Source organism: Haemaphysalis longicornis, unplaced genomic scaffold, assembly GCF_048455015.1.
Source record: "Haemaphysalis longicornis isolate Haplotype H1 unplaced genomic scaffold, Haemaphysalis longicornis Haplotype H1 scaffold_1, whole genome shotgun sequence".
Lineage (NCBI taxonomy): Eukaryota > Metazoa > Arthropoda > Arachnida > Ixodida > Ixodidae > Haemaphysalis > Haemaphysalis longicornis.
The window spans coordinates 390,921,293-390,982,240 of NW_027526203.1; the positions used below are offsets into that span (position 1 = coordinate 390,921,293).

A 60,948-nucleotide genomic window follows, 5' to 3' on the forward strand; every position below is an offset into this window, starting at 1 on the left:
TTGAAGCTCCACACAAGGCATGCAACAGCAGAGGGTTACAGATTTGTTGCGACCAGTGCAGTTAACCTGATAAGTATGGGAACTTTGTTTCTGCCTCAATTAGTTGCAACAGCTGGCTATCAAACCCATGAGCTGGAGCTCAGCAGCATGACTCCTTAGCCACTAGCAATCCCAGATTCACGCTGAGCTGCCGTGGGCAATAACTCTTACTGGAGGAAATGCAACTCTCAGTGCGCTCAACGGCCGAACACCGTAACAACCATTACTAATGGTGCAGTAAAATTGTGAATTTCTTTGATACTGGCATGAAACACTACTCCTCCTGTGGAGCCAGAATGCTACGCACATAGCTGCCATATATGCCTCCCCTTTGCTAGGAATTTTATTGATTACTAGTACAGGCCACAGTAGCTATGCCAACAGAAAAGAATGAACAGAAAGTAAGCAACAGGGGTTGTAATGCACAGTGAGAAAGGAAAGTCACTGAACATTGAGCAATGTTCTGTTTTAAACCCAGATACCAAACAAGCATTCAAAAAGTGATATAACATCTTGTCATTTCAGCAGGTGTCAATTAAAGTCAATGTGTAGGCATTGCAAAGACAGCCAACCCTCAAGCCAAATACCTCATAGTCAGTCATTCAAAAATCTACATCCCTTTTTAATGAAAGTAACAAAATCCTTATTAGTTTTAGCTTGAATTAGCAGGCCATCTTAACATACCCTTGGCTTTCCTCTTTGCAGAATAGTGAACACCAATAGATAAAGAACACTCTCTCTCACTACACCACACTGAGCTCCCCAGCTGTCAAGCACGAAGATGCATTGTAGTCACTTCCACACATTATCATCAGTGTTGCAGTTATTTTAAATGTTTACCTGACTACGTGCTTTCCAGGATTATAAATTGGTTGCATGATTTTGCAAAGCTTGTAAAAGGATCTGAGCATAAGACTCTGTTTATTAAATGTGCCATATTAATATTTTTCACTAGTCATATCAAAGAAGAAAGTTGCAATGAATGTCCCTACCCATACATTCCAGTGTATACACATCACACAAAAAAAGGCACGGGCAAACTCGGTGTGCATTATCTTTGTACTAAAAAATTACACCTGCCAATTATATACAGATGAACCTCGTTATAACAAAACTGAAGGGGTGCCCCGATTTGCTCTTTATAACCAATATTTCGTAATAGCTGCAGCGGCCATTTACTGCAAATATGCACTGCACTAGTCCAAAACTGATAGCGCGCTAAATTGCTTCCCGCTGCATGGCAGTACGCAACAAAATAACCACATTCTGGAGATAAAAAGGAAAAGCCATGCAACTACTTTATTGCGGATCTAAATACATAACCCGTATTTCAGACTTAGCTGCAAAGACGTCCCTAATTGGACATCGATGCATTTTCCTGATGCGAACGATGGCTTGCGCAGCTTCGTGCCCGATGTGACAGCTTTAGTCATAGCCGCCTTCTGATCTAGCATTATAGTGGGGCTATTCAATCTACAGTCTCTGACTCACCGAAAACTCCCCAAGAAGCAGACCGGTGACCGCTTTTCCCATACATCCCTATGGGAAGGGGGAATCCTCCGACTACCCGCGGACTGTCCATGGCGCGTCCGAGATTGTAAATCGAATAGCCCCAGTCCCTCCCTCTTCCACTCCCCGCCTGGCGCATTCATGTTGCTCAAATCACGCGTGCAGCACGATAAAAGATGCTCAAAAAAAAAAAAAAAAAAACACGCTTAACTTTAGCGACATGGCTCTCGCGCCACTCGTCAGCGAAGGACAACTAGGGTGCCTCGATGCCAGCATTGCGCGCGTGAATCGAGGCACCCTACGTGACAACAATCAGCGAGGCACGTTGCGGCTGGCGCTTGTGCATGCAGTGTGCATTGACTCCATGCCTTATGCAGTGAGAGGAAGGTGGGAATGGCTTCATGGGTGCAGAGTGTGCATGGCACGCCGTACAGCTTTGCACACCGTCTGAAATCTGCCTTGGCACTGTCGTGAAAGCGGCTCAAAATTTTATTGCCTAATAAAGTTTGTTCGTTATATCCCGTAACAGCCAAATTTTACCTCGTTAAAACAAGGTTTAAAATACATTGGTTTCTATGGAGACTTCTATGGAGACTTCCATTTAGGTCCCCTGTGGATGCTTAGCAAGTGCTGAAATCTTGTGAACATTCTGATTTTTTCCTTTTCATGTCCACCAGAAAAATGAACACTGTGGACGGGAATAAAAGTCTCCACCTCATGCTCAGCCACAAGATGCCTTGGCAATGCGGCAGGCAGATGCAATGAATGTGACTCCTTTAGTTAAACATAATTGACCGACTATGCGCTAACCATTTTTATCGCCATGCGGACTACCTTAGCAACATAAATAATAAAGAACACAAACAAAAAAATTAAAACGCGGAGGAACATAAGCAATTCACAATCAATACAGATTGCAGATGACAGCAGCAACCTAATTTTTACACACTCCTATGCTTCAGTAGACAAAGACAAAATACGAGTTTGATTCACTCAAAAGATTTCCACACCAGAACAACAATCAAGCCAACTTTAGGCCAATTTAAAGCAATCAAGCTAAATATTGAAACAATTACGCTAGATACTAAGGAAAACACAACACGAAAGAGGGGGACTCTCAAGCCACTTTCACGCAGTTTCTATGGTGTCACAGGGACTAGTTTGTGTGACTGGCAGCACTAACAAAAGCTACTGCCAATAATATTGATTCTGCCATTGTAGCAGTGCCTGCTTGCCCCACTCAAATGCTAGCATAGAGCCAGCAAATTGGTTACAGTAGAACCTCGTTGTACTTAAAAAAAAAAATGCAAGGAAGAAACGTACTATCCGGGAAAACGTATGATCCACTGCAGTAAAAAAAAAAAAGCAATCGAGACAAACATGAGCATTTAATGGCCTTTTTCACTTGTTCATGTCTGTCAACGTCATAGGTCGGCAAAACAGAAAGAACTCACTCAAACTCAATCACAATTTTTTTCATTCATGCTGTACTCAATCAAACTCAGACTCAAAAAGCTCGTCTGTTCACAAAATCACTCGTACTCACTCATCAAATACTCATTTGTAATCATACTCACTTGTACTCAAACTCATTTGTCCTCACGAGTATTCGTACTCAATCTGTACTCATGAGTACTCACTGTACTCATGAGTACTCATTCTGTACTCATGAGTAATCAATCTGTACTCATGAGTACTCAATCTTCTGTACTCGTGAGTACTACTCATTCTACACTCACGAGTACTACTCATTCTGCACTCATGAGTACTACTCATTCTGCACTCATGAGTATTCAATTTGTATTACTCACGAATAATCAACTTACCTGCACTGTTAGCTAGGTCGAATCTCGAATGGAAGAATAAATAGAAAAAAATAAACTGTTTAATTGATTAGAAAAACACAGGTTACATATATGTCAGGACAGAGGAAGAAACATCTGACGCGGTGCACTGTCGTAGGGCGACTTACTGCGCGAAGGCGAGAGAGAGAGAGAGCGCGAAATGGAACGTAAGCACTCGCGTTGCGTCTGGCGTCTCCTCTTGTTTCAGGAATAAAACAACGAAGTCTAAGCCGGGTCGGGCTCAGGGGAGCTCGGGACTTGTCGGTGTGGCCGTGGCCATAAACTGCGGTTTTGTGCGTGTCTTCGGGTGGCAGCTTTTGTCGTCCGTTTTCGTTTCCGGGCGCGCTGATACTCTCGTAATCGTGCTCCAAATCTGGATTGTGCCTGCCCGCAGGCACAATGAAACGTTTGCGTAGATTGACGTCCATTCGTATCCAGATCACTGTCCGCTTATTCACAGATGCTCGATGCTGGCGTTGGTTTTTTATTGTTCCGTATACTAGAAACTTCGTTAAGAGGATGTTCGTCTCGTTAAGTTTCGGTGAATTTCAAATCTGCTTGATTTTATTGTGTGTGTGTGCCGTGGGATTGCCTTCGTCAGACCTGAACTTGACAGTGTTTACGGCGTTGTGTTAGCCGCGCCACTTCCGTCGGCGATTGTGTTCGTGTAGCTCGTCGCGTGCTTGATGCATATGGGGGCGTAGACGTACGGTTTGTCCGGTGGCGAGCTGCGCTGTGTAGGGATGGCATAGTTCGGCGCATTGAGGACGTTGCTTGAATTGACGTGTGCGTTCCGTATGGTGCGGGAGCCAATTGGCTTTTCGTTTAGTGTGCGGTAGCGTGGCGTTTTCGAAGGGTGGCATGGCTGATCAGCCAAAGTCGTTGCAGCTCCGTGCTCGCAGTCACCGTGGTTGTTTCGGAAGTGAAACCGTTGTGGTGGCGAAGCGGGCGTAGTTCGTGCCGTCCGTTCGGTCCCATATTCCTTGGCATGACTTCATCGTTAGGGCATTCGATGCCTTCGTCTGGATCGGGTTCATTCGTTGCCATTCTTGATGTGTCCGTGTCGTCGCTCAAGCCCTTGTCTTTTGCCCGTTGTTTCGAGAATGCCATAATCGCTATCTCTCCCATACAAGCAGGCTCCGTTCGTCCCGAGTTCGCTTGCTCGTGGTTGCGTCCTCTTGTACGAAATGGTGTTTATCGTGCGAGTCTCGGTCGGAGCGTGGGTGCCGGGGATCTTGTTCGTTCTGGCTCGGACATGCCGCATGCGCTGGCCGTGTCGTTGCTCGTTGACGGACCTACCTAAACGAGTCTTATGTCGTTCGTCCGCTGGACATCGGGCTGGAGCAGCGGGTGCGGAGAGCTCGTACGTTCCGGTAGGGTTGAACCACGTGCGCTGGCTCTTTTGTTGCTTGTGGCCAGGTGATTTCTGCGGTTGTAACATTCGCTGGCCAAGTCCAGATAGCAGCAGTGGGAGCGGAGGATGTCGCGAATAGTAGTTTCCTCCGTTTGTGCTGGCTTGGTGGCGTTCCGTGCGCTGTGCATTTCGTTCGCCGTGGTCAGCTCCACTGGTTGAAGTTGGATGTCGTTCGGTGCCTCTGGTGCGTTTCGTGCGCTGTGCGTCCAGTTTTATCTAGGAAACTCCCCTATAATTGGTGTGCGGTTGTACGCCACGTATGGTGCATTTCGGCCGCCGTGCGTCTTGTTCGCTTGTCGTGGCCATATCCACCAATCCGGATGTGATGTCGTTGGTTGCGTGGACCGGCGGCGGGACAGCACGAGCGAAAAATGTACGTACTGGCTCCGTTGCGTTCCGTGCTCTCAGCGTTCCGTTCGGGTACGTCTGTACCGGAATAGCGGGTGCCAGGAACGTGGTGCCTTCTGGCTCGTGCACGCTGCGTACGTTGCGCGTCTCGTTGCTCGTTGCTGGAATGACCTGCGCGCGGGCGATGTAGCTCGTGGGTGATGTAGCAGAGCAACGTGTGTTCGTTATCTCGCCAGAAATGCACTGACCTTCAATGCGTTTCCGTAATCGTGACGATTACCTGGGAGATGTCCGGTGAGCACGCAATCACAATTTTGCATGCGTCGTATTGTTCATGTGCGTGCCGTCGTGCATTCTGCCTATGTCCGGATCTCGTGCAGTCCAGGCACCGTGAGAAACATGCGGCCGGCTCTCGCCAGTTGTCTTTGAAAACTTTCTCGTTCATCACGCACTCTTAACAACTTACTTGATCATATTGTCAAGTTTCTTAAGATCGTTTTGTTGTACCTTGCGATAGGGCACTGCATATGTTATGCGGCTGATGACGAAGGCCTCCACTAGGCAGAGCGTCTCGCATTCCTGGATGCCCCCGTGTTTGCCTGATACTCGACCGATCATGCGGCTGATTTGTTCACACGTGGATTTAAGTTTGTTAAAGGAGTACTGACACGAAATTTCAAAGCTGAGATAACTATGTAAAACGCTTCCTTTTTATCAGGAGATATCTCCCAGCAAGTTTCAACAGCAACCGTTCAGCGAAACATATTTAAAATCCATTTTAATCTTCGCCCGCACGAGAAAGCCCAGAGCGGGCCGACGTGACATCATCTGCTACGTGCCCCAAACTGCCGACGTCGGGGCTCCCGTGACGAAGCCGACGCGCTGGCTGTGGTTGGCGCGCGCTGCTCGGGCGTGTGTACACGTCATGGTTTTGGACTGACGTCATGCTGCCCGGGCCTGTGGGGACGGCGAAGACCTCAGCCGGTCTGGGCGCGCGCGTGTGCTCGCTCGCGCGCGCTTCCAGAGAGGCAGCGATACGGCAAGAATGGTGACGCCATGTGATACATGCTGTCATGGCGGCCGCTCGGTGTTTTTTTGTCGAAACCGAAACTGGCACGAATAAACGACGCCGTAAATGAATGTTTACGCTGCGCTCGACCGTCTAATCTGTCATTCTATGATTATTGGGCTGATAGGCACGCATAGCAGCGAAAAAAACGTAACATAAAAATTTCGTGTCAGTACTCCTTTAAGGGCAATGGCGTTATTGCATTTGCTATTACTCCCTTCTAAAACGTCCACCGAACGTTTAACACAGCTCGGGATGCACAATACGATCACCGAGCTCATAGAGGCTCAGTACACGAGTCAAATCATGCGACTATCAATGACAACTACTGGCAGGCAAATCCTTGAAAACCTCCGCATCGCTCTACCCCCTACCACTGAAGACAGAGCGGCCATCCCTCCCCCTTGGCGCCGCAAACTAATCGTTAAACCTCTGCCCCGTAATATGCATCCTGACCGAAACTCAGGAAGAAGGCAAGCCCGAGCAACAGCCATAACAAAACAATATGGCAGCCGTAAAGGCGTGTATTATGTAGACGCAGCGGGGCCCACACCGGAGGGCATCTGTACGGTTGAGGTCCTGCATGAGGGAATACAGGTGGATGGACCATCGGTGAAAACGAGTAAAATTGAGTTTGCTGAAGAGACGGCTATAGCTTTGGCCGCCACTCACTCTGACGCAACGCACATAATGTCTGACTCAAAACAAGCTTGCCGAAATTTCATCAGGGGTCGGATAGCACTCCTAGCTAGAAAGAACATTCTCACAAATGCCAATCCAGAAATATCCGACACCATAAAACAACTTGTATGGGTACCTGGCCACGAGGGAGTAGAGGGGAACGAGTCTGCGCACAAGCCGCCCGAGCGTTTCTCCCCCGGAGTTCCTCCGACTTCCCAGGCTCTGACCGTACACTTGTACCTTACCCGCTAACCACATTCTCTGAGGTCACAACATACCTGCACCACGGTAGGCGGGAGTTCCCGGTGCCCGCCAAGGGCCTGGATAGAACTGAGGAGCGCCATCTTCGCCGGCTGCAGACGGGCTCATTCTACAGCCCCGCAATGCTCAAACTCATCAACCCGTCCTTCTCGGGTTCGTGTAACTTCTGCGGTCAGTGGGCAGACACATATCATATGGTATGGGCCTGCCAGTATAATTCCAGGGTTAAAAGTCAAAGTGAAGCCAACGAGGGAGGGCTAGGAGGCGGCCCTGTCCGGCTGCTCGGACCTAGAGTCTCAGCGGGCTCTCGTCCAGCGGGCACGGGCGGCGGCCTCGACCAATGGGATCCCGGACTAAGGAATACCACCCACGCAAGAAAGGCCTAACCGCCTCTCCCTCTCTTTAACTCTGTCTTGTACATTAAGAAAGTTTTTCCTCCTCCTCCTCACACAGCCTCCTGCTCTCAAACAGCGCCGCTTGCAGGGTCCTCTGCCGTTTGGTGTCGGAGGCAGCCTGAAGTATCCTTGGCACATTCGTTCGTTTGGAGAGATGGCAACGTTCTCCGTTGTCCTCTAGAAGACGCAAGACGATGTCGTCTTTACGGCCAGAGCAGGGTAGCCTTCGTAATCGTAGTGCGCTCACGAACTGCTGTTTCTTCGCAGAGGATAGGACGTAGCGTTCCGTTGAAGACAGCAGTGTGTTGACCACCACTGACATGGAGTCCGTCGGTGCCTCACGTCTGCGTGCCGCACTCTCGTAGTCATGGTGCGGTTCGTCCACGTTGTTCGTCTCTTCGTCCGTTCGTCCTCTCATGGCCTCAAATCCTGATCCTGTCGACTGCAACATCTTAGCTAGGTCGTGGCTCGAATGAAAGGCTAAACAGAAAAAATAAAATGTTTAATTATGCGAGGCTAAACAAGGCGTCGCACGCGTTCAACTGGATATTATGATGTCCGATTTACAACTCACAAACGTGCTTAGGTGTACTCGGATATTTTATTTCCATTGCTGGGGCAAATTCCACCGCCACGCCTGTACGGTGGGGCTATATGCTCACTTGTTAATGGCACTACACGAGACCATATTACTAGCGAACCTGAGCAAAATGTTTCAAAACGGGAACCTAATAAAACCATATGGGTGCACGTACATCAGCCAAATTGTCGCTTGAATACGCACAGCAGAATGGTGCGGACAATTTCGGTGAGACAAACGTTACAAACCACGCAGTCGGTTTGACGCGAGTTACGTAAATTAACTGCGACTGTTGAAATGAGCGGTTCGGCTCACGAAACGACTACACAGCGTGACATGCGTCTACGCAAACTTCTGAAGACCGAAAAAGAGGGACTTCAGTACGCCTAGTACGTGAATTGTTAACAGCCTCCACCGCCTCTCCCCTAAAACAACTGGAAGGGAGCAACCACAATGAAGCCGCCACGCGTTCACAGGCCGCGTCAACAAAAATAACTGCAGCAGTCAACAAGTGCCATAGGAGTAGAGCAACTGCGGCCGCGTTTCCCGCCAGGCCCTCACCCCCTCGTTTTTCCCTCTTCACCGTGACCCCTTTGCAAGCGACCGCCGAGAAATGCTTACAGCGCCAAACAGGGACCGGGAAAGGGGGGAGGTGCAGTTCTCGTTGGCTAATTTTGCCATCCTTGACTGTTAAGCTGCACAGCGGCACCGCTTAATGTTTGCGACTCGTACACGCGCGTCCGGACTCGAGCTCGTGATAAAACTTGTTTGCACTGCTGTACTCACGAGTGCATATACTCAAGAGTGCAAGCACTCGCAAAACCAGTATTCATGAGTATTGTACTCATGAGTACTGTGTACTCACGAGTACTGTGTACTTCCGAGTACTTTGTACTCACGAGTACTGTGTACTCATGAGTACTCAAACTCATGAGTACTCATACTCATGAATACTGTACTCTTGAGTACTCATAATCATGAGTAGTGTACTCATGAGTACTGTACTCACGAGTAGTGGACTTACCCCTGTACTCACTCGTCATCATACTCACCTTTTTTTTCTGCGTGTGTACTCAATCATCATCGTACTCACTCCTGAGTTTGAGTACAAATGAGTGTACTCACGAGTGAGTACGCCGACCTATGGTCAACGTCTGCTGGCGCATGCCACGACCCTTTGAGACCAAGAGCTCCTTCTCTAAACATTGCAGACTTTTGTCCGCACCGGGATTGTCTTTCGCACGAAAGTAGCTCCGCACTGCTTCCAAGCCAACTACGGCCTGAGCATATGTGGCCACCGGAGACGCCACCTCTTCCTCCCCGTCGTCGCCGCCATCTTTTTCGGAGGCTTCGTCTAGCGCCGGCACTGCTTCATGGCGTGATTCCACCATGATTTCGTAGGCGGCCGACGAGGCGGTGAGGCCGAGCCCACGTTTATTGCGGTTGCGTAGGCTGTGCCATGGACAGAACGAGACGCGTAAAATGAGGCTGCCGTTCCCGAGGTGTGCAGAATCTGTTCTAGGCGCAAGCTGGCCGATAGTGCTGATGGTGATTGTCACGCTGGTGAAGATGATGATGATGATCTTCTAAGGTTAGCGTTTTGCACGTTGGGACACTATTATAAAGGCGACGTTGGATTACCAAGTGACTCCGGTACGCCCAGCACTGTGGAAAAGCTGCCACGGTGACCCAGCCGGCCCGACTGCCACTCGCCGCCTGCTTATTGCGCCGCACGCGCTGAGACTCGGTCCGCACGTACGTCAGCATGTTTTTTGTTCACTGTAAAATGTGCCATCCGATCAAAGTTGGATATTTAAAACTTTTGGATGCACTTTCCGGGAAATCGTGTATCTAGGAACGTAGTAACCGGGAAAAAAACGCCGTATTGCTAAAAGGCATTTTTTAAGTTCATAACTGAGAGTGTAGTAACCCGGAAATCGTATGAACAGGGAACGTATCAACGGGGTTTTACTGTATTCTGTTTCTGACACCTTGTAAATGACTGACATTCTGTACGGGCAATTTGAAAGTTCGTCAATACTAGTCCTTCAGTGTTTCGTAGTCAGAATTTTTTTCAGGGCTACAACGAAGTTCAGCATGCAATCAAAAAAGTAGTTTTTATAAATAAAACAAGAATGCAAGCTGCCTTCATGATTTTTTCAAATCATTTGTGCAGCCAGCTGTCCTATTTTCTTTTTTTTCACACTACCCTAACAAAAGAATGTACAGTCAACAAAAGGCTTGTACAGTCAACAAAGCGGCGTACTCCCGACTGCACGGGAGACATCTAGTGATAACGCCTGGTTTGAGACCGGTAGAATGTGAGCATGTGCGGCCCGTATCAGCGCGAGGTCTGGTCCCCTTGTCGCTGTGCCCGTCGCCTTGGCTTCCGTACCTTCTTTCGCCGTGAGAAGCGCTGGCTGCGCTGCCGGGCCGGGAAACAATAGCGGAGATTACCCACCTCAGAGCGCTGTGGGGGTTTTCCATCTGCATTAGCTTTGGCGCACAGCTGTTTATTGCATCATCGTTCTGCCAATACCCTGCATGAGTACCACGTGCACCACTATCCGGTTTCTGCGCTCGGCTTTTCACGTCACTGCAGACGGGTTAACGTCATAATACTTAATGAACTGTGCAAGCAATCATGGACCGATATCTAGTCACTCTAGAACACCAGCAGCGATGCGTTTTCGGCGATTGTTGTTCGTTTTCTCGCATGCAGAAAAAAATACCCCATATAAATTGCACAGGGCGCCGTGAAAGTTAAGCGTTGCACGTTTTTAAACGCAGCCAATGCTGTACTAACGCTTGCTAATCCCCACTTTTGTTTCCAGGCCCGGCAGCGCATCTCACAGTGAAAGAAGGTGCGAAAGCCAAGGCAACACGCACAGCGACAAGGGAAAGCACTGATGCGGGTCACGCATGCTCACATTCTACCAGTCTCAGACCAGGCATTATCACTAGGTGTCTCCCGCACAGTCCGGAGCACGCCTCACAAGCATTATAGACAAGTGTTTTTCCTACTGTACTTATGAGGTTCTACTTCTGTGGCTGGTGTAATGGTTAAAAGTGCCACAGGTAGCAATAGCTTACATCCGCAGCAAAAGAATTACACACGTTTTGAGAGAATCAACCATCTGACTCATACGATAAAGGCACGTGTGTGCTACAATTCCGCAACCAAACACTAAAGGTTGTTTGACAGCACGTACTGTGTGGGCTAAACCTCCACAACCAATCACTAACTAATCACTAACTAATAGTTGTGTGACAGCCCGTAATCGAGTTGACGGTAGTGCTTGACTACTTACAGCCGAAGAGCCGAAGAACCCCGGCGAGGCAACTACGTCTCTTGGTGCCCCAGTTCCTTGCACCTAGACGAGGCAGTAGCACACAAAGTGATGCATTAATGTCCCACACATGCTTTAAGTTGCATAAAATAGAATAAAAAAAGAGAAGAGAATAGACGCGCTGCAAACGAGCCTGTGTCACCTGGATGTTCTTTGGGGTCTTGCAGAGGTGGTCTGTGCCCACGTGCTCCTTTTCTAGCAAATACGTGAGAGCAAGCACCTTGATGTCAACAGCAGACAAGCTTGGGTAGTCCCCGGTGAGCTTGGAAAAATCACTTACTGCAAGAATGACCATAGTTGAATTTCAAGTTTAGTGTCCGGACGTAACTAGCACAGGTAGAGCGAACTATAAAGGTGGCACATTTTCACTCACTTATCTTAATCACCTCTGGTGGCGGCACCCTATAATTAATTTTATATGGGAGGACTTGAAGTCGCTGCTTCGTAGCTTTGTCCTTGATTTCATTGATGACTTCGGGCAATGTGTAGATGTTTTCGCCGATTTCCTGGAAGGACGATTACGACCATGCTTTCTAACTCGAGGGCGAATTGAGAATCGAGCAGCAATTATAAAGTTTGAATGCTTACTTGCAAGGCTGAGTTCTTTATGAATCCTCCAGAGTCTACTACCAAATGTTGGACGCGTGCGTTCGACGGCAACGTGACAGCCTCCATTTTTGTCAACTAAAGAACTGCAATCATTTCTTTTCGTTTTTTTTTTTTTTTTTTTGGCTGGGCTTGGCTTGCATTTGGCTTGGCTGCCCTTAAGCTTTCGAGGTGCACCACCTGCACGTCAGCGGTATAACCCATAGGATTAGTGTGATAAAGTTTCTCCCAAATAATTGCTTGAAACAAAATGGTTGACCAACTCGTTCCATCAGCTTTTATTTAGGTAGTGATAAGTCTTGCATGACGTCATAATGGTGGCACAATGACGGAATTCCGGCCTTCGGCTCCTGCCATGGAGGCTCCTGCCTTTCGCTGCATGGAGGAAAGAATTTCGCCGCTTTCGCCAGTTTGATTCGTGGTTTCGTCCTGCGGTAGTGGGAGTGGAATCAAAGTCCTAAGGCTTCTCCATACTGCCGTGGTCGGACGCATAGATTTTCATACAACAATAACTCTGCCTTAATTGTGCTCAAACTTAGCAGGAAAAAAGCTCGCATGATGTGGTATGTTTTTTCCTCAAACGGCACAAAAATGTCCTGTATTTTGGGTGGGGGAAGGGTCCCTCGAGCAAACAGATTTTTAATTGTTAACAAACGGGTCGAACTCGTGACCTTCGACCAAAACTTTTGGGAAGAGTAGTTTCCACTTGGGCTGGTCACGTAGTTGGGCGAGTTGACAAGCCGTGGACTGCCGGGGTAACAGATTGAGCACCGAGAGAGAGGTCTAGAAAAAGAGATAAGGAATTTCGGAGGCAAAGAGTGAACTCGAGCGGCGCGGGACAGGATCAGCTGGAGGCCGATGGGAGAGACCTTCGGCCTGCAGTGTAGTGACGAAGCAAAACTTTTACTGGGTCGATGCATGCAATTTAAAAAAGAAGTTAGAGAAGCTGCACCATCCGCAGTTAAAAAATAAGAACTTTACTCCGTGGTTTTCACAAAGCCTCGGCAAACAGGCACCGAAACAGCATGCAGAGTCCAGCGTGGACAACATACGCAGCTTGGCACCTTCTGAGCCATGTTCTGAGCTGAAGCAACGCGAGCTTCGCTGGAGCAGTATTCAATAACAAAAACAAAAATAACGTCATTGATGACGCAACAAACCTGTAAATGCCTGTAAACATGGAGGAAATGCCATGGCCATGAAACACCACCAGAAGTGACGTCAGACAATTTTCAGTGTTACCGGGCTGTAATCTTGAATTGGTATAAAAGACGCTGCTGGAATTGCTAAAGAAAAGGGAATTTTTTTTTTCGCAGCAAGGAAGTAAGTAGTGAAGAGGAAAATACACTTGAAACGTCTGGGTGCCCTCAGTAACCTATCGTTGTCAGAATCAATGTTGTCGAGACGACAGTCGTGGACGGCCACAAACACACCTTGCAGGTGTTAATACCACTAATTATGCTAATACTACAATCATTAGACAATTTACAAGCTTCCCCATACTATATGGCTTCCCGTAGCGCCTACCGACAGCGCAAACTTGACATGTAGAAAGAAAGGACTCAATATAACTGATATAACCGATATCACCTTGTCCTCCTCAAGCTTGGGCCAGAGGCTGCTTTGGCTGTTTGACTTTAATATGCGTTACAAACTTCATTTTGCCCTATGCAAACTAGTCAAAACATTCCATGAGCCCAAGTTTCTAACCTCATTTAGATTCAACTGCGGCAGACCTAAACCTGCCTAAACATACGTCAAGTACAGAAACATGTCACAGGCGTACCGGCATACACAGGAACAGCGTGCCTGAGCGCAGTCGTTCGCTAAATGCATTTCAACGAAGCCAACGTTACTACAGCTGAATAAATTTAGCTTTTCGCTTTTTTTTCCCCTTTTCAGACCAAACCTCGGCGTAGAAACATGCAGTTTCTGCATTGTTAACACCAGTTACAGCTTAATCTCTTTCCGTGATTCGGCGATGTCTGTAACACTTCCTAAAACCGCTGGAAAGTGTGAAAATAAACTTTTTAACTCTGCACAGGCGCGCTGGGATATCGCCAGTATCGCAGACTGCGTGTCGCGTTGCAACGTAACGCCTCAACGAGATTCGGCGAGATGTTTCATAGAACAGGAAGTCAGAAAAAAAAAAATCACGTGATAACAAATGGTGGATTCTTATCATCTTGCGGAGGGAGTTGTAGTGATGTGACCGTTGGTTCTTAATTTAAATGGTCGCCAGCTTGATCGTTGTGTTTAGGCCCGTGTTATCGAATTTTATGAGTATGCAAGGTAAGATAATTGTCGTGCTATGTGTTTGATCAACCGTGTGCTCACTGCTTTTCATGTATTTTGTGTGAGCCAAGGTTACGCTCGGCAAATTATTTGCTTTCGTCTCCGTGTATGGGCGTTAAATTGGTTTGTGCAACAAATATTGTGCAGGCTTCAGGCCAGTCCCACCGTGCCGTAAGCGTGAATTGAGGTGAACCGTTATTGCCGCCTGGCAGTGCTGTTGCCGATTTCTTGCCCGTGCTGTCGGGAGGGAGGGAAGAGAAGCTTCGGGGAGGCCCCTTTCGGCTCCGTTATGTTTCCGCCTTTGGCAGGAACAGCGAGTCGGGTTACCTCAGCCGCCTAGCTAAAAGAGCTCTACCGATACTGGCGTGCGCGTACAGTTTCGTTCGTATGCGAGCAGCGAGCGTTGCCTAGTGCTCGTCGCGGAGTGACATTAGGCCTAAGGGATGCGAGGAGATTCCCTTCGGCTTTCCGACGTTTTCTCCGCATGTAAAGAGGTGAGACAACTACCCCATCAGTACGCTCGACTTGAAGCGAAAATGTTTATTCTGCTTGCGCCCTGCAAATTGCTAGTTGCTGTGCTTCTTGATGCACAAGTCCTGAGCCCTTTAGCTTGCTCGACGAGCAGCTGACCAGCACGGGTTCGTTATCTGCTGGCTAACATGTTTCTGGAAAGGCTATCCGACCGACCAAGGTCCGTGTCTGACGCATTGCGCGAAGTCTGGTGTAATCGCAGTGCGTCAGCATCGGTGGTAGGCATGAGGCACCGCTATGCAGGTTGATCATGTTCCCCACCTAAATTTTTTTTTAGCCGTACTTATCGGTTAGTAGTAACGAGAACGTTGTTATGCGGCTATTATGCTGATAATTACGCTGCGCATTTGTTCGACGTTAGTTTAGCCTGAACTGTTTACCCCGATACCGCCGTGGTGTGCGGTCAAATTCCGCTCCGTAAATATCAGAGCTAAGACTGATGGTCATTGCACATCAATACGAAATACCGCAGTGATGTTACCTAGCGCTTCATGTTCATCTCGATTTTTAGTTCGACGGCGGGAGGCGACGTTTTGCAAACAGGTGTTGGTGGCGAAGCTCCTCTATTGATTTTGTATAATGGGGTGAATACGTTTTTATTTTCGCTTTCTCTGAAAGCCATTATCTATAAGCACATTGAATTATTTTGCCTTAACCAGTGACATGGTCTTGCTGAAATGACGTTTTCTGTTTACCTTGCAGCTTGTGCTTCATTGTGAATCAAAGTGTTGATAATCGCCTTTTTATTCGTGCTCCATACCTGTCTGTATCATTTAACCTGGCTGCTTGGTTGAGTGATGCAAACACGTATTTAGCGCACACACAAATGTTGTTTTTCAAATTGGAGCATTGTATAAGAGAACAATAACAAAGCTTGTTGGACCTATGGGGCTGTTACCACGTGTGGGCTCTTTGAAGTCTGATGCCATTTTGGACATATTTAGGACCACTGCAGTTGAAAGTCAATGTATTCATACAAAAATATACCTTAGACCCGCGTAGTTTCAGTGGGTAGCTTTAAAGACTTTTTTTTTTTTGCCTACTGTATCTTTTACGTGGGTAGTACTATTTGTAGAAAGCTTCTGGGCCATACCGAAAGTTCATAGGCCATAAAAAATTCAACATACAAGTTTACCCCTTGAGTGAGGTTAAAATGTTTTATGCCAGAAAGAATAAAAAAAAATTACCTTCCTTTCTCACTGTTGTAAAATAATTCATCCACCTGTGAACATTAAGCTTTGGCTTTGAATTTTTTGTGGCCGAGCAACTTTAGGCTCAGCCTGGAAACTTACAACAAATAATGTCCATGTTGGTTTAATTGTGTGTTGCCCTTGTATTGCTACATTTCGCGGTTGCAAGTGCTGTGCATAAGGCAACTTGTATGTAGAAGCGGGCAGTATTATACTAGGTTTGTTTTAGCATGGAATCATGGGAGCTTGCTTCCTTGAGTTGCTGAGTTATTAGTGTTAAAACTATGTTGTTGGGATTAAATTCTCCTCAGCTAGGGAAATTTTACTTGACTAGGGAAGCCATTATGCCAGGTGGCATTTTGCTGCTTTGTGTAGCACGACGATGCAGTCAGCCCTCTCCCAGGCTAGGGAAAACCATACCACTCCTTATGTACAGGGCTGTGTAGGGCTGTTGAGAATGCAGGTTATCACATTATTTCCGACATCCGATACAACAAGTTGGACTGCCTGCCTTCCGAAGCAGGTGGAATTTTTATTCCTTTGCATTGAGCTCTGGCCAAATGCCCAATACTGCCCTTTTATGAAGTGCGCTTTTTCCTGTTTGCCCATATAAAAATGCTTGGCATGTACAGCCTCGTTTCTGAAAGGGGGCAGCACTACTCCAGAGTGACAGTCAGTTTGTCGCTATTCAGCTTGGGATTTCGTAGCTTTGTTTATTGCGGGCTGTCACATACGGACTAAGTTAATTGAACAATTAACAATTAATTGAACAATTAATTGCAGTTACTACGCAAGATTCCAGCATGAACATGTCAGCGGTTGAACAGTTGTGGATACTGTTGTGTGCTTGAAACTGAGTTTTAAGTAGCATGTTCTGCCCTGTAAAATATTGTGCATTCTAGCAATGAGGACCACAGATCCATGATCTATTTACGAGTGCTTTGGTGCAGGTCTATAGCATCTTGATGAAACAGCATGGTGCATTTGTAAAAATGGTTTTTCTGGTTCTCTGCTCCTTAGTTCAAAATTTTTCAAAAAGCATGCATTTTGCAATATATATGCCAGCTATAATTTATATAATAACGGTTACCGCTTCATGCCGAAATGCTTCAACCCTCCGTTGTTGATATTGCTCAGTCAATGCAATTCAGGCCTTTTTTCCTTTCACGTACCATCAACTTCATACCCGCTCGTGCACTTTCCCCTCCAGACAATTGAACATTATCACGCTGTATGTAACAACAGGGGAAATGAATGAGCACCAATTTAGCAACGGTCTGTTGCTGCTGGAAGCCCGAGCGTAATGCAAGTTGACCAAACGAAATGTGATTCTCGGCAGCTTGCAGGGGATATAAAACGACTTTGCCCTTCCCTAGCTGCGACTTTATTTGAGCGATGAGGCTGCAGGAGGGCTCCACTGCAAAACAGTGAAAGCCCACACCCGATGTGGGCAAACTTTTTGCATTTAATAATTTGTTTAAAAAGTCCGACACCTGCAAATTGTTAATACTTGACAAGTGTGACCGCAGGAGCTGCTCAGTGCCTAAGCCGTTTGCTGCTGACCACAAGTGGCCTCGATATCCCTTCCCCACGACCGTTTTTCTGAAGTAGATGGAAATCGAGAACGTCCGTGTATCGAGCTTTTGATCCACGTTTAATATCACCAGCGAGTTAAAATAAGTGTCGGCCTGAAACATAAGCTGCGCCTCGGAGCAGAGATATAGCACGACGCATCAAATGCGCTAGTTTTAAAAAACAATGTGTTTACACGGAAAACAACAAAAAAGAAAAGGCGAATCACATTGTTTTAAAATATTACGCAAAAAGTAAGTAAAACCGAATAAGTAAAAAAAAGCACCAAAACGTGATTATTGCTCTATACTTTTTTTTTTTTGCCTTGCCTTTCATAACATTAATGCAAAGGAAGTGAGTTCCGTGGTCAGTTTTTAAGGACAGTACAGTGGGCAAATTCCGTTTTTTACATATACAAATAACAACAGATATGTCAGGGAAAACTGTTAAGGTGTGCACTTAATCCCTTGGCAAGAAACTGCTGCCCTCGTCCTTGTTTTGGAAGCAGAAACAAACAATAAAGCAGATGACACGTGCAGAAAGGCAGGCCGGTACCTCACACTGTCCCATTCGCCCAGCGATCATCTTTTCTGCTAGTTCTGCAGTTTTGTCTCTTTCAGATCTGCTTTTTTTTCGAAGGTGCACTTGTACTGACTCCCCAACTCGCTACATTGCTTCTACTGCTACTCGTTCCGGAGGGGAGTACTGCTGTGGATGAATTAAAGAGCGTCCCAAAAAAGTCCCATCTCATGCTCCGCGCGTCAAATTTCCCTTTCATTTTGTAACAGCATAACCTGTTATAAGATTCCACAATGTAGAACACGGAACATTGGCCGGGGGTCAGGCCGTACGATGACATACTGATTGTTATGCACACATCCGGTATAGCTATCGCAAAAGGTATTGCAGTGATCAGAGTGATAATGCAGTGACTGAGTGTTAACTAAAGCTTGCTTTTGACAAAAGTGTGGCTAACACTCGATAAGGTGACAGCAACAAATTATTCAGGGTGACCAAATAATCTAATCTATTGGTAGTATTTATGTGCCGGTTGTAAGATTTTTCTGTTTTGTTACAAATATAAAAATGTGCGCCATTGGTATTAGCGCTGGTATTTGAACGCCAGTATGCAGGCCTAAATTTAAAGCTTCAAGGTTAGCGTGATGGGCGATTCCATAGCGACGTTGTGATTTCAACAAAAAAGGAAAGAGCAGAAAATATATCCCACCGTCATATCTCTTGGCGGTGGCTTTATGAATAGTTGCTAGGACAACAAAGTCTGGGCGAGAAAGTAGGTGGTAAATCGTCGCCACTTCATCTGTTTTTGATATCTCGTAATTGTTTAAAGTTTCTTTTGCAATTGCGCCACTGCCCTTGGGGAAGAGCAGCATTTTGAATTTTTGTTTGTACTTTGATTTGACTGTCGTTTTAAACTACTAAATGTTTTGTTCTAATTTCAGTGGTAATTTCACTTATCGAACCGGTTCGCGAACCGGTTCGGTATGTGAGTTTATTGAACCGGAACAAAATGATTTCACCTGAATCAGAATTGTAACTGAACCGGTATTTTTTCGGTTTGACACACTGACACACACACACACACATATATATAAATTAGCGAAATGTGAAAGTCCTCTGCTACTTAGGTGTTTTTTTGTGCTCTGGCATGGGAAAACTGAGATAGAAGCAGGGTGACGCTGACTTTGCTCCTCATGCCAGGAAGGAATGCAGTGAGGAGAGGAATCGCGTTCACCCTGCTCCTATAATTCTTAAAAAAATGTTCAGTGTTATGATTGTCGGTGACTTTGGTATTAGACTTCCATGCTTTGTAGGTTGTCTTGACGTTAGACTCTGCATGCATAAGCCACATACTGTAGATGTGCGAGTTGAGCCTGTGAACTTCCAGCATGAAAGGTTTTGTTGGACTGTAAACTCCGCTGAAAGCACTAGCATCGTGATATGTAGCAGTAAATGTGGAGGGTGGGTAACAGTGGAGATTGAACTGCTTTCTCAGCAGTGTTCGATTTATTCTGTTATTTTCTTATAAGAACACTGACTGTATAGGGTTGTCTAATCGCTGTTTCTAGCTTGCAGTGCTGTTGCTTGCAATTGCTTCCTGCTTGCATTGTGTTTTCTGCTTATTGTCAGGCGTAACTGTTTATTGGCTTATTTCACCTGGATGCATCCCCCTCTCTCTATCCCTTTGTCTTTCTCTCTCTCTCTCTTTCTCCCCTTAGCTTGCTGGCCAGCATGAATTGCTGCTGTGATCTACGGCCTCAATTGGTGACGTCCCTGGTTTACTGACTAATTCCAGGCGAGTGCTTTTTTCCTGGTGGCTCCTGTTAGCAGTGAACCCTTGTGGTGGGAACCGTTTTGTTCATTTTGTTGGCATTGAAGGGCAAGTGGTGAGCCGAATGAAATGCCATTGTGACGCGTGTCCCCCTTCAGCACTGCAGACAGTGACGGAGGACTATGCGTATGTGTCTAGCCGTGTTGTCACGTGTGCTTTGACGTCGCGTGCCTGGTCTGAAAAACAAGTGGACGGTTGCTAGCTCTCGCACACTGTGACTGTTGTTTCATGGACGAGAGGGCAGGGCTCCTGAATGGGCAAATGAAAGTTGCTTGCTGACGGCACAAGCCTCCTTCACTGGGTTGGCGCCTCTGTGAACAGGTATGTTTTCTTTTAGTGAGCCCTTGGAAAATGGGCTACGGGCCAAGAGGGGAAAAGAAATTTGTCAGGCAAGGATCTATTCGGTTACTGTCCAATTTATGAAAATGGCCAGTTTATTGTGCAACAGGTGTTTGGCTAGCGCTAATAGGTGGAAGAAGAAAAGGTTTCTTGCATACTACACAGTTCCAAAAATGCTGCATTGGTAATGGAGGCAGGTGTTTGTACTTGACAGGTCATGTCAGAGTATGTGCTCACGAAGGCAGGGAAATGACTCGGAGGGGGCAGATCTATAGTTCATCTCACAAGCTAGCTGCAGCACTGTGGAGGCTACATTGTTGTCCCCCTCAGGGCGCCTAACTCACCGCGAAGGAAGCGACAAAAGGCGCCGGGGCCGTGCGGTGCCACTTGCCGAGAGGGGAGAAGGGAGTGTCCTTTCAGGACCCCCTTCACGGCGGATTAGGCGCCCTCAGTGGGCGCACTATTGATAACAATGTAGCCTCCACAGTGCTGCAGCTAGCTTGTGAGATGAACTATAGTTTTTTATATTTTAAAGCTGCCATATAAATTGATTTTATTGAATTCGATGTTCCAAGGATGCGACTTCGATCCCAGGTGCAGCATCCGTTTTTTTTTATTTAGGTGAAACAGGAAAATTCCTGTGTCCAGGTTTTGTCACATGTTGAAGATCCGCGTAGTCTCCCGTAATTTGTATCATTCCCAGTGTCGTTTAAGTTGTGCCCTCCCCCAGTGATGTGCATTATCTGCAGAAGTGGGTGTCCCCAGATAGCAACTTTGAACAGAGTCGTCTCTTTTTTTTTTTTTTTTTTTTTTTTTTATCCCAATCTTGTGCACCATCGCCTGTCTGTCTGATTTGATGGTCAAATGAGAAATGTACAGGTCCTTCGAATAGAACATTCAATTTTCATGGGCCTTGAAAGTTTTGGGATTTTTTTTCTTCTTGAAATCCCGTGAATTCTTTGGGGAATGAGGCCCCGAGGTTCGAATACGTGGCCTGTGTTCCATGGCTGATCAGAGTGGTCCTGCACACTCCCCCTCAACAACGTGCTTTGTCAATTTAACGCCAGCTCAAGAGTATGCGTGTGCTGCCATATTTGATGGCTCGTGCAGATTTGGTTATCTCTGTATCAGCGCTGCTCCCCTTTTTGTGTTTGACGCTGTCTTCCTTGCCTCGTCTTATTGTTCATTTGAATTCTCTGTCACTATTTGCCACAATAGCTGTGCTCTGCCATAACTATTCCCCACCATGTCTGCAAAACGAGGGGTGCTGACACTGTAGTATGAAGTAAAAACTGGCATAAAAAAGCAAGGCTATGAATGTGAGGACAACATTTGTGATATCGATAAAAAAAGCCAAACTGGTCACTCAGGCAAGCAAACCCAGGCGGACAATATCTAATCTGACCAATTAGCTGCCGCTAATGTTCAGAGCCAGTTCCTGTTGTCACTCTCAGAACTGGAGTCCAACAATCTGGCATCATCTGTAGCATCGTTGGGAACGTGTGCAAGACCGCCATTTTTCTTCCCCAAAACTACAGTGCCATTCTATTTTCGCTGACGGTTAAAAAAATTGCTGCCACGAGGTGGTGGCTGCCGCACAGAAGATGAAACAGACCAGATGAGGCAATGTACCTCTAGAGGCTGTGGAACAGTTTGAAATTCATTGGTGGGCTAGCAAGGCTTTGTGGGCCTAGTATGGAAAGAGTTGAGATAGGGGCCTTCAGGGGTATTAACACTCTATTGACTGGGCCAATTATAGAATCGATGGTCAAAAGAAAAAAAAAAAAAGACCATTGCAGGGTAGAACAGTTGCTGAGCTAATTGACATTATAATGTATATTGGAAATTGAAGAAACACTGGAGTAGGCTTGTTTCAGATGAAAGTTGCTTTTCTGTAGGTGTCAGTGTTTGTGCAATGGCAAAAGGTGTCTTAATTGCTGAGAAATTGCTAATTAAACAACACATTTCTCTCTCCCTTGTTTTCTTTTTTCTTTTCATTTTTTTTTCTGCCGCAATTTTATCATGCCAAACAACTGGCTGCTGTTCGCAGTATAAATAACTGGAAGTGAGCAAGGCATCAGTGGGGCATAGTGGCAACCAAATACAAGTTTACCACACGCAGTGGCTTCATTCGTTTATGTGGAACTAGTCTCTCTTTTGTGAACTCTCACGTTCTTTGCCAAGAACTTTTCCCCTGGGGTCAGTTAAAATATTTGCCGCTTTGTTGAAGGAGGGCATAGAATCTTTTTTGGCTGTCCATTACGTCAAAGCAACCGTCCACCGCGGTGGCTCAGTGGCTATGACGTCGTGCTGCCGAGCCCCAAGGACATGGGTTCGTTTCCCGGCCACAGCGGCCGCCTTTCTGATGGAGGCGGAAAGCAAAAGCACTCGTGTGTTTGATATTTCGGTGCACGCTAAAGATCAGGGGGTCAAAATTAATCTGGAGCCTTCTACTATGGCGCACCTCATCACCTGTGTAGCATCGATGCGTTAAACCCCACAATGGTAAATGACACGTCAAAGTGACCTCTCACATGCACAAACTTCACCTCGGGCCACTTGGGCATTAAAAATTTCACATCGCGCACTCCAATATTAGCAGGGTTGACATTCCTTACGCCAAAATTTATTGGATGAAGTAGGCAAGTGCGTAATTCCTGCTTTAGCAAGATTTCACCCTTTCGGCCTGGCGGCGTCTATTTACGCCATCACATTGTAGTTCCTCTGGCGCATAGAGAACGAAACCAAAAGTGCTAGTTTTGGGGGGAATTGTTTGTGCAATGTTTGTTATACCTCGGTGGAACGGGAAGGGATTCAGTTCTTGAGCCCGTTTTAATAAAGTGATGCCTATAGCGATAGATATCCCTGTTTCATTTTAGTTGAGATACTCGCTACAAAAAATAAAAACCTCCGGGGAAGTTGAAATTACGACACTGACTGAAAAAAAATGGCGGTCTCAGTTTTATTCCCAAGCTTGTAAATCAATAAATTTTGTCTGTAGGTTCATGTAGTCGTAACGTTTAGGAAACTGTGCAAAAGTGATGTCATTGCTCTACACAAAAGTTTTAATTGCCAGACGTCTTAATTAATTGCCTCATTAATAAATCTGTTATTACTTTTACTTCCAGCTCTATTTTTCGTTTGTGGGCTTATGGGACCCTAAAATTTAGGAAAATACACAGAAAAAACTGTTTTGCTTGAAATAAAAGAAATTAGGGCCGAAAGTGTTAATGCTAAAATGAAACAAGCCAAAAGGCCAAGAAGTGATAAGGTTAATCAACTTCTGAATTAGCGTCCTACACGCCAGACCACACAAGCCGAACGGTGGCCTTCACCACTAAGCAGGTGGGCACGTGTACATTGTACATACTTCTATGACCAAGTGTTCATTGATCATTGGGGGGCTAATATTGAGACCACGCAAACAACTTGGCAGTCTCTCCAAGCATAACCACGCATAAAGTTAGCTAAACCAAGAATAAGCCTGGTGGGGCTGCCAGCTTCGCTGTTTGTCCATTCTTTGCACCCCCAATGGGAAGCTGCCGCAATTCTTTTTTGTTTGTTTGATTGGAAGTTCAGTTAATTCGAAGTCTCCTGCGGTCCTCGTATTAATGGGAGTAGACTAATTCATATGGGGGAGCAGAATAGCCTCAGGATCTAATTGAACCTGTTCTGCTTTTGGCTTCGCATAATGCTTTGGGTTGCTGAGCCTCAGTTGCTGGGCAGCTATAAGCCCCACTAGTTTAAAGAGTCCTCTAGTGCTCCAGGCTGGTTTACAGGCTTTGCACATGCCCTCTTTGATTCCCTGTTGATTCCAGTCTTCCTCAAAATTCTCCCTTAGCCATTGTCGTTTGAGTTGGGTTTTAATGCTCCTGTGCTACACCGAGGCTGTGAGATGCAACGTAGGGGACGACCATACATTAATTTAGGCCACCTGCAGTCTCCAATTTGTGCGTGCACGTCACACATGTTTGTTTTTCGCCATCATTAGAACAACAGCTGCTACAGCCTGCAATCAAACCTGCTCCTTAGCCACTGCTCCTTAGCCACAATACTGAGTGCATTACATAAGTTGGGGGGGAAAAGGGGGGCAAGGAACGTGGTGTCAAAATACCAAGATGGTAAGCATTGGAAATCTGCTGGGTGAGCTGGACGATTGTTCACCTTAGCCACTGGGACCCTTGCATCCCCATCTGAAGATACCAGTTTCATGCTCATACGTGTTTTTGGGCAGCTTGTTCTCTATATCTACATTAGCAGCCCTTAGAAATAAAGCATGCAGTACTTCATCTCCTGCTGGCCACGTGTAGGGCATTGGAGCTTGCTGTGTGTGGTGAAAGTTCCCACCAAGTTCTGCGTAGTTTCAGTATTGCAGTTTCTGGATGACCGTGTGCTTGATTCAGTTGTAGGCTTATATTAGGTCATAACCACCCTCCATATCAAGAAATCAGTTTCATGAGTTGGAAAACTCTGCTGTTTTTTGCTGTTTATACCCTTGTGCTTGGGCATGCATTCACCATGTGTATGCCCTTGGTATCTCGCCTTACAATTGTCCATTGCAATTGGCAGTTGTATCACTGTGCAAAGCACTTGGAAGCTTTTTCCCATGCTCCTAAGTTCTTTGCGTGACCTCCTTTTTGCTTCCTGTTTCTCTTCCAGTGGTAGGTGGAAATTAGAAGATGTCAGAGGGCTCTTCAAGTGGGTCGCTCTTTGAACTCAATGTAACAGGCGAGTCTTACCAACTATTGCTATATATCACTGTTGCTGCCACTGTGAGCTGTTGCCATGTTTGGGTCCCCTGAAATGTCCTTTGCATCTTTTACTTTTGCAGTCGTTTCAGCAAAGTTGAATTCATCGGGAATCCTATTCAAGCCAGATCCTTATGTTGAGCTCAGTGTGGATGGTGGCGTGCCTGTTAAAACAGAGTACAGCAAGAGTACTTCCAATCCTAAATGGGATGAACAGTTTCCTGTGTAAGTGTTGTCCACCAGCACTTGATTGCTCAGTTTGGCGTTTGCGTTCTGCTTTGGTAGACATGCCCATTCTCTCCGACCAGTACACCAGACCAGTCTTGTAGAGCTGATCGAACTTCGCACTGTTTGACATCGACATCATTTTGTAGTGTTGTTAACTTACCTGTGTGCTTAAGATGCTACAAAAAGCTTTCAAGGGTGGTGTGTGTATAAGGCTCTAAAGAACGGAGGGCGTAACTATGTATTATATGGGGCCTCTTTTTGCTAAGAAAATTTTTCACTTGTCATGGGTGGTAAAAGATTTATTTATTTAAGATACGGCAATGCTCTAGGTGGAAAAATTTTAGTAAAAATTAAATACCCTTTTTAAAGAAAAAGATGGTTAAAATGCAAGCCTTCTCCCATGCAACCTGAGTCAGAGTCGAAGTCCAAAGTCCAAACTGCTTTGACTGTGTTGGAATAGGGCAGTCGAATAGACATCGGCTTCGTAACACAAGGGACCCAGGTTCGATTCCGACCACAGGAAGCGTTTTTTTCCTTGAGGCGCTTGATGTGCAGAAGGGCTTGTGTTCGGGCGAGTTGTTATTCCATAACGTTCATCTTAAGTGCACAGAAGTGCACACAGAAGACAAGGACACGTGTTTTGTGGAAACCTTTGTGCCTTGTGGAAACCCATTGTGTGAGTTGGCTTTCCTGCAATGTATTTTGGGCGTAACGATCTGGGTTTTGGACTTTGACTGTGGACTTTGAAGACATTGGCTTTCGACCAGAGAAAGCTTCGAGTTTGAACCATATTTTACTTCACCCACAATCATCATCATCATCCGATAGAGTTGGCTTTTCTGCAGTGCGTTCCTGGCAATGTCGCCATCAGTGGGGCATAGACAGCTTCTCTTCAAAGGACAGTAAAAGTACTGCCAGCTTATGTGCTCATCCTCTCTTTGCGTGCCCCAATGGTTAATTGCAGAAGCAATCAAACAGCCACAATTCATATAAATATGTTATTATCATAACTGGATATCTGTTTTATTATCCTGGCTGTATGTGATTGTTTTATCTATTATGCTTGTAAATATGGACAAAAAGACAGCAAATAAATTGTAATTATTTATTTGTGCACTCTGATTTGTATTCGCATTCCTGCTTGGTAGGATGGATATATTCGTTAAAGCTTGGGGGGATATATTCATTAAAGCTTGGGGTTGTATCTTTGGAGATGGATCAGACTTTAACTCAAGTTCAGGATTCTGTGTATGGGGACAACAAAACATCATTTCTTTGTTCTTAGAAGTAATGTGTAGTTTGATAGTAGAGACTCCATTGTGTGCATCACATGCTTACTGTGCTACGTTTTACTTTGTTTACAGCTTGGTGACGCCCTATTCGAAACTTCATTTTCGCGTGTTTAATCACAATTCGTTGATGAAAGATGCGCTGCTTGGAGAAGGCTGCCTCGAGCTGTATCACGTATTAGAAAAAGCAGATGGAAAATGTGAGTATTCTGTTCGTTGTGTTGCAGCCATTTTCTTATGATGGTGCGTGTGTATGCACATGAAGTTGTGTGTTCTTGCATAACTCTGCATGACTAGTGGTTTGTGCATTGTATCATAGGCTTAAAGGGACCATGAAGACAAAATACAAATTAGGTTCTCATGAAAAGTTGCCTCGCTAATATAACACTATTAATATAACACTGATACCACTTTAAACGCAGACTTCAGAAGCTATTTGGTGAGGAAAATAGAGAATAAGCATATGACTAACCAGCTACTTTCCCACGCTAGACTTATGACTAAAGGCCAGATTTTTAGGCATTGAAAAAGTGCCTTTTAAGTGCCAAAAATAGGCAGGCAAAATAACATTTTAGGCCTCCAGCATTATAAATATGGCCATGATAAATTTTTACATTGATGCAAATAATTTCAAACGAACACGTGCAGGACCTGTATCTATGACAGGAAAACTAAAAATTTTATTGTCTATATTGGCACAAAGGTGCCAACAGTTGAACATAGCTGTTCAATTGTCCCATAAAACTACTCTACTAACGGTGATCCACCGGCTTAATTCAATGTTTCCTGGTCATATTCATGTTCAATGACCACTGTCGCTTGCTCAAGCATCACATATAGTGAAACAGGCATGAAAAAGAATGCTTAAGAGTTGGGAATTTTGATTAAAAAGAGCGCTACTTTATGTATGCTTGAAAAACAGCGGAAAAACAGCCGATTTTGAGTGGTTCCACGAAACTTTTTTTTTTTCTCTTGAGCTACTGGACACATTTAGCAATGCTATGCATGAAATTGTAGCTTATAGATTGCTCCTTCAAACACATAAGAGCAGTTAGGTGAAAGATACAATTATTTACAGTTGATTGGTCAAATAAACAAAAAAATATACCCAAAAAAGTATACACACAATGTAAGCGATTGTACTGACCCAAAAATTATTTTAGGAATTCTCATATAAGTTGTTCCTACGTTCCTAAGGTGTGATTCAATATTTATATCAACGCTGTACACGGAGTTTTGGATTTTTGTGGGCCCGTCAACCTAGCGGCCCTGATGGCTGTGCCACTACACAAAGCGACGCGAGAGTAAGTCGGTCTCTCTAGGATATGCATCCAGGCATACTTGCTTGCGTTCTCACACAAAATCCCTATCATGTCTGTGGTAAAAAACAAAAAAAAAATTCAGCTCTCTTGAGAAGGTTCGCACGTTGCTCCGCAGCGCTAATCTGACACAAGTGCCAGGCTACCTTAAAGGGGACAATGCGATATGACGCGGTGCATTTAGCAAAATATCCCCGCCCCCTGCTATCCAAACCCTACACATAAAAGTAAAACCTTAGTGGTCTGATAGGATGCAGGTTTTGTTCATACAGACAGTGCGAAGCCAAAAACAAACCTTTCCTGGCAGCACCTGTCAAAGTCTGAGGCCATTGAATGGGAGCGTCTTCATGAGAACCAAAATCTGACGAATCCACATCGTTGCTGGAGTCATCGCTGCTGCTGGGGTGACAAAAATCCACAGCAGCAGCTGCCAAAGTCCCTGCCACAGCTGTGCGCTTTTGCAGAGCATGCCATGAAGTGCACACCATCGAAAAAGGAGCTTTCAACAAATACGCCAGATGGCGATAGTTGTCCGCAAGGGGCCGGTGTCGGCTTCTGCAGGACGTTTGAAATCATCGGAACTCGGTGTCCGATGGCCTATGGCGCCGTAAGGAAAGAGTTGAACAGGTCGATTAAAAGTTGTAGTTCTAGTGAGTGCCATGGTGTTGTCCCCGTGTTGTTTCCGCGGTTTTATATCCTGTCATGCTTCGCCAACTCGCCCAACCTTAAACTTTAGTCTACATCATTTGCTGCCCCACAAGCGCTGAGGGAACCATAAAACACCAAATACTTTGAATAAAACAAAGTTGTATGTTGTCGTCATGGCACTTTTAGAGGACGGATGTGTCGTCCTATTTTTTATTTTGGGTGCAAATTGAATTTGACTAATAAATGGCTTAAGTGGTTGAAGACATGTGATACTTTAAAATGTATTTTATTAGGGAACTTTCATTAGAGGAGTGAGACAGCTGCGCATATTGCGCCTTTTTGATACAATTCCATTTTCCTGTGCCAAGCTGCTCCAAAAGCACGAAAATGGCGAAAATTGCGCCGAGCTGCTCCAGAAGAGCCTCAACGGCACGGATTTTGATGCTCATGCCAGTTTCGGCGGGGACGGAAGCCTCCAGCATCCCGGTCACCGCTTTTATCGTCGGTCAATTGCAAACAGAGAAATGGCACAAATAGAAAGACTGAAACGAAGCAAGTGATAGCTTCTAAAACTCGATTCGCTTTCCGTCCGAGTTCGCTGAAACGGCCTTCTCGATTAGGCGTCGCTGTGGCAACAAACATGGCCGCCGCCTGATCTGGCTGCTACCAACGCGCTCAGTGGCTCAGTGTGCATCGCCGATATTTTCCCTAGTTTATGTTACGCTATCAGCTGGGTTCCAGTCTATTCATGCTATCTGTTGTGGCTCTGAACAGTGACGTTAACGCGGGGATATGGTTTGAGATTGGTGCCAGTTTACGGGAAGTTGCGCGGCTCGAAAAAAAGTTAATTGAAATGTGGGGCCTACGACTTCGGCGTGGTTTGTCCTTGAGTGCGAAACGCGGTGCGTGCGTCTATAATCGGGTTCGTGAAGTGAACTTTTTGGCTCGTTGTGTTGTTATAAAATGCTGAGGTGTTGCTGTGCTTCGAAGCGCGATCTCGAGCCTCGGGGATGGAACGGTCGACACGAAAGTTGCGGGCTTTACTGTGGCGCCGCGACCTGTTCAGGCAGCGCCCAATAGCTGCAGAACTGCATGTTTGCCACAGCACGCGACTAATAACACTTTATGTATGCGAAGTGAAATTTAATGCCAAAATCTCGGTGGTTAAACAGTAACGCTACTCAAATGACCATGGGGTGAACGTGCGCCCCAGGGACTGAAATGCATGGGTAGGCTGGTTGGGCTATGGGACCGTTAGCTCGAAGTTGCTCAGCTGTTGCTGTGACTGCATGTTCGTAAAACGCAGCCTGAAATTACAAAAATAATAATTTTAGCAATGAAACGGTAAAAAAACATGCCACAATTGCAGAGCCCTTAAATTTGATAATGTTAGCGGCAGTTTTGTTGTCAGTGTTGCGTACAGCATTGACACAATACCGCTATTAGGAAAAAGGTAGTGCAGTTAGAACTTTGTGATACTCTTAAAAAATTCTTTCACGTAAGGCTGTTTCAGTGTTCTGTGTATTCAAAACTGATTGGAATGTCTACTTGACCCTTCAAAGTGCTGAAATTATGATTTTTTAAGCTCACAAGACGATGTAATAAATGTCCCTAACTGCTCCAAATCAAGATTCTCCTGCTCCGAAATCGAAATTTCGCTGCTCCGAAAACTGCTCCCAAATCTCGTTGGGCTGTCTCACCCCTGTCATTACCAAGAGGAATAGTAATGGAAGAAGTGTGCGGTACTTTTGTGAAGCAGTGCTCCCTTAAAATAGCACTTTCGTGGCGCTCTCGTTCAGGTGTATAGCGTACTTAGAACTTCACATGTTTTCTTGCTTTGCTTTACTTTCAGTGGACAAGGTTCCGCAGCCATTGGAATTGAGTTGTGGCAGCAAGCCGGGCCGAAGTTACAGCTATTTGCTGACTATTTTGGATGGAATGAATGTTGATTTGAGCTGGTACCCACCAAAAGATGGAATAGCTGCAGGAGTTAGTAGGAGAGAAGGTAATTTTCCAGACCCTGTTGGACAGAAAGAGATGGCTGAAATTTGTCATGTGCAAGTTGTTATACTACGACCTGTCAGCTATGATAGAAGTGCTTGGTGCAAAGACAACATAAAAGGGCAGTGCATGACAGCTGAAAAGGGGCGCTGTCTATTAGCTGGTATTCATTTATCATTCGTAGAAATGCAGTGTGGGCAAAAACTTTTTTCTGCCCCCTTGGCAGGAAAAAAAAAAATCTAGAGCACTGAAAAGAAACCTGGAGTAATTCTTGTATAACAAACCTGGTCAACTGATTAGTGTGTTTGGGAAATGATCAATGTTTTGGGCAAATTTTGTTTCAAAGATGAGATTACAAGGTGAGAACATTGGGGCCCAGGTAATCTATCGTGTGCTCTCTAAATGGGAATTACATCTGCTTGCTTATTTCCTACATGCAAAACTTTAAAAGTAGAGTTCATTAACTCTTTCATTACTGCAGGAAATTGGCCAATTTTTAGGGGTCTAAGAAAACATTTTTTTCTACGAAACATATTAATTAGGCACTAACTGCAGTAACATAAAATGAAGATGATTCAACGCCCTTTCCAACAATACCAGTGTTTGTTTTCATATATCATAGTTGCGAAAAAAAGTATCAAAATCAAAATTTTTGTGAAGTTGCCATAGAAAATTATAAAAAGGAGTTATGTATAACAAACCACCAATAGTATAAAAAATTATGAATATACACTTTGTGGGGAAATCTTTCAAAAACATGTCCTAGAAAAAATGTTGCCTTGCGCTGAACAGTTTGTCAGATATAAAAAAAATGTTAGCACGCGTGGTGCCCATGCCATGAGGTGAAGTCCAACCTCCATTTCAAAATGCGCAATTTCGAGTGGTTTCCTGGAAGAAATCTGGTGGTTTGACATTATCAGAGGCACCAATTTGTCAAACAAAAAATTGCAATTATCATCTGATTCGCCATTGCAGCCCTACAAGCTCTTACCGAGGGGCTGTTGCACGATGAGTTTTAGCCCTTTGAGCCTCCTGCTTTGAGCGCCACCTAACATTTTCGAAAAGAAACTACCAATCCTCCGTCTGAATAGACAGTTCTACAGAGGAGCAACACTAGACCTCCAGAGATGCCCTCGTATGGAAATGAAACTGGCCGGCCAACAGCTGGCGGTGTGCAAGGCCGGTTTGAAGCGCTCTCCTTGTCGGAACTGATATCTGGTGACTGGGCGCTACCTTTTGACTTGCATCAAAAGTTCTCATCGCAGAAATTGGGTTTGGGCAGGATGAAATCATGAACAGCATGCTTTTTTTTTGAGGATCAGTAACGGACGCTGAAGGCGCCATGTCAAATAGGCTTGAAGTTGGGTAACTGCGTAGTAGCGCCAAATATGAACTTCGCGGTGCAGAAACAAAACCAAAATTGTTGCAAGTGGTCCTGTGGTAAGTAGAACCACAACACAACTTTGAACAACGTGTGCGAAGGCAATACAGTTGCCTAAAATCGTAAAATAATCTTGCAAACAGGCATTGCTTGGTATGTTCAGCCGATTTCAGTGATTATTACTGTCGGAGCGCAAACCTGATGATTAAAAATCGTCTCGTTCACCATTTGTGTCCTGATAACAAAAACCAAGCGCTGATGCAGAGTAATTACGAGCGGCATGCCTTCTTCATTGGTAGCAGTAATGCGCGATGACCACACCTCTTCTCCACACCCAGGCGATGTAAGCGCGTGTCAAAAATCATGTTTCTATTGCAAAAATTAAAAACTGATTTTGAAAGGGCATTTTCTGAGCTAACCCCAAATAGCTTTACTTGTTCCAGAAATGCATGGAACACCAGGAGAATGGGCTTCCAAAGTATCGTTCAAATTGAACGATTTTGAATAGGCACGATAACGAAAGAGTTGACAGCTCTCATCATGGACTGAATAAGTGTTTTGTATGTTAATCCTGACCCAGTGATTTGTCAAACATGCTACTGCCCTTTTAAAACCATGTGGGACAGTGGCTGTATGTAGATATGGAAACAAAAAGAAAACTTTTTCTTATTGGGGTGTCATGACCATATTCGCAAGTTTAACTGTACATTTTGGTGCTGTTTTTGCACCATTGTTCTTGAAGGTTGAGTGCAATTTTTGAGTAAGAGGGCCACGGAGTACACACTTTTTAAACCATTCAGAAGATATGTTTAAGTTCAAAATTGCACATGTGTTTTCATGATATTTGTGGTTGTTTACAGTAAGAGACTTTTTGCATTCAAGAGCTCTTTAGGAATAGTGACAAAAATAATTCTAGCTCTCAAGCCATTAAATGCACCTGCAGACACATTTTTGGTCTTTCAACGGTGTTTGTGCACTGAAGTGGCTATGTTCAGTATGCAAATGGTCTCTTACTTTATTTATTGCCACGTCTTCGCTCAACTCAACTGAACTCCATTGCGGGCTGTATTGCTGCTTAATGCACAACTGGGTTGCTCTGCATTGCGGTTTTCATCGTTTCTCTCTCTCTCTGTGTGAGCGTGTGTGTGGGAGGGGAAATGTGACAGTCGTATGCGTCCGTGTTGCAGCCCCCAAAAGTTCGTCCTCGGGGTCCATCCACCAGCAGCAGAACGGATCGGTGCCTGGTCCCGTCAGTGGTAGCTCGGCTGAACTGGGCAGCCGGCAGTGGGGCACGCCTGCTGGCGCGAGGGTCCGTGTACGCAAGAGCCACAACAGTGCCGAGCCCCCTGTGACCACAGCTGTGGCAGCGCCCTTGACCGCAGCAGAGGCAGCAGGGAACGGGCCCACTCTGCCCCCCGACCAGCAGCCCCAGCGTCCAGCTGGCTCTGCGGCCGGCAGCGGGGGGGCCCGGCCTGAGGGCGCGGCGGCACACTTTGCCGGGCCCAGCAGCTCTTCCTCGGCGGCAGCGGTAGCAGAAGAGCCGCCATCCCAGCCAGGTGCGCTCATTGGAAGGGGCAAAGGGGCTGTGTGTCTCAATAACCCCCACAGTGGTTGTGAGGCCCTTCTTTTCGCCCGGGTGCATCGTTCATTGTTCTCAACTGGTTGGTGAACTAAGTATGGACATAGGGAATTGGTTCACTCTTCAGGGCTCTTAGCCCTTTGCAGTGCCGAACTTTCACCCACTTGGTAAGCTCGTCAACCGTCTCGGCAAGCTCCAGCTCGTCCTTTCCTTGTGCAGGGGTGGTGAGTGGCGGCAGCAGCCAGGCTGTGTCCCCCTGGTCCTCCACCACGTCCACCATGGTGATCCGCATGGACAACGGTGCCGGTGGGGAGGCGGCTGGCCGTTGGAGCAGCCCTTCAGAGCCACCCTCCGAGGCAGGAGGTGCCGTGGCCCAGCCGGGAGGCCGCCTACGCAGGGCCGGGGTGCCAGCCTCTCCCTGCAGCCGGCCCAGCCGCGCCGCCCCGGCGGCGGTGGCAGCGGCGGCAGCGCCTGCGGCAGCGGCAGCGGGCCCCGCCGGGGCCCCACCGGCTGCCGCAGCAGCTGCATCCACGGACGAGGAGCAGCTGCCCCCTGGGTCGGTGCTCAGCTGGGGATTTGCAGGGGGCGGGGGGGGTTGGCACACGGTAGCAGAGTGCATGCGGGTTTTCGAAACCTTCGAGTTTGAAAAGTGTGTTTACGAGGCCTTGAGAATCTTGGGATTTTTAGACCCCTGAGAATCCTTGGATTTCTTGAATTCTACGTTTTAATATATGCAAAATGAACATGAGACTGCATAAGGACTGGACTGAAGTGCTTGTTGCTTGGTTGATCTTTAGTTTGCATTTCGTAGCACGCTGAAATTGCTTATCATGCAACTCTAACAATGATGAGAAATCATCAAAGGCGGAAGTGTCACTGGAGCCGTCGTTTTTTGACAACGGAACTTGCTGAAAACTTCTTCAAACAGTTCCAGCGATGTTCCCACGTTCTGACAATTTCTCATTTCAAGCCTGTACCGTCCTGTGAATGCCAGCTTTATTTGGATTTCTGACAGACAATGGGGTGTTTGAAAATGGACACATCTTATTAATTCCTTGGAAACATTTTAATTTTTGTTATATAAACCAGTGTGGACCCTTTGATAGTTGCCTGTAGTTGGGCCAAATGTGAATTTCATAAATGTGTGCCATCTAAGAAGAAAACTGCAGGAAAGGGAAAAATTTTGCTTTTGCTGGAACTTCGCTGCTTCAAATGGCAGCGAAGCTAAGGTCTTACACAGACTCCCAGAAACTACACATTGGTGCAAAAAGGAAAATTGATTGTTTTTGGCTGATCCTGCAGAAGACTCAACTTGGTGTTGCTGCAAAAACAGATTCGTAGCTGCTTCCTGTAGTTGCTTGTTACTTTGAACTTCAGGGTTTCTCATGGCCTTTTTGTCACTTAGCAACGAAATTTTGTCTGGCCTTTTTGTCACTTTGCAACGAAATTTTGTCATGTGCATGGATTCTCATAATTATTTTTCCCCCCCTTTTCTTTCTTTCTTCATAGGTGGGAAGTCAGGTATGACCAGTTCAACCGCAAGTACTATGTGGACCACAACACCAGAAGCACGACATGGGAACGACCACAGCCTTTGCCCCCTGGGTGAGTAAGCAGACTGTCACATGCACCGGTTGCATTGCATGTAACGCTACGAGTCCTGATGTTAAAAGTAGTTTTGGGTGGCAGTGGCCTTTCTGTGGAAGTGCATGTTGAGCTTTTGTACAAGGTCTTCTGTGAGGCAGGTTTATTTTTGTGGCTACCATACCTACACATCAGTGTGGGAACATGAAGCTGCAGTAACCACTTAATCCATCACTCAGTGTAGTGTACGCCTGGCTTCAGTGAAATAGTTTTCCGTGTGTACCCCATGTGCTTCACAAAATCTGTGTACCCTCCCTGGAGATGCAGCGGCTATGGCCAAAAGGATAGATGACAGCTGATGTATTTTGCTGCTGCACAGGCATCTTGTGTTCCCTGCACATGCCACTAGTGTACACAGTTTTGAGGAGGGTCTAGTTCACATTTTATGGTGGGTAAGGTGGTATTTATAACCCAGAATTTCTTGCACGTGTTTTAGAGGGTTCTAAACTTTCTTGTGTGTGTGTATGGTAGTTGGTTCTGTGCAGCATGGACAATTTGGGTATGCATAAAAATGTGCTAATTATAGTTCAGCAAATAAAAATGCATGTAAATGAGTGTGCTTTCTGCCCTCTGTGCCTCTCCCCCCCCCCCCCCCTTTTTTTTTTCTGGGTGCGTTAATTGTTTTTTGCTATTGTCTTGTTTTGCTCTTATCATCTTTGCGGTCCTTCACTCTGCTCACTTTTAGTCCTGGCAAAATGTAGTGTCCCTTTGGTATCTGCCATAGCTTGCACTATGTACTTCTGGTTTCGCAGTGCTTTGGCCTCACGGCTGTGATGAGGTTCATGCGTTTTGGCAGCTCTTGTTGCATCGCCACTTGTTCTCTGGTCCTTGAAGTCTGCATTAGAGGCACAAGAGGTGCTGCACTAGCCCGTGAGAATTTTATAATCTGGCCCATTTGTTACCGAGAGCTTGAAGAATCAAAGCAAAGCAAATTTGCGCAGGTCAGGTCGTCGTCCTTTATACAGAAACTAGTCACCTCTGAGCCAGTTTCTCCTCGCATCTGTTTTCCTGAATTCTTGTATGTTTTTTTTACTGTTATGTTTTTTGTTTTGTTTTTTGGTTTGTTTGTTTCCAGTTCGTTCAGTCTTCAAATGCTGTGTTCTGTACATCTCAGCGGGAGGTAGAAGTGACAGGGATGTAGCTGAGGCAGAGCATGTTGATGTGCAATTTATTGTCTAAATGCCCCTCTTGTGACTGTGGATGTTGTATGAGGGACAATGAAGGCATTCCCACCATCGGTAAACATTAGATTGGCTCCCCGGAAAAGTATTCTGTGGGGCAAAATTGCCTGAAAGAGATCCTTCACTAACGACGCATTATGGGAGTTCCAGGGAACCAGTGGGACGGTGGTGCAAGGAGCAGATAGGAAGTGCCTTAAGCCTGTGTCACTTTCTTTGCGCAGGTGGGAGATGAGACGGGACAACCGGGGGCGAGTGTATTATGTGGATCACAACACCCGGACGACTACGTGGCAGCGGCCAACAGCAGAGAGTGTACGCAACTACCAGCACTGGCAGTCGACCCAGGCTCAGGCCATGCAACAGTGCCAGCAGCGCTTCCTCTACCATGTGAGCACGGCACCAGTCTTTCCCTCTCTGTCTGTCTGCTGAGCAAGCGTGGCAGTCTCCCTCTCATTTTATTTTTTGTTTGCCTAGCCAGGAAATATTCCCTTGCTATAGATGCTGATCGAATTACAAAAGGCTTCGGTGAGCTGTAATTTCTCGCCACTCAATGTGGCCTTTTCATTTCCCGACTCATTGAAGAATGTGTCCAGCTTAAAAGAATCGTACGAGGGAAAAAAGGGCATCCAAGCGGGGTTCGGTGCATTTCACCACTGCAGTGGCAGCTGCTGTGTGTGAAGCTTTGCATACCTGAGGAACTTGCTTTAAATCGATTGTTCACTGTAAGGACTTGAACACCTGAGGTGTTTTGGTGCTGGAATTTATGGTACATGACAAAACCTGAGCTGCTCAGAGTTAATTTAAAGCCTCTCTGCAGCACAAGTTATAGTTCAGATACTTCTTTCTTTGGGAATTCCTTTGTGAATGATGGGAAAGGAAGTGTGCTGTTTCGAATTTCCACCCTTAATCCCAAAATAGCCAGTGATGGCAATGTCCTTTTTTTGTAGAACACTAGTGTGTGTATAGTACGGTATGTAAGACCAAATTTTTTGAATGAAGTGAAGTCATGTATTTGTTATCCTGGACCTCTTATGTGTGAATTGACACTTTACACATGCTTTATACTTATTCCATGGCTTCACTATATAGTTTCTAAAAGCTTAACCTAAACTCGGTGTGTCTGGCAAATTATTTTCAAGAATTCTAATCATCGGACAGTTGTCCACAAAATGATTGGTCTCTTTATTTGCATGTAAATAAGTGTTATTTTGCTGTGCGTCGTGCACAGTCATGAGCAAAATAGTTTACGGGCTATGGGATTCTTGATTTCAGGGAATTTTTCAACCTTGCAGCCTAGAGCTAGTGCATGCACCTGAGAGAGGGAGGCTGTTTACCAGAAATTTTATGAAAAACGTGCAGTATGGCTGCTCGGCTATTGCACATGAGAGAAGGTCTCTAAAATTGGCCCTCTCATAGTCCATAAACTTTCGTTTTTGAATGTACCTTGGCCCGAGCAAATAACACAAGTTTCATAGCATTTCATGGGCATGGTCTTGGTCAAGGCATGCTTTCAGCCTGTTCAGAGTCCGCACTGGTCATCTTGTGACCTTCGAGACTTTTTTTTTTTTTTTTTTTTTTTCCATTCTGCATACCTGTATTAATTGCTGTAAATTTTTCTTTGTTAGACACCAGTACAAGTTGACGATGATGATCCACTGGGGCCATTACCTGAAGGGTGGGGTACGTATTGTAGTTTCCCTTTCCGTGTTACGTGCGGTTTTGTTCACGGGCATTTGGTTTCTGTTCCAACAGAGAAACGGATTGACCCGAACAATCGTGTGTACTTTGTGAATCACAAAAACAAGACAACCCAGTGGGAAGACCCCCGCACTCAAGGGTGTGTATTTCCTTCCCCTCCTTTGTTGAAAAACTGCCTGCGTGTGTCTGACTGGTACCTGCCCTCCCCGCTCTCCATGACATGAAGCAAAGAGGAGCCACTGCCTCCCGGTTGGGAGATCAAGTACACTGCGAATCGTGTACGCTACTTCGTAGACCACAACTCCAAGACGACGACGTTCAAGGACCCTCGCCCATCGTGAGTAACCAAAAGGCTTTGCTTGTCCCCTTGGAGAATTTCAGTGCTAGGAGCGATTTTTTCCCTTGGGGGTGCAACAGACGTTTCACACATGCACAGATGCTTGCTATATTTCACACGTGCATAGGTAAATCTTCCAGAAAACGTTATTATGCGTACTTTCTCGCAACTGTGTGTGCACATATGAAACTTTTGTTGCACTTCACACATTGTTTATTGTAATCATTTTTTTTCTCCTTAGTTTTGTTATCAGAAGAGAAGTGAAAAAAAAAAAAGCCTTACCACCCACTGCTATGTAAAAAGCAAGGGTGCAAAGTGCACTCCAGTGGCTGGCAGTTCAAATTTGGCACATTTTCTTTGAAACATTGTAAAGCCTTCTCACTTCAGTAATTTTCATAGTAACCGCTGCATTTGATGTTTATTGGGACACTACAACTTTGTGATCGAAAATTTTCAGGTGAATTCACTTATTGAAATGTTGGTATTTTATTGTCAGCAATTTCATAAAACTAATCAATGGTAAAAATATGGCAACATAGTTTGCACCTCCCCTGAGTGATAATTGTTACTGGAAAACGCAATACTTCTCGTTTTAGTCCTTGCTAAAAGTTGCGTGAAACACCCTGTATAATAGTATCCTGAGATCTTTTGTTCGAAATAATACAAGTTTTGAACCATAAGTAGGATATGCAATCTGGTTAGGCACTATGTATTGGCACTATGTGTAGGCCTTTGTGCTTGGACTGTGAGAAGCTTGCACAAGAGCCTCGTGCCATGGGTCACTCGGTTGTCAAAGTGCTTCGTCAGTCCACTGTAGGAACATGATTAGGTTTCCTCTTTCACTAATTAAGTTTGCTTTTTTAGTTACTGAAATGGGAAACCTTATCAATTTCAGGTTGAATTGATTGTGTATTATTTTTATAGCAATTTAATTGCACCGCCTTATTTTGTCTATTAGCCAAACTCGTTTCCATGAAACTGCTAGTTTAAATGCAAGGATAAGAAACCTTTTATAATTTTGTATCGTTGGAAGCTGGCATTTGCCACTCCGCGACATTACATCTAGTGTACAACAAAGGCAGCTTCACAGCCCAGCTTTTGCTACTAGTATTGAGTTAATCTTTCTTTTTGCGTGCGTGCTAAAATTTGTTATAGCAGTTACATTGGCACTGGGCTTTCTATTTGTAGGGATTTAAGGCCACTAAAAAAAATGAACTGACAAAATAATTAGCCTAATGGGTAATATGAGAAAAGTAACTCTTGGATAATTATAAGCACGTTCCAGTGAAATGAGTGAAGGCTGTCCCAGTGCAAGCAATGCTAGAGTTGCTCTGCAAAATAGTGCAGGCGGAAAGTTTGCAGAAACCAGAGTTGGCACTCTGATGTGCACTTTGCTGCCTTCGTGATGCAAGGGCAAGCAATCATGTGACTGACATGCTCTGTTATTGCATTGATGTGGCCCTCATAGTTGGATGCAGGAGGCAGCAGGTATGGGCAAGTCGGCGTACTTGGATTCTCGCCCAAATCCATACTTTCTAAACTAAACTCTCTCTCTCTCTCTCTCTCTCTCTCTCTCTCTCTCTCTCTCTCTCTCTCTCTCTCTCTCTCCCCCCCCCCCCCCCCCCCCCCCCCCTTGGAACCAATGCTCAGAATTGTTACATTACAAAAGTTGGTTGATTGACAAAGGATGATCATAAACATTCGATTTGATTTTTTGGCAGTGGCTGGGCTGAATCACTATGTAACCTATATGCTATGCTGTTGCCTACATTGCTTTATAACGATCCCAAAGAGCGCTTAACTTGGCAAATGTTCCTCAATACTGATAAGTGGGAAGTTGCGATTTTAGTCGTAAGAGAAGGGATTCTGACTTTACATAATTTCTGACTCTTCTTTTTCTTCAATAATTTTTGGATGGGTTATAAGGAATTCACACCCCAGGACGAGGACAAAAGGTTATAGCCTGACAGGCTGTTCTTCTTGAAGTATATTGCTATTGCGCCTGGAGCACAGCGCTGTTTCCCCCTCGATTACAAGCACCTGTGAGTTTACTTTGAAGGGACAGACAACCGATTTTTGTGGAGTATGCGCTCTCTCTCTCAAATTGAGAAAGCATCACTTGAAACACCGTGAACTGAAGTAGTTTTCCTGAAAGGGGCCTAGAATCTTTGAAAGCAGAATTTTTAGACCTACCATGACAGTGAGCCGTGCGGCAACATACATTTAACCATACGCGAGTTGGAAAGAGGCTTTTAAAAACTTGTCTACAGCGAAAAGAATAATAACATGCAGTCTTTCAGTCCATTATGCGCTGTTTAAATCGCACATTGAAACCGACAGAGCTGTTTCTTTGCGTACGGTGTCACGCTTGCACTATGCGGTGCCATCTTTCTGATTTTGGGAAGTTTAGTGCCAGATTAAAGTTATTTCTGCCAATTTATTTAGAAATTCCTTGTGGTTACTCCACTATACAGTAAAACCTCGTTACAAGAGGCACTCAAGGGAACCAAAAAAACGTGTCTTTCGTAACCAAGGTCTCTTGTACGCAATGTTGCTAACATGGCGAACATAGGAAAACCAACCAAACCGCCTTCATTCAAATGCCTCTTATAACCAGGTGTCTCTTGTAACGAGGTTTTACTGTATAAAGAGGCTGGCTTTCTTATGCGCTAGAAGACATGGACGTTACAAAAATCGATTGTCTATCCCTTTAACCTATCCTGTCTTAGGCTGCATTTCTCAACGGAAGCATGATTCGAGCCCTGCATGAAATCGCTTGCAGGTGTCGACTTCCCTTCGCACAGTAATATTATAGCTAGATCGCATGCATAGTCACGAAACGAATAATATGTGCAGGAATAAAAAGGTCCCAAAGTGAGCTATTTTCTAGCACTGCATTTGCTGCCGAGCACTCCTGCCTGCTGGTAGTTAAGGGGGGACACTGGTCTTGAAAACATTTTTGTTATTTTTGAACCAATCTCCTTGAAATTTGCACATTAGGTGGGTTTTAACATCCTGAGCACAAATATGCAGTCGGTTTTCATCTATATAGCCTAAGTTAGAGTTTTGCAACATGTTATGTCATTCCATTTCGGGCAATTTCTTAATTATCTGCTTATGATATACTTGAGTAATTCTTGTTCCTTTGTGCTCTCAAAGGACCAGGGAGTGCAACTCTACCACAGCAGTAATTTTATCACTGTTTCTGAAATTGCTGTGAACTTATGAAATGTCAGGCCATCAATTATCAATGTTTTCGTAAAACAAAATGCATAAAAAATTGTACTAGTACAAAGAAATTTTATATTTTTCTGGTTTTATTGCACTGTTCAGTTCTTTTATGCTTTCAAACGCAGCAAGAATGACGCAAATCTGACCAGTACATCCCAAGATATTGTACCCGACAGTTGACCTCATGGGGAAAAAACTGGTTTTGAGAAAACAAGTCACAAAGTTCGGAAATGCAGGGTAAAATGGCCATTTAGCCAACTTCAAATGGTAACAGCTTTGTAAATACTTGTGGTACAGCTATAATGTTTTGCAGGTACATTCTTTGGGACCTATAGACTCCAAATAAAATTAATACAGAAAATCGATTTTTTTTGGCACATTTTTGGTCCTCAAGACCAGTGTCCCCCCTTAAGGCGCACTGCATCGGTCAGCTCGTACTTTATCGTGTGGGATGAGTTTTGAGTCTGCCGTTCGTGCTTTGCGCGCCCGTGTTTTCTTCTTATTCTGGATGTTCGGTTGGCTTTTATGGAAGTACGTACTACGCATTCTTTCGTTTGCCAAACGCTACAGGAAATAAGGGATCCGCGAGAGTTGCAACTTTAACGTAGTGCCATGAGTAGTAACGCAAGTAACGTACGTAGTAACCCGTGTATCGGTCAGTTATCGCTCGTCGCTTGCTGTTCAACCGTAGCTTATTTTCCCAAGATCAAATTTTTCGAGCAGAATTTTCTAAGCGGTAGTGTGCACCCAGTTTTGTTGTCCACGGCGCAAGCAAAGGACGCCCAGCGGTCGCCGCGAGGCATGCGCTCACGAGCGCGCGGCATTTTCTCGAGACGCGCTCACCAGCGCTTGGCAATTTGTTGGTGATTTAATCATTCATTGTCAATTTATTGGTAACATATTGGCAATGTTTATCGCGTTACATGCCACACGTGTTACGCGCTACACATTACGGCCAGCTACAACAGTTCCGCTGTTAAAAAATGCCAGGTATGCAATTTATTTTATTAAGTGTTTTTTGTTTTGTTTTGCAGATTTCCTCTGTGTCCCAGAGGATCCTTAGCGTATAGCTATATGCTCGAAGCATTTCAGGAATGACCTCCTGAGAAACCCGCAGGATGCGAACCAACACGGATGTACTTTCAATGTTTGCGTTCTCAAAGCCAAAAAAAGAAACGCGACAGCCTCCAAAAGCTTCCCTGCTGGTGCCTCCCTGACTGCTTTTTCGATGCATAAGGCGTATTTACGAAGTTGCCCGCAAATGTGGGCAACAGAGAAAGGTCCGCAGATCACTCGTCGCTCATTTTGCTGCGCTTAAGATTGCCGAGCCGAGAAAGCCCCTCACACGCTCCGTACCAAGCAATCCCGCGACCGCCATCCCCCAACATGGCGTCGCGTGCTCGTTTCGTTTTTCTTCCGGTAGATGGCGGCACTTTTGCGTAAGGTCTCTACCAGGGTCTTTCTAGCCACACTAAGGTTTTCAACTTGTAACCTTTACCACGTGCCACAATCCTTTATTTGGAATGATTTTCCTGACTGGGTGACTGAGAACATCTCCAGCGCAAAGTATGCAGCATTGTTCTTAAACTGTGTTTTATTGGCATATTGTGGTACTGCTGGACTGCTGTACACTGTACTTATGTTATGTGGTGTATGTTATTATTGCAAAAGATCTAAGCTAATATTTGCGAGTGTACTAGCACTTGTGATGACGATTGTTCTAGCCTGCAGCTTATGCATTCCTTGTACCTCTACTGCTTCTTTTTTTAGTCCGAAAGGAGCCTATGGGGTGCCATTAGCCTACGAGAGAAATTTCAAATGGAAGCTAACACAGTTCCGGTACCTGTGTCATGTGAGTTTTACGACCTGCCTACTTTGTCATGCCTATATTCTTTCAGTTTTTGTTGCCATTGTACGTACCGAGCATTGACAGCTTAATGGGACCTTGCCCCATTGTGATTTTTTTTGCAACAATTTTTTTGTCATTAGAAATGTGTTTACCGTTCAGTAGCAGTGTGCCTTTTGCGCCAACCTGTGCCAAGAGCTGTGCCTTGCCGCATGGCGCTTGAAAAGCCTGTTATTGTGAATATTTACTCGTAGTCTATATTTATGCCTAGGCGAATATTTGCTTCTATGTGCAAGGTCCTATGCTTGGCTACGAGAGGCTACGGGGCTTAAAGGACAGGGTTCATCAGAAACAGTGGGGTGTGCACAACTTTGGCCACATTTTCACTGTTAGTATGAAACAGTGTGTAAACAGTGCCCGTGTAGTGAAGTTTACTACCTGTTAATGGAGTACTGGCACTTAATTTCTCACTTTCGGTTTTTATGCCGTAAAGAATAGCTATTGGTCCAGTAATTACAAAAATCGAAGCAAAAGTGGTCAGCCGCCAGCGTAGAATTAATTATAACGCATTTATTGCAATCAATTTCAAATTCAGCTGTCGTGCACCAAATGGTCGTTCAAATGCAGGACAAAGAATGCGACGTCACGGTTTCCGTCACGTCGGGGATTCTTTCCGCATCATCTACTACGATTGCACATGGTCCGCACTGGCCCACGCAGTCGACATGTTGTCTCAATCGTCTGACTCGGATGAGTCTCTACCACCCGACAGGCAGACAGAACAACTTTATTTGGCCACAGATGAGGCGATTAAGCCGGCGGCGTCTTTGCCGTCGTCCGTTTTTTAATATCGCTGCGGCTCAAACCGACGCAGACCGTGATAGCAACAGTTGTCGCCACCCTTCCAATCAATCTGATCGCGGAAAAGAAGTTCTACATGCAAGGAAGTAGACGTTAGTGTGGTGAAAAATTGTGCCAGGGATTGTTATCAGCGTTGAATTTAAAAGCAGCGATCAGATATTTGCTGCGATGGTAAGCCTACGCTGACCGGCAGCGGGGGTTCGGAGGTCCGATCCAGCCCGTCACTGCCGGCACCGCGGTGTGGCGAGCGGCCGAAAGATGGCGCCACCTGCGCGGTAGAATCAAAACAGGCCACGGCAGATGTCTTGGTCACTGATTGCTCAAACGGCAATTATCGCCAAAATAAAGTTCCACATGCGAAAAAAGAAATTGTAGTGTGATGAAAAGTTGTGTAAGGGATGATCATTCGCAGTTGTACAGATATTGGCGATCAAATATTCGCCACATTGCTAAGCCTAAAGTTCCCAACACCCAAGCTGAGCCGAGCAACGCAAGCGTTGCGGGGCTGGTGGGGACGCCCCTCTTCTGAAACTTGCCGCGCGCGAGCGCATTGCGTTTGGGTTCGCCGGACTTCTTGGGGGCCCCCAACGCCGGCTTTCCCTATTCTAAAACTGCCTAAATCGCTCACTCCGCTTTTACTGCAGCTCCTCCGTCAACTTCGGGCTCTGCAGGTAGCAGCCGAGAAGTGCAACGGGCAAATTATGCTCACTGGCTTGCGCGACAGTATTGTGGCCGCCGCCGCGCCCGAACTTGGTCCACGTTTCACGCTGCACGTCTTCACGTGCAAAATAATGTATCTTGGCGTCTTCGTCGATTTGCTCGGACAGGCTTCCACTGAGCAGTACTTCGCATTCCGCGAGCTTGCCACAGCAGAACTTTGGTAAGCTCGGCGACGCGCACAGGCTGCTGAGATCAGACACCGCGCAGTTTTCGGCACCAGTGCAAGGGAACGCCATACGCCGGCCACAAACTGAAGAGCAAAGACGTCGAACACGCAAAGTGCGCAAAGTTTACAAGCATTGCTCACAGAGGTACACCCACACCTCCTGCCGAAACTAAGACCACTGACAACAGCAGCGCAGGCTATCATTTCCGGTTTCGAAAACGGCTATATGACGTCACCCTGAACCGGCCAGACACGCCGGATAATGTGTCGTCACACCTATAGCGATTTCGCTAGTGCTGCCGATTTGTGGGAGCTCGCGGCCAGTACAATTAAAATCTATTTTTGATGTGATTCCGGCCTCGGATCGCTAAAAAAAGTTTTGTGAGGCATTTGTACAAACTACTGAAGCCAATTATATCATTTTTTAGGCGGCAAAATTTGGTGTCAGTACTCCTTCAAGTGCGGGAACCAGTGTCTGCTGTCTGTAACAACAGGCTCATAAAGGCCGAGAATTGAACTATCGACGGAACAGACATTGCAGCCGCTGCTGTATTATCGCGACACATTTCAATGGGACATTGCCGATTGTGGAAACTGTGTCTGTTGAATATGGCTCATAATTTAGGTCTGATGTAGAATTTCATGGTAAAAGCTAGGTAAAGAAAGGTCTTAATGTTGCTTAAGAACTACAATCGGGGGTATACGTACCCTTGTGAGCAAAGGCAGGGAAGCAAGCGAGCAGTCATCCTCAACACGGCTTTACGCAGTGCAATCTGGGTGCACGATAAAAATGTTCACATTGTACACCTTGCGACTTTTCTTCGGCTTTTTTTTTTATTTAAATCATGGAAATTGTGAGATTTTTTTTCATTTGCACATTGCGGTCTCCCTTTGACGATTTCTTGGTGTCGACTTTTTTTTGCGCAGTTACTTGTTTAGAACTTGTTCCAAGGATGTTAAAAAGGCATGTATGGCACTTGAGAATTTTGTCAATTTGTTATCTAACATAGAAGGCAGTGATGTAGGTGTGAAAGGGAAGGATTAAATAAATGAAGCCCAATTTGTTGTGAAGGTATCCATCTATGATCACTGAAAATATTTGTGTGAGTGGTATATGTGCCTTAACTCTTTCGCTACCGCTGGAAAATTGACTCATTTTAGGGGTCTAAGAAAACATTTTTTTTCCTGCTAAAAAATTGGTTAGGCACTAATTGCAGGAACACAAAATACAGATTATTTAATGACCTTTCCAATAACACCAGTTTTTTAAAGGTTTTTGTATATCATAGTTGTAAAAAAAAATATCAAAATCAAAATTTTTGTCAAGTTGTCGAAAAAAATGATAAAAAAGGAGTTGTGTATATCAAACCACCGCTAGTATAAAAAAATTAGAATATACATTTTGTTGGAAAACGTTTCAAAAACGCCCTAAAAAAAATGTCAACTTGCGCGAAACAGTTTGTCAGATAAAAAAAAATGTTAGCATGCATGGTGCTCGTGTCATGCGGTGAAGCCCAACCTCCAATTCAAAATGTGCAATTTCAGCTGGTTTCCTGGAATAAATCTGGTGGTTTGTCATTATCAGAGGCACCAATTTGCCCCCACATAACGTAAAAGCATCTTGTCAATGGCTGACTTTGCATTTACAGCGAGCACAATATTTGGGACAAGCACGCGATGCGGAAAAAAACATGCATGAAGTTGAAAACGGAACGCCGTGGCTGATACTTGTTGTCGTTCACGGTCAGTTATCTCTCAAAACATAAAGCTGAGCTTTATTATCATCTTCTTACTCGCAATTCTAGCCTTGCTCGCAAAAATGTGGTACGATGAGCTAGAATCGTGCCCTGCGATCTTTGGCCGAGTAGCAGTTGCGCGATGAAAAAGATCAGCACAACGAGCCTCCTTTATTGCAGTGCCACCTAACATTTTTCAAATGAAACAGTACAAAAACTTATCGGAGACTCCGTCCGAATAGACAGTTCAACTAAGCAGCAACATTAGACACCCGGATATACCCTCGCATGGAAACGAAACTGGAAGGCGAACAGCTGGCAGTGTAAGGCCGGTTTGAAGTGCTGTCCTCGGCGGAACAGATATTTGGCGACTGGGTGTGATCTTTTGACTTGCATCTGAAGTTCTTATCGCAGAGATCGGGTTAGGGTGGGGGAAATCAGCACGAGGTCGCGGGTTCGATTCCCGGCCGCGGCGGCCGCTTTTCTGATGGAGGCGAAAAGCAAAAACGCCCGTGTGTACGAGATTTCGGCGCACGTTAAAGATCCCCAGGTGGTCAAAATTAATCCGGAGCCCTCCACTACGGCGCACCTCATCGCCTGCGTTGCGTCGGCGCGTTAAACCCTACAATCAATCAAGGGTGGGGGAAATCAGAAGCGCCGTGCTTTGTTCGAGCATCAGTCGCGGACGCTCCAGGCGCCATGTCAGGTAGCCTTGAAGTTGGGTAACTGCGTAGTAGCGCTAAATATGAATTTCGCGATGCAGAAACGAAACCGAAACTGTTGTAAACTGTTTGCGAATGGTCCTGGGGTAAGTAGAACTACCAGAGAACTTAGAACAACGTGCGCAAAGGCAATAAGACTGCCTAAAATCATAAAGTAGCTTTGCAACCAGGCACTGCTTGACATTTTCAGCCGATTTCTGGGATTATTACTGTCGGAGCATGAACCTGACGATTGAAAATCGTTTGCTAGTTCCCCATTCATGCCCTGATAGCAAAAAACAAGCGCTGGTGCAGAGTAATTACGAGTTGCACGCATTCGTCGTTGGTAGCAGTGACGCACGATGACCATGCCCCTTTTCCACACCCAGGTGATTCAAAAGCGTGTCAAAAATCACGTTTCCGTTGCAAAAATGAAAAAAAAAAAACTGATTTTGAAAGGCCATTTTCTGATCTAACTCCGAACAGCTTTACTTGTTCGAGAAACGCCTGGAACGCTATGAAAAGGCGCTCCCAAAAGTATCGATCAAATTGATCGATTTTGATAGGCGCGGTAGCGAAAGAGTTAAAGGAACACTAAAGTGTAGGGATGGGCGAATATAGATTTTGAGGTTCGAAGCGAATTCGAAGCGAATAGTGATTTGGTCGAATAATTTCGAATCGAATAGTTCGAATAGTGCACATTGCAAATCACAAAGACAAATGAGCAACTTGTGACCTGACTAATGTACACATTTTTTTCTAATAATTAGAACTCGCGTAGGCACAGCATTGTGTAAAACTATTACCAGTTGAACATTTATTGCAAAATCTTACATACAGCTTTCCTTTGCTGTATTCACAAGTTTTCATGAAGAAATGCCTGTTGCGCCACATGCTCTAGGTGCAGCAGTTTCCGCTGGCTGCTCATTCACAAGTTTAAGCGCCGCCTAGAAACTCGCAGAGTTAAGCGCCGCCTAGAAGTAAGGGGGCACAAGGGTCTTTGATCAAAAACTTTATTTTTGCAGTTATGATGATGAAAATTGGGGGGGGGGGGGGGGGGGGGGGGCACATGTAGTTTCGCATTCTAATTGTAGATATCAAATTTGTTTTTGAGTAAAATGATTATGTTCAAATTTATTTGGATTTTTATATTCAATTTTTTGACAGCCTTTGTAAAAGAACTGCTGGAGGGATGCAGCTAAACAGGGAACCAGTAAACTGCGCACAAATCAAAGAGTGCAATAAGACTAACATTATCATTATATCTGGTCTGTAGCAGAAGTTACGACCACTTGAAGTTTGGGCCTGGAAGGCAAAACCGGTTTTTCTGGTTGCCATCTTCCAGGCCCAAACTTCAAATGGTCGTAACTTCTGCTACAGACCAGATAGAATGATAATGTTAGTCTTATTGCACTCTTTGATTTGTGCGCAGTTCACTGGTTCCCTGTTTAGCTGCATCCCTCCAGCAGTTTTTTTACAAAGGCTGTCATAAAATTGAATATAAGAATCCAAATAAATTTGAATATAATCATTTTACTCAAAAACAAGCTTGATATCTACAATCAGAATGAGAAACTACATGTGCCCCCCAATTTTCATCATCATAACTGCAAAAATAAACTTTTTTGGTTTAAGACCAGTGAGCCCCCTTAAAAAAAGTATTGTAGCCACTAGTATCCTCGGCCGTAGCCAAGCAAAGCGCAAGTGGCTGGCCGCCATTTTGAATAGGCTCGCTTAGTGCGGCGTACTGCCGCGCTGTGCGAGCTCGCTTAGTGCGGCGTACTGCCGCGCTGTGCGAGCCTATTCAAAATGGCGGCATGCCTATTCAAAATGGCGGCCTGTACAAGTCTGCTGGCTTGGTGCCGCGATGTTCGGAGCGGTGTCGTTTCAGTGCCGCCTTTTTTTTTTTAACCTAAAGTGTGCTGGCGGCCGAGAGCTTCGTCGAACCTCTAGGCAAGGCAGCAACTCGGCAGTGCCGGCACTGATAATAGAAATGTCCGCGTCGCTGGGTCTTGAGCCAAGCCTGGGGTAACTCTCGGAAAGCTTGACCGAAAAGCTTGGCTTTCAGCTGCCTATTCGGGAGCATCGAATAATTCGAAAATATCGAATACCTGCATTCGGATCGAAGCGAATAACGAATAGAGAGCTATTCGATCGAATATTCGACAATACCGAATATTCGCCCATCCCTACTAAAGTGTAAAAGCAAGTTTGCCGATATCAGTAGGTAAGAGCGTTGTGAATACCAATTTTCCGCTCGCAGTGGCAGCAGTTGCTTACTAACACAGAAAATGCCAAAAGCGTAAAAATGGGTGTCAACACCCCATCCACTTTCTCGCACTACACTTTGTGACATCACAAACCGTGAATGCATGGTGAAATGGGATTGGTGGAGCTTGCCCAAGGGCTTTCTGAAACAAACACGGACGCAGCCGGGACGTGCAAACGCAAAATACATGTATGCAGGAACTTTTGATGGTCACGCGCTTTTAAAAAGACGCAAACCACAGCTAGCAAACATCATAAGGTGTGATGCCGCATCTCAAGCGGTGGGCTATGTTTGTTTTGAATTCATTGAATGTTTTGCCTTGCATACAAGCGCAGTCAAAAGATGCACACATACGGGCGAATGTGACAGCCTACCTCACCTACTGACCACTAGCACAGGTATACCTGAACCGGCAAATGGCAAAAGCAGGTGTAATGAGTGCAATTGACCCGAAACCAGATGGTTGGGAAATTATTTGATCAACTCCAAGCGTATTTTCAACAACTGCTACCAGGTGGAGGTACGTCCTGAGCACATTTCCAGGAAAGCTTCACTGAGGTTATTCCTCTCCACCAGTTAAGTGCAGGGGCTTGACGGCCAAATTTGCGGTATGCCACCACACCAAGGTGACATCAAACAATCCCTTCCTGATTGGCTGTGACAAAATTGAAAGAAATTGAAAGCCAATGAGGACAGGCTTTAAGGAAGATGGCAGCAATAGAATGCTACCAGGCCTGGTTCGCTCTGGCCGTTTTGTGACGTTGTCTGAAACACTGCAAAAAAAAAAACAAATGGAAGGGAAACGGGAGAGAGAAATGACGGCTCAAATTTCTTTCTCAGCATACAAGGCATCGTTGACCGTTGAACGAAAACTGAGAGGGCTACGGAATGCGTGGTCTTTCAGTTAAAACAAAAAGGTTACTCAACCTTTAGTGTCCCTTTAACAGTTGTTTCTCATACTGATATTAAATTCATAAAGTAGTGCTGAAGTCGGCAGACATGAGTTGAATCTTTGCAATTTTTTTTTATTTTTCAGTGCAACTCCTTGCCCAGCCACATCAAGATAACGGTTTCCCGGGGAAACATATTTGAAGATTCTTTTGGCCAAGTGAGCAAACTCATCACTGTCCAGCTTTATGTAGTTCTTGTCCTCTTGCTGTGTAAACATGGCAAAGCTTGCATGGACGCTTGTTGTAAGAACGGTACAAGGAATGTGTGCAGTGGCCCTTCCCGATGCACCTTTTAACGTAAAAGGCGGAGCGGAAATCCCTGAGTGGAATTGGAGGCTGGGCAGCGTGGCTGCAGAGTGTACCTGTGCCGTGTCCACCATTCCAGATTATGCGGGTCCCACCGCATGAACTGCGAAGAAGGCTCTTCATCACATTCAAGGGGGAAGAAGGCCTTGATTATGGAGGAATAGCCAGGTGAGTTTCCCTGTGACTGGGCGTCACTGTAGCAGCTCCAGTGACCTCACCTACTGACCTTGTACCTTTTCTCCCCCTGGCAGAGAATGGTTTTTCCTGCTGTCGCATGAGGTCCTCAACCCCATGTACTGCCTGTTTGAATACGCTGGGAAGAACAACTACAGCCTACAGATCAACCCCGCAAGCTCGGTGAACCCAGACCACCTGCTCTACTTCCGGTTCATCGGACGCTTCATTGCAATGGTAAGCGCACTACCAGTGCGCACAGCCAGACTCGCCCATAGTTGCACGTTGCGAGGTATGAGGAAGTGCACTCTTCCACTGCCTGAGACGGCTCTTCTCCGCAGGCTCTGTTCCATGGGAAATTCATCTACAGCGGCTTCACGCTACCTTTCTACAAGCGTATGCTGGGTAAGAAGCTCACCATGAAGGACATCGAGTCCATTGACAATGAGTTCTACAACTCCCTCATCTGGATCAAGTGAGTGCACCACGGGGGTTGACCAGTCGGAATCTGTCCACTAACGGGTGCTGCGCCTTTGTCTGCATCTGCTCCAGGGAGAACAACATCGAAGAGTGCTCCCTCGAGCTGTACTTCAGCGTCGACTTTGAGGTGCTGGGGCAGATCCAGTCCCACGAGCTGAAGCCTGGTGGTGGAGAGATTCGCGTCACTGAAGAGAACAAGGACGAGTACCTGAGGTTGGTGTGGCTGTACGAGCACCCTGGCTGGGGGGAGATTAAATGGGGCCTGGCCTCCCCCTCTTGCGCAGGCTGATGACGGACTGGCGCTTCTCCCGAGGCCAGGAAGAGCAGACCAAATCATTCCTGGACGGCTTCAACGAGGTCCTGCCTCTCGAGTGGCTCCACTACTTTGACGAGCGGGAACTCGAGGTGCTGGCCCTGGTCATTGCTTTTGTTTGCCCTAGCTTTTCTTTCCAAGGTCTTGAAAAATGACGCCTCAATGAAACTAGCTCTTGAGGGCTGGTATTTGCGGCATGTTGTTGCATGCTGTTATGCTGCACCAGTGCAGCCTAATTGAATCTGCTGTTTTTACTTCCTTATTCAGTTTCTGTAGCTGTCCAAATTTAGTGCTCTAGCTTCATTCATACCTATTGTCTGTTTGATGTCAGAGCCAGACACAAGCACCGGGCAAGTGAACGACTTTTTTTTATTTACGGGCCAAATCTAATCAGATTAGGAGCATTATGTAACTAAGCATCCTAACAACAAAACTGAAATTGGTTTCAGAGTATCTTTTATACTTTTTTGAGTTACAAGACTAATTACCTGAAAGCTGTATTAAGCATAATTAACCAGGCAAAAACTCGACAAGGTTTTTATGTCAGTGTGATCAGGAAGGTCTATTTTGTGCCGAGAAGCTATTATGTTATCGTTTTATATCCTTTAGGTATAAAAAATAAATGTTTCACCGTCCTTTCAATAACAGAAGTAGTTTCATGTCACAACGAAAGTGCAACTTTTTTCTTTCTGGATACCTAAAGGGAATAAAGCAATAATCTTATGGCTTCTTGGCACAAAATCCTTTCGCCGCACGAGGTCGCGGGTTCGATTCCCGGCCGCTGTGGTTGCTTTTCTGATGGAGGCGAAAAGCAAAAATGCCTGTGTGTACGATATTTCGGCGCACGTTAAAGATCCCCAGCTGGTCAAAATTAATCCAGAGCCCTCCACTACGGCGCGCCTCATCGCCTGTGTTGCGTCGGCGCGTTAAACCCTACAATCAATCGATCAACTGATCACACCGACATAAAGATAATGTTTAGTTCTTGCCTAATTAATTAATCTTGGGGTGACATTGTGAAGGTAGTTAGTCTTCTTATATATATCTGATTTCAGTTTTATTATTAGGATAATTAACTAGACGAATGATCCTAGTTTGATTAACCCCTCTTAAACTCAGTGTAAACAAATTCGTAGTTCAGATATTTCATTTTAATGTCACACAGAAGTGAACTGGTTGAAGATAAACCCATGTAATTCGTTTTTTGCCTATTAAAAGAAAATATTGCGCAGTAGTTAATCTGTACTGTTTGGCAGAAGGCAGAGTGCCATGCGCCATTTGTGTCTGCCATACCAACCAGAAGTAATGCTGCAACTGGTCTGTGCTGTGTTCTTATGCCATTGAAGCCTTGAAAAGTCCACGTTTTGTTTGTTCACGCGCAGGTCGTACCGGTTGAGCATGGTGGAAATTCCTATATGTAGCGCTGCAGATTAGGAGGCACTGTGTCGTCATAGCCATCAGCAGTTCGGTGGTCGGGATAGTGCAAAAGAACGAGCGTTTTTCAGTTTACTTTTCTCGCTGAAAAATGCCTATAAACCAAGCAGAAAAACTTCGAACATGGCCTACACATTCTAGACATTAACTTTAGAAGGTAGTGTTTACAACTCGCCTCAGGGCCCCTTTAACCGCCGTTGACTATCTTTCGTTTTTGTTAGCATTGCATGCTGCACCGTAAACTGTACCCATGGATTTCTTAGTTGCGTGGAACCAAAAGATGCTTGCAATGGCATACGCAGGATTTCGTTTTGGAGGGGCCAAAAGCTGCAGAAAAGAATGAGAAAAACGTGAAATAAAAAACAATGCAAAGAGCAACTAAATTGAATAAATAAACCTTCGGGGTTCGTTGGGGTAGTGTACACTATAGGCGACTGTGTAATATATTATTTTTATTCTTAACGGCATCGCACAATGGCTGACGGTGTGGAGAGCAGACGTCCAATTTGTGCAAATTTGTTGGGTTGTCACGTGTGAACGAACAATAATTTTCAGCTGTCTTATTTGGTCAATAAGCTGAGGTAGTACCCTTAATTGTCACACCCCTCCCCCGCAAACCAGGAAACTTAGCGGGTGGGGGGAGAGGGGATGGGGGGTGCCCTCTCGGCCCCCTTTTGCTTGCTCCAGTGGCTGCTTGTGACTCCTCTCCAGCAGCAGGCACCAAACTCGTTGTAACTTGTTGCTGTCAGCGAGAGGCCCCTGTGGTAATGCTGTGTGGCTTGCCCTTCCAGCTGATGCTTTGTGGGATGCAAGAGATTGACATAGACGACTGGCAGCGAAACAGCATCTACCGGCACTACACGCGCAACAGCAAGCAAGTGATTTGGTTCTGGCAGTTCATCCGAGACATGGACAATGAGAAGCGGGCACGCTTGCTGCAGTTTGTCACGGGCACATGCCGCGTGCCTGTTGGCGGTTTTGCCGAGCTTATGGGTGAGTGGCTGCTTCACACCGTTCTTGGTGGTGCCAGTGGAGTACGGGGCTAAGTACCGTACCTCTGTCGTGAATTGCGTGGTTTTTACAGCCTACCAAATTTTATCGTGGTGTTTGCCAATTTTTTAGGGCACTTATTCTTCACTGTCGGTGAGGCAAGTTGTCGCCAACTGCATAAAATGGTTGTAGCCTGCTACTCATGGTTGTTTGCAGCCTGGTGCTCGCTGTGATTCTCAGGCAACTTGTAGATTACCCTGTCCACAATACAGAAATCTCAACTACCCACGGATCAATGCGACAAATTGGCATCACGCTGTGGCCGTCAGATGTACAGCCTGATGAAAGCTGTGAACTACACCTCCATGCATTAGGTCACCTAATCTATTGCCTAAACAACTGCTTTAAAAATTTCTGTGTGATTGTGAAGTAAAGAAGAGTGCAACGGGCATGGTCTTTGCGTAGGCCAATGCAAAGCGCGTTATTCACATTGAAAGCTTGTGCGTCAAATTATAATGCATCTAGTAGCAACATGGTAAGTTGTTAAGCAAGCACAAAAAAAGCTTCAGAGCACATTTAACTGTGCAGTTCTGCCTCTGTGGTCACGAGACTGTGATTGTGAAAAATTAATTGCAACAGCGTATGCAGCCAAATGTCAGTGCTCTCGCAGTGAAATAAAAAGTAATGTGGACTAAGAGCTACACACCAAATGCCAATCTGGGCCATAAATGGGTGTAGCTACAGGGCTGGAACCCCGGCTAGCTGGCTACGGCAGGCACCATCATCCCCCAAAATCCTCCAAGAGTTGCAGTGGGTTCAACTCGCCAAAAAAGCAACGACGGGCTCCGAAGGGCCGGATGAACCAGGGGATTTATTGGGCAAGTGGTACAGTGCAAAAACGCAATAACTGGGCCAAGAAGTTCACTATACCAAAGCGCGCCTTGCCTGGCCCATACAAGCAGCGGAGGCCGAGGCTACGCATGCGCCGCGAGTGGTGTAGGCCCGAATGGGATACCTGCGCGTCCGATCACGGGCGAACAAGGAGGCGGTGGACAACCACCATCTTCCCTCGTGTTTTCCCTTCTCGGTCCCCCGTGAAGTGCCCACACCACTTTTAAAAGGCACGGGGTAAATAAGGAAGGTTCCTGGGCGTAGAGGAGGGACGGTGGCGGTGTGGGGGGGGGGGGGGGGGGGGGAGTTCTTGCCTGCCAGTGCGCTGACCCGCAAGATGACGCAGCGACGTGACTCATCTCGTGGGGCGAACGCACATGCTGTGTGCAGCTGAAGACCACACTCGCAGGAAGGGGCATAGGGGATTTAACCCTTTCGCTGTTACTGGCGTAGTCTTACGTTTTCGCATTTCCCCTTCGTAGTGTCACCGACGCACCGGCATGTTTTCCATTGTGCATTCGAAAATTCGCACCACAGTGCAAAGCGGTGGACTGTTAGCGTCATCTGTCGAATCTTTCAAGTAGCTCATATTTTCACTTGCAAGCTCTTTCACAAAATATTGAAGAGTACGGAGCGACTGCGCCCCACCCTTCGGTGCTGGGGGACATGGTCGCTCCGCGCGCTGTTCTCTGTCGGGATGAGTGATCATGTGGCACGCGTGCTATTACTTGTGCAAGGGTTGTTGTGCCTGCCATCCGCAATGGGTTTCTAGGTTTTTTTGCTTTTTTCTTTTATTCTGCTCCCGCGTCTGCTACGGTGTGCCAGGTTAGCCCAGCGCGCCGTTGCCTCTCTAATAGACCAAAACATGACTCGATCGCGGCTTTCGCTCGCTCGCCGCGCCCTCACTTGTCACTGTCAGCAGCAAACAAGGTTGTTGTGTCAACGTTGTATCCCCTTTTATCTCTATTTGCCATCATTATTTCGCAACGCGTCATTTCTGTGTGTTGTGCGAGCTGCTGAAAGTGCTCCCTCCATGCGTGCAGTTACTTTCGGATGGCTGACCGCGTGGGGTCTTTGACTGCGGTCAGGAGCGATGGTTCTCCCGAATAAAGTCGAGCTCGGATTCTTATTCTGAGAGTTTCTCATCCGAGGAAGGGGTGTGGATTCACAACGTCAGATTCTGATGTTGAAACGGTTGGGGGGGGTCGTCCCGGAAGCGTGCACGGCAAACTGAAAATACCTGGAAGAAAGGCAGTTTCTCACCCACGCTCTTTCCTTTCGATGTGTTACATGCCGGACGCTATCATAGTCAAATAAAGCACTATGTTCCTTCCCTGATATTCCGGTAACCAAGCCAACACTGGTTGCGTCACGGCCAGAAACTTAAAGGAGGATCCCCGCAAGGGAAAAAAAGTTTTTTTTTTTTTTTTTTTTTTTTAACAGTATCGTAAAGTTCCGAGAGAAGGCCCTCCCTGAAACATTACCCACCCCTTCTATAGGAGGGAAATATTCGATTTGCTAAACGACTCCAAAGATCGCCCACTCCCTAGAATCGATGGCTTTAGCATTGATGGGTAAACGAAATAAGTGCGAATCATCTCTGTACTCTGCCGCTATTTCGCAGTGCGTTCCTGCCGCCGAGTATGTTGCAGATCGTGTTTGAACCTCCCGCGCAAATGTCACGTGATTCGGAGGAGTGTCTAGTGAAAATGTGAGGGGGAGGGCGTTCCTCGGCAGCAATGCGTGGGGTAGGAAGTGAGAGATGACGCCATAGTAGCGCGTGCCGCCCTCCCGCTCGCACTGTTACCAGACGTGCCGACGAGCGTCTCGTGCAGACTCAACATTCTGCCCTCCCCCTCACACTCTCACCACACTTTCCTCTGTGTTTTCTTTCGGTTGTCGCTCCCTCGGTTACAATGCCGAGACCATCGCAGCCGCGAAACCACAGTAGCGGCAGCCAAAGTGCTGCGCACTAAAGCAAGCACGGGCTACAATGCTTGGTGGCTGCGCCGGCAGCGAAGGAGATGGTGGAGGCACCTGATGGACAAAATGATAGCAGCCACAATTCATTCCGGGGCTGCGCAGTGAAATGCCGATTGCAGCGGCTACGCAGTTGCTTCTCCTGTGACACTAGCTTAACCTTGGTGAAGCGCTTGTGACATTATCTGGCCGTGCTAGGAAGCTCTGTTTCCCCTCCTGTCTTGTTCTTGCTCGGTGGCTGGAAGTGTGCATCAAACATTCCGGGCCAAATGATTTATGGTATGACGGTGCACTATCTCCTCTTTTTCTCCTTTTTCATTGACATTGTGCAAGGTTGGAGTGTTGCAATGTGCGGAAAAATTATGCAAGAAATGCTTAACCCAACCATTGTTATGCCTAGTTTTATGTAAGGATTAGCGACTTCACAAGTGCTCTGTAATGATTGCGGGTGTACAAAACGGCTGATTTTGCAGTGATTCAGGCTAAAACAGTTAGCCTAGGGCCAACCATAGATTGTTTGCAGAGGTGTTGCATTCTGCAGCAGGTCCCGTCATTACCTTGAAGAAATCATCGCGGAAGTAATGGCAGCATCCGATAACCTGTGACGGGCGTGTCCTTTCCAGCAGTGAGGCATGTGCAGGGATACATGCGGTGCACAATGGGAGCTGCAAACGTAGAAGGCAGTGGTTTGTAGGATAGCACATTTCTGCCTGCATTTAAAGAGTTTTATATGAACTTCTGTTGCTACATGCGATTCATTTCGACTTCGTGAATTAGTGCAGGCAAAACAGGCGGTGTGGTTTTTACCAAGCCACTTTGCCCTGACTGGAGCCAAGGCCCAGATGCAGCGAGTGCGGCATGAACAGCGTCGATTGCTCACTTCTTTCCAGGAAGCAACGGGCCGCAGCGCTTCTGCATTGAGAAGGTGGGCAAGGAGACGTGGCTTCCCCGCAGCCACACCTGCTTCAACCGGCTCGACCTGCCCCCGTACAAGAGCTACGAGCAGCTGGTAGAGAAGCTCACCTACGCCATAGAGGAGACCGAGGGCTTTGCTCAGGAATGATGCCTTCTCTGCCCCATCTGTCTGCTCCTGGTGCCCGCTTAGAGGAGATGCTGCGGGCCTCTCCGCAAATGGCTTCCCGGGGCATTTCAGTTGTGCTACCCGGCCATTAGGGCACCTCACCACTGCATGTTCCATTGGCATAAGATTGGCGAAGAAAAATTTTTCTATGCTGCTTGTTTTGTTTGCTCGACGAAGCTGCATTGCGACGTTTTTGCTTGCTCGGCGTTGCTGCATCGAGAACTGCAAGGGTGCTGCCTGAATTATTTTTATTTCTTTTGTGTCCTGGTACTGTGATACGAAACAACACTGCACCGACACCAGTAGTGGTGCAACGGTTTCCCCCATAGTGGTTGGCTGCTTTGAGCTATTGTTTGCCTTTTATCTTTTGGTCAGCCCCAGCTGCTGCATCAAAGCAATGTCTGGTCTCATCTAGGTTGGTTCCTCTGTTAGGTCGTCGCCTTTGGTGGCGCTTCGAAGCTGTAAAGTCACTAAGCCAACACTGCTTCTCTCGCCGAGGGATCGATGTAAAGCAGTTGACCGCTTCTTGTTGGTAAAGAGAGATATTTATTCTGTCCATGTGCTCACCTGGCATTTATGAAGAGTTGCCTGGAAGTTTTTACTTTGGTTTTTACCTACGTCAGTGCATGTCAGACATGCAACCCAGTTGATGCGAATAGAGTTGAAGCACTAAAGTTGAGACAGTGTTCCCGCCTCAGGGAGTCTGCCACGGCAGCATGGAGGTGTGCTTAGAAAAACTGCCAGCACTGCTTTCCTTGGCACTCCAGTGGACCAGTGTGTGCCACCGCTCTTGTAGACAGGTCATCTGCAATAGGGGCCCTCCCCACGTTAGAGGGCATTAGGTGAAAGACTGGCTTCGTTGTCCCCCCTGACAAATTGGCTGGCTGCGCCAATGCAGCTGCAGGTGCAATTTTAGCCATGTACCATTAACAGTGGGGCTGCTTACCTCTGTACATATGCTCCTCAGATCTTTCTATTGACACAGGGGAGTCTCTTAGGGGACTACAACGAAGAATGTCAGGCTGATATGCATCCATGCTGCCAGGCAAGCTAGGAGATGTAAATACTGTGTAAAAAAAAAAAAAACAGTGAGGTGGGAAGGGCCTACTTTGGACGCTTCCCCATTTCCAGGTAGATTTTAGCCCATCTTGGCATGTCTTGGATTGCCCCCGTCCCTCTGTTCCATTTTTATTTGAAACCAGTGGGTCTAGGTGTTCAAATCTGCTTATTACTGGGTGTTTCCGATGGCTACGTGCTCTGGAAGGTCTTGCCTATGTGCCGTTTAACAGATTGGCTTTAAAGTGTGTTTGGCCAGCACTGTTTTTATGCCAATGCTTCCTGTCTGGTTATGGTAGCAGTACAAGCCTGTTCATCTGATGTGTGCATCAAGTCCATTTTATTGGCTTCCTGAGGATGTAATGAATGTTGTTTACATTTTTTTTTTATGCATTGTGTTGGCTGTGGTTGTGAAAATGCAATCTCTTGAAGTGTTGGTCAGTTTCGGTGCACACCTTGGTTGCACTATTCTGGACAAAACCCTCAAACCACTGCAAACCCCGCACCACTACATTGCTGTCTGTCATGACTGTCTGCGTCAACTGTGCTGCCTGCCACTGCAGGCAATGCTGTAGTTCAGTGGTTTCATGGTTTGCATTCGGTTTGTCCACTATAGTAAATGTACATACTTTCCAAAATGTTTCCGTACACAGAGTTGCTCATGCTAGCGTACCTTGCTCTCGTGGCAGTTTCTTGTATTTCTTCTTTAGATTGTTTTAGTCAAGATTTGGGTATAAGTGAACAGGGCTGCTGAGAAGGCGCGCACTAATGTTTTGTCACTGTGTAGAGCCACCTCCTGCAAGTATAACCTGCCTGTAATTATTGTTTTAGACATAGTATCTTGTACTGAACCATGATTTCCTGAAAGTCATTGCCAAGATGTCGTACACTGAGGATACTTTGTGTAGTATGTTAAAACTATGAAGAGAATATATGAATATATATATAAATATATATATATATATAATATACACATGAAAAAAAGCTTTGCAAGATCAGCACTTTACCAAGTTCCACTGTACATACAAATGGATTAAACTTGGGTGCAAAGTCAAATGCTGTCTTGTAAGATTTGTTCACATTACTTGGGCTCAAAGCGGGCCTGCATTTGAGACAATTGTTAGTTTTGGGATGCGTATTCTTTGTGCAGCTCTTAAAAGGGCTATGAAGACAAAATACATGCTTGATTCATTTGAAAAATTGCCTCGTTGAAATAACACTTGTATCGCATTTTAACTATACATCGTTGAAATAACACTTGTATCGCATTTTAACTATACAAAGAAAGAAAGAAGAGAATAGGCAGACAACTCGCAAACAACTTTCCCATTCTAGAA

General features: G+C 45.8%; 2 protein-coding genes across 4 annotated transcripts in view; one reads left to right on the top strand and one right to left on the bottom strand.

The window, feature by feature from the left end:
- LOC144155274 (RNA-binding protein NOB1) overlaps nt 1–12,231 on the bottom strand; it is a 19,310-nt gene extending 7,079 nt beyond the window's left edge. Inside the window, exons 1-4 of the mRNA XM_077686607.1 lie at nt 12,079–12,231; nt 11,864–11,996; nt 11,633–11,769; nt 11,452–11,514 (exon numbers count right to left, since the gene is read on the bottom strand). Of these exons, the coding sequence (XP_077542733.1) occupies nt 11,452–11,514; nt 11,633–11,769; nt 11,864–11,996; nt 12,079–12,165 (420 nt within the window). The 5' untranslated portion in view covers nt 12,166–12,231. The remainder of the gene's footprint in view (nt 1–11,451; nt 11,515–11,632; nt 11,770–11,863; nt 11,997–12,078) is intronic.
- A 1,998-nt stretch (nt 12,232–14,229) lies between these two features.
- On the top strand, nt 14,230–60,667 carry Su(dx) (WW domain containing E3 ubiquitin protein ligase suppressor of deltex). 3 transcript variants are annotated; one of them, XM_077686603.1, is made up of 22 exons: nt 14,230–14,388; nt 19,922–19,998; nt 25,033–25,101; nt 25,205–25,346; nt 26,714–26,838; nt 30,458–30,610; nt 33,175–33,543; nt 33,786–34,122; nt 35,076–35,171; nt 36,613–36,778; nt 38,017–38,071; nt 38,144–38,228; nt 38,316–38,426; nt 43,428–43,509; nt 50,993–51,064; nt 51,292–51,380; nt 51,464–51,623; nt 51,728–51,861; nt 51,939–52,079; nt 52,151–52,271; nt 54,405–54,606; nt 58,365–60,667. In XM_077686603.1, exons 3-22 carry the CDS (start codon nt 25,053–25,055, stop codon nt 58,535–58,537), a joined length of 2,862 nt encoding a protein of 953 aa, XP_077542729.1. In that variant the 5' UTR covers nt 14,230–14,388; nt 19,922–19,998; nt 25,033–25,052; the 3' UTR covers nt 58,538–60,667. The 3 variants fall into 3 exon arrangements, with proteins under 3 accessions (XP_077542729.1, XP_077542731.1, XP_077542730.1); XM_077686604.1 differs by lacking the exon at nt 14,230–14,388 and adding an exon at nt 14,489–14,885; XM_077686605.1 differs by lacking the exon at nt 19,922–19,998 and having other exon boundaries at nt 14,248–14,388.
- The last annotated feature ends 281 nt before the right edge of the window (nt 60,668–60,948 follow it).